Genomic DNA, 63,182 nt, shown 5'->3' with positions numbered 1-63,182 from the left:
CAAAAAAAATGTTTTTTTCTTAAATTTAGTGTTTAAGAAAAATTTTCTAGATTTTTTTGCTTACCCCATTGGCAGATTTTTTTGCTTGTTTTATGCACAAAATCACTTAAATTAGATATTTTTGGTCTAAAAACTAGACTTATTTTCATGGGTCGTTTTGCTCCTCAAGAAAAAGCATCTTCATTTAAGAATGTTTAGATATTTTTACTGAAAACAAGACAAAAATAATAAGAACATTTTTAGGGATGCACCGATACCACTTTTTTGGAATATGAGTACGAGTACGAGTACTTGCATTTCAGTACTTGCCGATACCGAGTACTTAATAAAAAACATGATTTAAATTTACAGGTGACAGCTTTAGTCATATAATTTAACAAAAAAAAGGACTAGTTTTCCAGTTTGTTGTAAACTCTGCATCTTTGGACAACACAAGAGACATTAACCCCTTACACGCAGCTCAAACATAGACATTTCTCAGACCGTGGTATCGATTCCAGGTATCGGGGGACTTTTAACGAGTACGAGTACTTTAGAAAATGTGGTATCGAGGCCGATACCAGTATCGGTATCGGTGCATCCCTAACATTTTTTCTTGAAAATCATTTTTTGCAGTGTAACCGTACTGAAAAATCCAGCAAAGACCAGCATAAGCTGGTAGCTGGTCTAAGCTGGTCCTCCCAGCCTGGCAAAGCTGGTCAAGCTGGTGGGGCAGCTTAGAAATTGACCAAAACACAGCTAGACCAGCTTGCTACACCAGATAAAAACCAAGCTGGGAGACAAGCCAAAACCAGCTTATGCTGGTCTTAGCTGGATTTTTCAGTAGGGAATGAAAGGAAGTGTAAAAATCATGTAAAACTTCATCCAAATCTGAAAATAATTTCTTAATTGTAACTCCAGACTAAAGTCTTATAAACTAATGATGAGATTTGGAGCGACAACATTATTGATTTCACTTTGACATGGCCTTTCTCAGTAAATATTAAAGATCTCAAAGTTATATGTTCACAGAAATATAACACTCATGCAAAACATTTCATTCAAGAAACGTCACTTTTATTTCCCCGTTTGTGCAAGGATTTCAGCATTTTTACCTGAATGTAACAAAATTGATAATGTGGTTACATTTTGAGAAGTAGCACTGAAAAACAACCATAACAAAACAGTTAACTTTTTAATATTTAAAGAAATACCGATAGTGAAGAAAGTCCTGTCTACAAATGTTAAGTTGTTACGATAAGATCTTTTTTTTATAGGCATAAGATAAGACACGTTCACTACCAACACCCATCAGAACTCTACTAATCTAGATATTGCTAGTTGTGAATGACTGCTGGGGCATGACAACTATATTATGGATGGTTCTAAAAAAAAATCCACATAGTGGACTTTGAAACACGAACCTATAGAGACTTTGGTTTAAGATGTCTGTCAAAGTGGGTGCATTTCCAACTGGAAGTTTTAATTTTAAATCTGAGCCACTTTCCTAAAAACACTGTTAAAGGAACAGTTTGTAAGAAATTTATATCAATTAATCATAAAATGGCCCTGATATGTCACTAGACATTAAGAAATCATTTTCATTTCAAATACTTATATCACTGACAACAGTGGTCTGACCAGGATATTGTCATTTAAAAAGTGGAGTTGCAGCCCTCAAATGATGTTTATGTTGTCATTTTGTGTATTGGCCACCAGCTGTGTGATTGCAATACCAGTTTTGGCCACAATCCTACATACTGCTCCTTTAAGGCCAAAGTATGGTCCATTTTAGCGCGTACGCAAGGGTCCGCGTACAGTGACACCATTTTTCGTCATTAGAAGAGTACATGCGTTCTGTTTGCGCACCGCCAAATTTTTGGGAAGGTCGCACATGCGCTTACCTGAGAATGTAGTATGTAGCCCAGGCGGTACATTGCATTTTGTTGCAATGCGCATGTGTCATCAAAACTATAATACATGCTTTAGAGTACCAGCACAGAACTTTGAGAAGTTAATACTGCTTGACTATGATATAATTTATGGTTCCTGATTGGTTATATCCAAAAAATCTAAAAACACTGTACTACTATAATGTACTGTAACTACACTGCAAAAAATTATTTTCAAGAAAAAAAATTCTTATTATTTTTGTCTTGTTTTCAGTAAAAATATCAAAAAATTCTTTAATTAAGATGCTTTTTCTTGATGAGCAAAACGATCCAAGAAAATAAGTCTAGTTTTTAGACCAAAATTATCAAATTTAAGTGATTTGTGCATAAAACAAGCAAAAAAATCTGCCAATGGGGTATGCAAATTTTTCTTGAATTTAGTGTTTAAGAAAAATTTTCAAGATTTTTTTGCTTTCACCATTGGCTTATTTTTTGGGTTGTTTTATGCACAAAATTACTTAAATGTGATATTTTTGGTCTAAAAACTAGACTTTCTTGCTCATTAAGAAAAAGCATCTAATTTAAGAATTTTTAGATATTTTTACTGAAAACAAGACAAAAATACTGAGAAAATTTTGTCTTGAACACTGCAAAAAATAGAATGTCTTACTTAGTTTTTTGTCTTGTTTTCTAATATAAATATCTGAAAATTCTTAAATTGAAATATATTTACTTGGTAAGCAAGTGGCTTAAGATATTAAGTCTTGAAATACATGATGAAAATAAAGTTTTTTTTACTTCAAACAAGTCAAAATATCTGCCAGTGAAGTAAGAAAAATACACTTAATTCCGGTTTCAACTTAATTCAATAAACTTAATGTAAGTTTATTTTTCTTACTGCACTGGCAGATATTTTGACTTGTTTTAAGTAGAAAACCTCATAATTTATTTCAAGAAACAAGACTTAATATCTCAAGTCACTTGCTTACCAAGTAAATGTATCTCAATTTAAGAATTTTTAGATATTTATATTACAAAACAAGACAAAAATACTAAGTAAGACATTCATTTTTTGCAGTGTAGCTTTACAGTCTACTTTCAATTTTCTAAAGTAGTTATTGATAAGCCCAGAGTATAGTCGCCAACTTTCAAAAGTACTTGAAAATTATAGTTTATTGACTTTGACGCATGGGCATTGCGACAAAATGCAATGCATCTCCTGGGCTACATAATAGAGGTCTTCATGGGTCCACTTAGATCGGAAAAACCTGAGGTCCGAGCAGGTTTGGGTCTAAAAGTTAATGTGTGCCTTGGGCACGGGTCGGGTATAACATTGGCGGCATTGGTTAATTTAAAATGAATGTTTTTGCCGAATGGACCAGAGAAGACCGGAACTGTCTTGTGTGTGTATTGACTCATTTTTCAACCCCTTTTCTGTTTGCCAAGAGCACTTGCGACATCGTGTGGCTGGCAGTAGGTTAATTTTTGTTGAACAAGGCCTGTCAATCAATTTTGAATGCACATTGTAGCAGTTACCTAGGTGGCGTCGTTAGATAACAAATGAAAATAAATGGAGCGGCTGGCCAAATTGGTTGCAAGGCCAATGGGGTTTCTTTCTGTCTGACTGGGGCATGCAGGGCTGCAAACTGCACACACGTCATTTGCATTTACATTTGGGTCCAATCGGGTAAAAAAAAATCAGCACTAGATCGGGTCAGACTTGGGTCTGATTTGCATGGGTCGTTCTTGTATGATTCGAGACATTTCAGGTCGGGTACATTTCTTTGGACCCATGAAGACCTCATACTATATTCTCCTGTGTGCGACAATACGCGTATATTGCACGCGGGGTATCAAAAAACTGGCAGTAAAAAAATGGAACATACTCCGGACTTGAGTCAACATGAAAAAAAGTCAGTCTACTTAATACATGTTCCTGGTCTGGAAGTTTGTCACATTGCAGAAGTACAACTGGATGGAAATGGCATTTATGTTAATGTTATTTATTTAATTAGTTTAAGTACTAATATTTACACATTTTCTCTGTTAATAATCTATTATTAAAAATTCCACAATACTAACAATAAAACTTGAGTAGCTACTGATAATTTAAGGATGAAATATAAAAACACTGAAACTCGTTGAGCTTGAAAGTATTACAGGAAAAAAGGAATATTGCTTTAATACTGATCGAAACTCTAAGGTAGCTGCACTGTTTTATTTGTGCTTACCGAACGCATTTTCAAGACACTAACACATCTCAAATAACTTTTTAAACAGAAGGTCTGTAATGGCCTACCACAGGACCAAGTGCACGAGATGGTAAGGTCTGGAGGTTTATATGTAGCTGAACACGAACCATGGCATCCTTATTGACCCTGAAGGTTTTCTTCCATCAATACTTCCCTAAAATGAGTCGTGCCTGAGATCCAGCCTCAGAGTGGCTTATTTAACCAATAAACATTTAGTTGACGAGTACACAGCCTTGCGGGCCCTCTGCGGTCTCCATCTCACAGTCCAACAAGGGAACCTCTGGAGCGGGCTGGGGTGATGGAGACTCCGCTTTACCTGGTGGGAGGCCTGGATGGGTGGGACTCCACGCATAAAGAGGCTCCGGAGGGAGGGACGGTGTATAGCGTGTGTGGCCGTCTGAAGATTTGGGTGGAAGTGCCGGAGGCCAGTCCGAGTAGGGGGCTGATTTGGTGCTGGGCTCCAGAAAGGGGGTTAGGGTCTGGGTCCTTGTGAAAGAAGGGGGATCTTGAGGAGGGGGGTAAGGATCCTCTGCCAGCTGCATCTGGTGGAAATAGGCCTGGACCTGAGACTGCTTCTGGAGATAGAGCCGTTTCTGCTGTAGTCTGCTCGTGGGGTCACAAATAAACATGAATGTCAGAAGTTAAAACCATCAGCCGTTCTGGGGACGTTCCATAAGATTGCAAAGGCAGTCGTTTCTGACCTGTGCTCTTGTAGTTGTTGCTCCAAAGTGCGTGGTGCAGCCTCTTTACAAAATGCCTGACCACTTCCAAGACCACTAGACAACTGACTGGCCCTCTAAAAAACAAGGCATAACAAATAAGAAAGTTCTTGACCTTCTTTGCACTTCTCTTTGGGGACATGTACACCAAGGCGTTTACGCCTGCGTATGTTCCTGTGGAAGCGCTGTGCTTTTCAAAAACAGCAGCAGCTGGTGGGATTTGTCCACCGCTCTGTTTTTCAGCATTTCAAACGCTCGGCTTGTCAATGTCACTTTTCGTTCAGCCATCAAATCACAGTGGAGGAGGGGTGGGACAAATACCACAACATCCAACCTGTGCGTCGTTTAACGACTGATAAACATAACTAAATATCATAGCAAACCAAAACGCTTAGCTGAAGAAACGCTGGCAAGAACGTTTTGGTGTACACGCCCCCTTACTTGATCTCTTACAAAGTTGCATATGTTGGTTTGTACATGTTGGTATGCAGGTATCTCCACTAGGTTGATTAACAAGCTTTACTAACAAGACTTCCTTGGTCAACTAGCTTCAACACTACAACCATTTTTGGTCAACAATTGAAGCAGAACTTCTTCCAGAAGTTGCACTTGAACTTTTAAAAATGCTGGGTTGTTTAAACCTATGGTTGAGTCAAATATGGACATCTAGGCTAATTTAAACCAGCAATAGAGTTTTGTCCATATTTGACCTAGCCATAGATTGTAACATCCCAGAATTTGTCCCAAAGTGTGGCTAAGTTGGTCCACCAATAAACCAACACTAACCTACTCCTTAGTTCACTGCAAACTACACTTTAAAAAAGCTGGTTTATTTTTTATGCTGGGTAAATATTGGACAGAACACACCTTAAAATTGACCCTTTGCTGGGTTGTTTTAACCCAACTGGTGGGTTACTATAGCCGTTTTTCCATTGCATAGTACCCTACGGTTTAGGTCGGGTCAACTCACCTCACTTTGGCTTGGTTAGCTTTTCCATTGAGTTAAGTATCACTTCAGAGTGGGAGGGATTATAGGCGTGTCATTATTTTTGCGCTGCCTACTGCTGTGACATCATACAAGTGAGAGCGCAGTGTTTTTCCATACATTAATTAATTAATTTCTCAGTCCACCACAAAATTAAAATTGACCACTACAAATAAATGCTTGCACATTGCGTTTATTACTACCTGTGTCTCACATGACGGCTTCTGTACAAACACCCGTGGCGTCAGTCGACGCACTCCGCCGAGCCTCATTTAAGTTGCATTTAAGCATATATGTGGACGTGCGCAACGCGAATGTGCCGCCACAAACTGAAAGTCTGGAAAAAACCTGGTATGTAACCTGTGGATGTTTTTAAGTTACAGCAAAGCACAGATGACAACAGGTTTGCTCGAGACAGCGCAAGCTAGCACGAAGGTAAAGCTAATCTTTTACATTATAGCGTTGACGCTAGTAGTGACGATTCTCTCAGACCAATCAGTAATCTACAGTGTTTTCGCGTCACGTTTTGGTATCAGCTCGGCTCGCTTGGAACCCCAACCAAGGTAGTAATAAAAAAGTATCGGGTACTACATACTGCACCCAGTGGAAAAGCTTACAAAAGTAAGTTGACCTGACCCAAACCGTTGGGTCATATGCAATGGAAAAGCGCTAACAACATAACAACAACCCAACATTGGGTCATTTTTTACCAAGTATGTGTTCTGTCCAATATTTACCCAGCATGGGTAAAAAATAACCCAGCAATTTTTTGAGTGTAAGGTTGAAGATTGCACGCAATGTTTTTTTGGCACCAATGTTAGGTCTACTGGCATTTTAAGATAAGGTCTTATTCAGTTATCATACCTGTAGTCTCTGAGCGAGGTACTGGGTCTCCAAACTCTGCCTTCTGGACAGCATATAAGGGTGCATCTTACCAGCGAACACTGTTGAATCTTTTCCACTTGGACATTGGCGTCCGTCACCCTGAAATGATTGAAAAGATCAACATAATCAACCATAGAGACACAAGTTTTAAACACTGACACTTAAGATTCAAACAGCAGTATGACTGGTTACCTGGTGACTGTATGGATGATGGGGGTCTAGTAGCTCCTGCGTGTTAATGACGACATTTGTATTTCCTCCAGCATCGCCTAACACGATCTGGGCTTTGTTTAACTCCAGGATGCCCTTGGTTCTGGCAAGGTTCTGGAGGTGCTGCCTAAATGCCCCTAAACCTACAGGTGCGATAATACAAAGCGTCAGATACACCAGAGGAATCATTTCTGTGTTTGCTGCAGAGGTGGTCTGACTCATAGTTTGGACTACGGCTATAATTAGCCCCGAAGTGAATCACTGAGATTATTTTCAGGTTTAAAAGTAGACGTTATTCACAAAAGGTCAGATTTCAGTCGCGATGAGTGTTTTGTGTGGTACCGATGGATCTACTAAAAATACCGATGCAAATAGATGCCTACAGTTACCAGGATAGAGGCGGTCACACCAGATATTTCGATCCATTCATAGGTATACAAACGTGGGTAAATGGATGTGCTTGTTTTATTGCTTCTACAGATTTGTGCAGTGAAAAGACGTTTGACTAATAAAGAAAATAAACTCACTGATCAATGAAACACAAGTTTCAAAAACTAAATTTAATTTTGCTGTATATTAGTCTGACCTTGTGTAAGGGATGTATCAGATGCCCGGCGCCCCTCTCTAAAACTGACTAGTGAAGGATTATGAGCATCCTGCCCTTCTGGATTGGTCATCTGTAGGGTTGGGTCAGGTGGCTTCATGTTGAGGAAGACAGGAGCGGTGGAGCTGGCAGGTGTAGAGTTTAATGGATCTTTTACAGCCGAATTCTCCTCAGGCAAGCTGAAGTCACTTTGAGTTGAACCCATGCTGTATTCTGAGTCCATACTGCCCAGGGATGGGTTAAGACCTGTGAGTACATGAATGAAATCTTCATTGTTTGAAAGATTTGCTAATAATGCAATGCTAACAGTAGTTAACTTACAGGCTATGAGTCCAAGCGGGAGGAATTATGATAATGTCAGTCTTTACTACATAACCAATCCCAGGAAGTAAACTTCCCAGGAAGTAAACAATCCGTGAGTTTGTTGTAGTCCAAGAAAATAGATTTACGTTGGAAGCTATAACTCACGTCATCAGACATGCAAAATCGTGAATCAGACCATAGGTGGCTTATAACTGTACCGCAACCTTTGGAACCAAGTCAAGTCACAAGACGAGATGCAAGTCATCAACTTTAACTCTTTTACACCATTGACGAGTTTTTCTGGCAATCCGTGTTTCCGCTATTATCCACCAGGGGGCGCTCTTACCCAACTTATAAAACCCGGAGGTATTTTCTTAGGGCAAACAGTTTGCTCCGAATCTAGGCTGCATTCCCCGAAACCTTCTTAGCTCTACGTCGTTCTTAAGTTGTACCTTAAAGGAATATTCCATTTTCTTAAAAGAAAAATCCAGATAATTTACTCACCACCATGTCATCCAAAATGTTGATGTCTTTCTTTGTTCAGTCCAGAAGAAATTATGTTTTTTGAGGAAAACATTCCAGGATTTTTCTCATTTTAATGGACTTTAATAGAGCCCAACAATTAACACTTAACTCAACATGTAACAGTTTTTTTCAGTTTTTTCCGAAAATGGACTAATCCTTTAAGCTTTACCTTTTCGTTAATACGTGTTTCCCGAAACGTTCTTAGTTACGTATCCCTTTTCTGTAAGTCATACTTTCGGAAGGTTGGTCTGGAGCACTCTTAGCTATACCTTATTCCACTTGACTCCGCTAGGGGCAACCACTTTGATAAAAGCTTACATTGCAGTCTATATAACTAAATATTTAAAAAAAAAAAAAAAACGTTGCAATACACTCCACATTCAATATTTTTATATTTAAAGAATAAAACATTCACATAATTAGACATCATTACACTGATGGTTGTTAGAATTTTAATTATGTTTCTGAAAGGAACATCAGCTTCGAACTATTAAATGCTACAGGCTTAAGAAACTATTAAAAAAATATATTTTGGGTGGAGGAGTTGGTGAAAATATTGTAGTTATACAGCGAATCTCACTATTTCATTTGTGCATTTCATATCCGTTAAATCTTTAAAAAGCTGCATATATAAATCAGGTAAAATCGCTTTTACGGGAGCACTACATCACAAAATCAGAATTGTTGTTTTTTCTAATTATGATTATTAATGTTAATTCAACTTTGCATCAAAGTTTTTTTAATGTTTTATAACTTTGAGGCAACTGCATGCATAAACATTCAAAAGAAACTGCTCCACTTGATTACTGCTTGTATCTCCTAAGGTCAACAAATTTTCCACATTAAAACTAATCAAAGCTAAAATCTAAAGCAATCATAATATATATTTATTTTTTAATATATATTCTTATATTTTATATTCGAGGTAGACAGACAGGCTCCAGAATCCGCATCGTAACCGCGCTGCTTGGGCATCCAGTGTCCAAGCACAATAAACGAGTGAACTAATGAACAACAACAGTTTGTTTTATATATTTTAAGTGTAATGCAGCGCCAAGTACTTGCAAGACCCACTTTATTCCCCTGTGCAACGCACTTATTGGGAACCCCTAATATAATTTATCCTTTCAAGTGAAGGCATAGCGGATGCAATGGAGCAGTTTATAAATGATACGTTTGGAAATGAAGTTGCGGGTTTTGCACGGATTGATATAAAATAAAATATACAAGGTTGAATTTAGTTGTTTGCAATTTGAAATATTTTTAAGATATAAGATATTATTAATAAATTTAACTATTTCTGAAATGTTTCTTTAATAAATAACACCGCTATCTCATAATGCAGCGAAAACCTATTACATAATGTGAATAATTGATTGTCGAGCAATCGATATCAACCTATTCAGCACCATCGCCATGGACAGCACCTGGTAACGTCGTACGTAAGAAAGTATACCTTAAGAAACCCGCTAAGGTACAGTTTGGGAAACACGCCAAGAAAAGGTATACCTGTAGTTAAGGTTTAACTTAAGAGTCTTCGTAGCGCGCTAAGAGACAACGTTATCGGGAAACGCAGCCCTGATCACTATCAAAAGTTCTTTTAAAAAACTCAATTACCTCAGCTTTTTGGTCAAAATATTGTCTTTTTGAAGAAACCTATATTTGAGAGGTGATAAAAAAATAAAGGTAGCTTTTTTGTTTGAAAGCACAGGGTCTGTTATTTCATTTGATATATTATATGTTTATATATTTAAAGAAGAAAATGTTCTGAAAGGCTTAAACCTTTGTGAAAAAAAAAATGCTGGCGGTCGCTGGCAACTTAAAAAAAAAAGCTGGTGGGGAAAGAGTTAAGCTTTAAAGGAACAGTATGTAAGAAATTTATATCAATAAAATGCCCCTAATATGGCACTAGACATCATTTTCATTTCAAATACTTATATCACTCACAACAGTGGTCTGGCCAGGATATTGTCTTTTAAAAAATGGAGTTGCAGCTCTCAACTGATGTTTATGTTGTCATGTTGTGTATTGGCCACCAGTTGTGTGATTGCAGTACCAGTTTTTAGCCACAAGTTTTGTGATTGCAGTACCAGTTTTGGCCACAATCCTACATACTGTTCCTTTAAGTCTTAAAGAAGTCATTGGTGATCTTTGCTCAAATTAGTGTATCCGTATTTATAATCTCATTAAATGATATGACGACATATAAAGTGACATGGCACTGACTGTATATGATTTCCGCAAAAACACAAAATATTCAATATTCAGATTCTTAAATAAATGTAAAAGTGTTGTTGAATGTTGTACGTTAAATGTTTAGATGATAATGTGCAACTGATCGCTACATTTAGGGGATATGCGCTGCAGACTGGATTTACAAGACTTTAATTCATTCGTTTATCCCGAAAGAAATGGAAGTGACACAAAAAGTGAAAAAATTTATTATACTTAATAGTTACATACACAATGCTCATTTGGTGAAAGAAATAATCAAATTAAAATTATTTTAAATGGTCATATTGCTGCTTGCCTAATGTGCAATTTTTAGCTTTCTAGTTTGTAAGAATTTATCTAATAATTCTGTTGCACCAAACTTTAAACCTTGTCTTAAAAAAAGGAGGTTTACATTTAACCCATCATTTTGATCATGGATTTAAGTTATATTTAAGATTAACTTTAGTCTTGTTACACCATTACTTTAAACTCAGTCTCGATTATTGTATAGTTTAATAGACGTTTAAATAAAATGAAATGCTCATGCATTTAAATTTGTGACTTACTAATCAAAACATTAGAGGTCTTTCCGGACACAGGCTCAAGTCCAAGTCAAGTCTTGAGTCATTGCTGTTAAAGTCTAAGTTCAGTCTCAAGTCTTCTTTAATCAAGTCACAAGTCATCAAATTTGGGACTCGAGTCCGAGTTCGTGGTTACATAGTATAAAGTCTGAGGTCCAGATCTGCAGTACTAACCTGTGATGGGCAGCACAGGCGGTTGGTTGGTGACCTCAGACAGAGTATGCCTTCGTTGACTAAAGCGAGCAGCATTAAAGGCGGTGAGAGGCACAGCGTGCTCCTCCTCTGCCTCGATACCCTCGTCAATGGACGTCTCCATAACGTTACCAGGCAGAGAGCTGCTGACTTTGCGGGCGATGACCGGCGGGAGCGGGTCCAGTAGGTACCCGTTCACCTGAGATATAAATGCACACATTATTTTGGGTTGAAACAGCTCAGCAACTTCTAAAACTGACAAGTGAACTGGATATTAAAGCTGGGTTTTTGAGTAGTTTAACCTTAAAAACCCTGCTGCTTGCTAGCTATAAGCTTTATGAGAGCTTTACCTCTAGGCTGGTATTTACATCATCCCTGCTTTTCTTTTTGTCTGTACGACTGCAGGTCCATGAATCCGTCATCATTTTTTCTGAATTATGTAATGCTGCTCTGTCAAATCAAATGCCCACAGGCTGCCATCAGCTTACATGAATTACAATAAGCCAGCTGAAATGCTTTTGTAACACTGTGACCTCAGCTTGTTTGAAAAGGTCGCTATCTCACCATCTGTTGTTAGGCTGAAATGATTGACTTTTATTCATCTGGCAAATTCTTTTCAAAGTGACTTCAAAATATACATTTGATTAGTTTGTGTTTTTACTAGTAGCTCAACCCTTGATCCTTCCTGATGTTGAAGCACATGAATATATAGAAGCAAACAGGTGTGTGCTTGGAGACCCAAAAGATGTGTTAAAGTTGCATGTCAATAAAAAACAGTATCTATGGAGATTGCCTCGCCACAGTCAAGGTGCAAATATCGTAGTCGCACTTCACACGGATAGAAAGATGGCACCCAGTGCTGATCACTCGGCACTGACACGTCAATGGTATTTACAACGGCAGGGGCTGTGCTGTTATGTAACCACATGCAGCAAATCTGACGTGCTGCTGTTACAGTCACAACAGAGTGCAAAAAAATAAAAAAAATAAGTCCATGCAGGGCAAGTCCAGCCAATACGAACATTAAAGGGACTGTAAGAAGGATTTTAAGTATTTTATTCATCAAAAGGAGGCTTCCATGTCGTTACGCCGTATTGATAAAGTAAATGCCTACCAATGCGTTTTCACAACGCGTTTTCATTCAGAACACGTGAATCAGCTGAAACGAACAAAGAGGTCAGTGAGTACATAACGGCTACCGTAGTTGCAACACGCATTTGGAAAAGCGAGGCGCTAGAGAGCACTATTCGTTTGAATGCAAAATACAATTTCACCACTAGATGGGGTAAATCCTACTTACTGTCCCTTAAATAACAAAATCATTAGGGGTACCGTAACATTTTTTCAGGGTGCAACATGCAAAGCGCATTTACCCGTCATGTGTGTGGCTTGTCATGTCAAAATAAGTGTTTGGCGCAGATGCTTTGAATTCGTGTATGTTAAAAGAGACGCTCATGTTAATCAATTAATCTCATGTTGTGTAATCAGAGTTTAGTGTTAAGTTAAGGGCTCGTTATAGTTGTGCGTAGGTCCTACGGCGTAGGTTCCGCGTCGGTTTTCATTTATATACTTTTGCGCCGACATCCACATCGACGTGCAAACACGCGTGTAGACCGCTGGTAGGCTGACTTTTGTTGCAGTTTGAGTTAAATCACTCCTCAACTTCACCGTCGCAAACGGAAATACCTATGACGTAGGTTTTTTCCCTGACAGGAGGGGTTCTGGTGGACCAATCACAGAGCTTGCGGGCCGCGTAGAACTGTCTCGCTGTTAAACATTTTGCAAGGTGCACGTCAGGTTACGCAGAGCATACACATGGCGTAGCTACATTTGAAAAAACTTATCTCTGAAGAATTTTTATGTTAATCTGCAATATCCCATATTTAATCTGAAAAATACCCATATTTAAAAGTTTATAAGCAGAGAAAAAAAATATAGATAGGATGAAACGGTTTTCCCGCCGTTTTTTTTGTTTATTGATTGTTTAAAAGCAGAGGGTCTGTTCCTTTATTTGATATATTTGTATGTTTATATATTTTTAGAAGAAAATTATCCTGGAAGCCATTTTGTGAAAATCACAAAAAATGTTGGCGGGCAACTTTTCAAAAAATGGCTGGTGGGGAATGAGTTAAAGTTGCAAATGAAATTGAAATGTTTTGGAATGTTGCGGGGATTTTTTACAAATGGCTTTTTTTTAAAAAGCGTCATTTAAAAAATATTTATGTGCCCTCATAATATTTAATAAAAATGCAAATCTCCTCCCCTCCTAGAAACGATCTCTTTACATCCCGTCATATTGTGTGGCGGGTGGGCGGAGTCCGGGAAAAGATCGCAGCGATTAGCAAATAGCAACATGACCCAACTTCAAGCGAGTTGAAATCAGTTCTCAATGGACAAATTCAAGTCCAGCCCTACTATTTTTCATTTCAGAAGACGTTTCACTTGAATATACGTCACCATGGGGAAAATTAGACAATCGCTTCTTCTGTTTCAAGGCAACTTTAATATTTGATAAATTATTTTCTCTACAATATTTGAAAATGGAGACAGACCAAAAGAAACGATTTTTATAAATCTGGAATGAATCCAAAAGGCATTGCATTATGCAACACGAGTTTAAAACAGAGGATTAAAACTAATATTAGAAAATTTTTGTGTAAGTCAGAAACGGTAAGCTGTCCACCCCACTAATACCTCACAAATAAATCTTTTATTTACCTAAATAAATCTTTGTCCACATATCCACAACCACACAGTAGGCTATATAACGTCATACATCCCAGCCCATCATATACTCTACATTCCCTTGGTGCTGTCTGAGTCACATATGAACGAGTAGCATTAAATGCGTACGATATACCTACACTGACGCAAAACCCCAATGGCGTGCGCTGAAATCATAAAGGGATTTTTTCATATCTACGCAGGTGATATTTTAGGCTACAGCAGCTCTGCAGAGATATTGGTGGTGAGTAATGAAGAAGAGATCAGGCTGAGGAACTTCACACGCTACAAACAAAAGCTCCCACTGTCGTCATACAGCAGCGCCAATGAGTAACGCTGCTATTTAAAACATGCAGCTTGAGCTTATAAAATATAGCCTCCAGCCCTAAAGAGAGAGAGGCATCGGTGTCTGTGCAATCACAATATACTTTAAGTAAAATATATTTGACCTTGGGAATGCCCACATCTTCCTCCATGAGGGTCTGGTCTAAAGCAGGGGTTTGTGGGAAAGTAAACGTATCTGTGGCGGACTGCAGCAGGACAGGAGAACGCAGGTGATGTGAAGTCTGTGAATGGGTGCCTACTTGAGATTGAACTGCGTTTGTCTGTAAGAAAAAGATAAAAGATGATTTGATGTAGAAAACACTAAATCGCACGCAAGTCACAGTATTGCCACAGTGCATTTAGTGTTGCATTCATAATAAACGAAACCCATGATGTCACATCGACATATTTACAATGATTTTATTGAAGGAGGAAGAACGGTCGGATTCCAGTTTTGTTCCTTGTGATTCCAGTATTTACATTTTTATACCATTGCCATTTCAATATGTCTGGGTAGACTTCACAGATGGGGTTACCTTGACAACAGTCTGCTCAGCGACGGTGCTAGGGCGGCGCTGGCTGGCGTGCAAACGCTGTTCCACAGGGAAACTGCTGCGATGCGCTTTCAAGCGCTCCACAAGCAGGTAGTAGATAGCAGCAAAGTGGTTATAGCTTTTGTTCTGGAGAGACTGTGACAGGAGAAGTGAGAACGGGAACACTATGTCAAATTTTACAAGAATTATGTTTTTTTTTTGTGGAAAATGACATTTACAATTCAATGGGAAGAAATGCTTAATGGAATCAAATAAAATATTCAATCCACCACAGAAGGGGTTTGAAATAGTTAAAGGATTAATACACTTTTATAAAAAAATTCAGATAATTTACTCACCCCCATGTCATTCAAGATGTTTATGTCTTTCTTTGTGCATTCGAGGAAAAGTTCAGTTTTTGAGGAAAACATTACAGGATTTTTCTCCATATACTTTAGTGGACCTCAACAGTTTACAGTTTCAACGCAGCTTCAAACAATACCAACCGAGGCATAAGGGTCTTACCCACGGTTCATGATTTAAAAAAATGTAACCACAAAAGGCACTGTGGTTACATTGTGTCTCACTGTAGTCCATTAAAATACAATTTGGCGAATAAAGCAATGAAAAACAACGTAACTTTTTTATGTGAAGGGAATGTTTATACTGCGCCATTTGGAATTTGCCCCCCGTCTCTGTGTGCCCGTGTTTAAGTGCACTGAAAAGTTGCGTTTCAAAGAGCAAGCGAACATAAAATCTTTCTGTTCTTGACAGGGCACATACAAACAAAATGATATCCACAGTATTCTTTTTCTAATAAAAACATTTCTTTATGTCTTAAAGTGTATGTACAGTTTACAGTCAGAAACCAGTCTGTGCTTATTTGGTCTTAAAGAGACAGTAACCTCAATTAACCTACTTAAGTCTGTGTCATTAATGTTAATCAAACAACCCAAGACAAAGAGAAAATCACAAAAACACTTAATTTATACAATAAAGACAGTGTTATTTTTCATTTAATTTAATATCTCTTAACCTAAAGCTAATTTTAGACCGTACTTAATGTACAATTTTCTTCTTTTTTATAAATGTTTGTAATTTCTTTATTTGTTATAAGATTTTTCCCACCCCTTTTTTTGCTGAACCAATGATCCGATCCGTGCCTCAAAACATATGTAACGCGTGACCTTCGACATGATTACATAATATGTAAGGTCGCGCTGACAGGCCACACGTCTAGTGCAAGACGAGAAGTTGTGGTTTAAAAGTACATATTTTTTAGTTTTTGTAGAAAATGACAATCGTTTCGCTAGATTAGACCACTATGCCTCGGTTGGGATCGTTTAGAGCCCCTTGAAGCTGCATTGAAATTGTAAACCGTTGAGGTTCACTAAAGTCCACTATATGGAGAAAAATCCTGGAATGTTTTCCTCAAAAAAATTTGATTTCTGCTCGACTGAACAAAGAAAGACATCAACATCTTGGATGACATGGGGGTGAGTAAATTATCTGGATTTTTTATGAAAGTGGAGTAATCCTTTAACCTAGGTAAATGGAATAACAATCCGCCTTTTGAAACAATAAACTGACCTCAATGGTCTTCTGCTGGTCAATGCCGAGGCTGTGCATGAGTCTGAGCACTTGCTCGCTGTGTTCACCCAAGCCTGTTTTACTATCGCTGGGCAGGCCTTGTCTGTACAGCACAGGTCTCTGAGACGGGACCTCCTGCACCATCCAGCGGTGCTCTTTGATCTGACTCAGGGACAAGCGCTTGGCTGGATCCAAAACTAACATCTTTCTGATCAGATGCTCACAGTCTGAAATTGGGTTAGAAAGAGGGCTTTTGGATGTGTGATGAACCTTCAACATGGACAGGTCTGATATCAAAGAGGTTGCATAAATAAATTAACAAAAATATTTGGTGTGCCACCAGTTAAAAGTCACAAAAGAATGATTTTCTGAAGCCAGTTTACAGGCTCTTTTTCTTAAAGCGATACTCCAGCCAAATTTCAAAATACCCAATGATGTACCCTACTGAAAAAGCAAAGCTGTCGATCTGGTTTAAGCTGGTCTCCCAGCTTGGTTTTAGCTGGTATTGCTGGTGTGTAGGAAGCTAGTCTAGCTGTGTTTTGGTCACTTTTTAATCTGGTCTAGCTGTGTTTTGGTCACTTTTCAACTGGATTTAGCTGGTCAGGCTGAAAGACCAGCTGACCCACCAGCTTGACCAGCTTTGCCAGGCTGGGAAGACTTATGCAGCTTATGATGGTCTTAGCTGGATTATTCAGTATACTCACCCTCAAGCAATACAAGATACCTATGTCCATCATCTTTCAGACACATTAGAAATTATTTCAGTAAATGTCCTTGCTTTTTCAATCTAATGGCAGAAAACAGGGATCAAGGAACAACTTCTGACTTTGAACCCCCCAAAAAGTGCATTCATCCTTCTTAGAAGTAATCCACAGGGCTCCAGGGAGTCTTTTTCGGGTGATCAATGCGATATATTAAGAAAAATATCTGTTGTTTTAACTTTATAACTTTTTTAACTGTAATAACTAACTATATCAGACACCATATCAGACTTCACAGTGTACCCATGGCAACGAATGCTCACTACGCTAAAACTCTCTTGTGAATAGCATGAGTCCAAGATGGCGGCATTACTGGAAGCTAGTTATTGGGTCAATGACATGACATTAATTATTTTGTTTCCGTATGGTTCAATTAAATGTAAAAGGGTTAAAATTTCAAAATACATTTGCAGATTAATTGCATACATTTTTTTTTTTTTGAGGACCAAGTCTAAAATTTCTGGTTTTATTTCATTTTGAAAGAATATTTGGGAGATAATTGCAAAAATGTCAATTGGTCTAACCAGTATTTTTTAAATGAAAATATAAATATCTTCAAAAAAAATGTGGAATAAAATATAATCATCTAGTTTAGTGTAAATTGATTTTTTACATACATTTTTACATCATTTGTCAAAGATTATTTAGAAAACAGAGCTGTTTTCAGGTTACAGTATGTCAGGACAAATATTACAAAAACACATTAAAATTTATAAATAATGAATACAATTTTTTTTAAATGATTTTTTTGATGATTACATTTACATGCCAACAAGGTGGATAAAATGATTAATATTTCTCATTCTTTGGCCCAATTGGCAGTTACACCATTTGACATTTTCAAGTCCATTCAGTCTTAACTTTCATAAAAATTGTGCAAATGTAATTTTTTTTTGCATAAAAGTAACATAAATACATTATGTTCATTGAAATAAACCTGATGAACCTTTTTTAAAAAGATTTTTGAATTTCTCATCTTTACAAACCGCATTTGTCACACTGACCCCATTACAGTTTATAAGAAATCTGGATTTTTGGATATCACATCGATCACCCCAGAAAACCTTTTTTTAACCCATTGGAGCCATGTCGATTACTTCTATGAAGGATGAATGCACTTTTTTGGGGTTTAAAGTCAGAAGTTGTTCCCCAATCTCTGTTTTCTACCATTATAAAGCTTGTCTTACATTTTAAAGCCAAATGTGCTCATCTAAAACATGATGGACACACGTATCTCCGATTGCTTAAGGGTGAGTAAATTATGGGGTAATTTTGATATTTGGCTGAAGTATCACTTTAATACAATTAAACTCCACCAGTATATATAACTGTCATTTTAAATATTAATGCTCACCTTCGCTCATGAAGTAGGGGATGCGGAAACGGCCCTCCAAGACCCTCTGTCTGAGGACAGGAAGACTGGGGCCGTCGAATGGAAGAGCGCCACACACCAACACATACAAAACCACCCCCATGCTCTGTATCACAGAGGAAAATCAATAACAATATATAAAACTCTAGCATTCAGGACAAACCCCTCACAAACCAGGAAATAATAATATTGATTTGTTGACGCAATCTAACAAATCAACAAATGGACCAATTTGGTAAGCAGTCTACGTTTCCTAATGATTCAATGCCATTACCAAAAATGGTACCCTCTTTTGTAAAAGTCACATCATCCATGTCAACTAAAAGCAGTCTATATATATTTTTAGAAGCTCTTACCCAGATGTCGAGTTGCGGACCCTCGTATTGCTGTCCCTCAAACACTTCTGGTGCCGCATACGGGGGGCTGCCACACCACGTGGTCAAAGGCTCACCGGGACGGAAGAAATTACCAAAGCCAAAATCTGCACCAGATTTGAATCATGTCAATGTCAGCTGAAACAATTCATTCTGCCACAGAAGTGCAAAAGCTGTTCACGTCCCTTACCCTAAGTATGAGCGATGCAACAGTGGCACTACTATCCAATTCAGCGCTATGCTTGCAATATGAAAAGTAATTACGACTAATCTGACAGATTTGGTCACTGGTGCAAACAAGCAATTGTACATATAAACCATCCAGATGGTTAAATAGATCCTGGCTGTGTCTCAGCTGTGATGGTGCTGGGTGTTTTGAAACAGGTGGTTTTTCACTGGCTGACTGTATGCAGGGTCTGTACTCACAGACCACCAGTGGCAATCACGTAGGTGGAATTGTGTAACATGAACCATATCATTTGTAGATTAATGGATCTACGTCACCGCTGACGCAGATTAATCATTGTTTGTGAGCTGGAATGTGAACTGAACTTGAGGCTGATATGATGTGATTGGGTCGCGCTGATTAAGCCGCATTTAGTTATCAATCACATTAATATAACCGTATAGATGATCTAAGCAGAAAAGATCAAGAATAAAATCAACCAGAATCAACGCAGAGCAAACTTGAATATCTCAGGCCCTGTCCACAAATACACCGTAGCTTTTTCAATGCGGTTTGACTGTCCGTCCACATGCAAACGCAGTATCAGGTGACTGAACCCGAACATTTATGAAAACTCCTGCTAGGATGAAGATTTTCAGAAATCCCGGTGTAGGCGGTGAAACCAGAGTGACAACGTTGTTCGTGCCGAGGCGAGAGTGCAATGGCTTCTGATTGGCCAAAATATACGATTTTGTATAAAATGTGTAAAGTATAAGTATAAAATGTATAAGTATGTATAAAATATAAAATTAAATTTTTGCAGTTGAAATTATATTTTATTTTAATCTTTCAAATATTTTATGTTTACAGGCTTGTTCCCAATATGATGTAAATATATATATATAAATGTAAGGCAATATATTATTATTATTATTAAAATGACTTTACGGTTAGGGATATATCGTCATCATTCATTATGGTGTTTCCGTGTTCCTGTGGATGCTGAGATTTTTTTTTAACGGATGGAAAAACTTTTTATAAAAATACCCGTGTACTTGCCCATACGGCAAAACATACATTTTCTGGTCAAAAATATGTTTAAATATATGCTCAATAAATTTTGTAGAAAATAAAGCTTAATTAAATATATATTTGAAAATATATTTATTAGTTTTAACCTTTATAAATTAACATATATTTCAAAATGTATTTCAGGGGCAACAAATACATTTCTAATTTTACAACCCATACAACAAAACATATATTATATTTCAAAATATATATTTATTTAAATATTTCAAAATATACAAAAATGGCCAAAAATATATTGATGAAAATGGTGAAAATATATATATATTGGTATATCAATATATTGATATATTGGTGAAAATAACATTTTTATAAACAAATTTCAAAAAATATTTCAGCACATATATTTTTTGGCCATTTTTTGTATATTTTGAAATATATTTAACATTTTATTTGAAATATATTTTTTTGCTGTATGGGTGTGGAAATTCATGTATATTACTTTTGGGGGAAGTTTCTCGGACAGGGATTAGACTAGTCCTAGACTAAAAAAAGCTGTCTATACTGAAAACAACTTGCACTGACATATCTTAAAATACATCAATGCCTCTTGGTTTGGCTTAAAATGCACACAGGTAATGTTTTTATTAAGGCATGTTTTTTTTTAAACGAGTTATATTTTCTAATTAAACTAAGGCCTGCTGGCTTATGATAAACCACCCCTTGGCGTTTCAGTAGGATCTAATCCAGTGGTCTCCAACATGGTGCCCTGCGAGCACCAGGTTGCCCGCAGAAAGTCTGTGAGTCACCTGCCAAAGCCTCAATTATAATATTTATAATAATAGCCTCAATTGTAATATTTATAACTTTTTTTATAAAAACTTGGATTCTGTTGTGAATGTTAACATTTTAAACAATGATCAGTAAACATGTATGATGATAAAATCAAAGTTTTGAGTAGACTTTATAAAAAATCCTCCAGATATTATTTTCCATTGTGTTGCCCTTGCTCACAAAAAGGTTGGAGATCCCTGATCTCAAACTTTCTTCAGGTTTGCCAAGATAACAAAGTCTTAAATTAAGTCAAATTTAATCCACTTCTATTCAAAATAAACTTTTTGTAGGTTTGGTTACATGTCAAAATAACTTGCGAGATGTATGATAATCCATCATGTAAGCAAAGTCAACATTCATTACAAGGTATTTGGTTTCATTTATTTTATTTATTTTGGTGCTATGATTAGACGTCTATTAAATGTTCACAGACAGCCCAAATTATGCCTTTTTTGGCCTTGACGTCTTAGCTGTTTGGATGGATATTAGATGTTTTTTAAGATATATAAAAATAATAGCACTTTTTTGCATACATAGACTACATGATCATAAAATACAAAACGTGGTAATTTTGTTTTTACTAAACTACACCAAAATGAGCTTATCCTTATAAGCCTTATCTACATAATTTTAGTATTATTTTACTCCTATTGGCCATTATTGACAAATTTGTTTAAAAAAATGTATCATAAAGTGTACTTTAATAAAAGCATCAAAGTTTTTTTTTAATGAGATATACTTTGTAAAAGCAGTGCTGTGATAGCAAGCACTTCACATCTGTTATCTGTGTGCATGAGTGGCAGAATGTCGACGCCCTACAATGCAGCTTCAGTGTCTCTTCTGCAGCTTTGCTATGACATAAATACAGACAAACTGTCTGGCACAAGGCTTCACTCTCCGCTCAGTGACTGGTACTTATGAAACACAGCATGTAAGTCTCTCTGTCACCCGCCATTCCAGCTAGTGTCTTTGTACCACTGTCATTATTTTACATGAACACAATCCATTAACATTCCTGCAAAGGCAACAAACAAAAACGGATTGTTTTCTGCACAGATACAGATAACATCTGTGAATTTAGGTCAGATCAGTCGCTGGTATTTCAGTACGATATTTTGGTGCTCCGTTACGCATCCGCCTTAATGAATTCCGTTACGTATGCACGAGAGCTCGACTGATGTGTGAATTAAATTAGAGCAAATGAATTTACCTGCTCATCCAGACTTAATAGATATAATGGTAAACAAATTTAGCTTGCAGTCTTTGAAAGGAGGGCTCCAGGTCTGAGTTAATTATTTTTAATGAAACCATTTTAACTCAAAATTCGATATTGGAAATCTGTTGAAATCTACATTCAATATGAGGCACAGTACCACTATAAATGAAATACAAAAATGATATAAACTTAAAGGTATTGCAGAGGATTTTCTTTTTCCGGGTGGATCATCAAGACTATTGGTCCTCCGACCTGTCAATCAGGAGTGTTGCGCAATTGCATTTTTTTAAAAAGTGGAATTTTCTAAAATTCAAGAAAATCCTCCGCTAAACCTTTAAAATAATGGTTTTACTATAAGTATGTAGTGTACCAAGAGAATTACATGATTTGCTACATGAATGTGATGACAATCTATTATTCACAGAGATGCCATAGAAGAACCATTTTTGTTTCTCAAACCATTCAGTCAAGGGTTCTTAAATCTTTCCTCGCCATTAACAAGTTAACTCGTCAATTACGAGAAAACACTTCCTTGCCAATGATGAGTTTTTTTCCGGCAATCCGTAATTCCGCTATTATCCACCAGGTGGTGACCATTTATATATTTAAAGAAGAAAATTTTCTGGAAGGCAATAAACTTTTGTGAAAATCATAAAACAATGCTATGAGTTAAAAGAGTTAAAGAGTTAAAGGTTACTTTTAGAAGGATCTCTTGACAGAAATGCAAAATAATCTACATAACTGAATTATCAGGGGTGTATAAAGACATTACATAATGAACTGTATCGTTTTAATAACCTTAAAATGAGACGTTTTTTATCTACATACACCGTGGGTCCCCTTATATGGAAGTTGCCGTCATGTTTCTACAGTAGCCCTTAATGGACAAACGTTTTGTCACTACGCTGTCTCATGCTGCGTTCAGACCAGCCATAGTAGAGGCGTCAAGCGCAAGTGATTGCAATGTTAAGTCAATGTAAAGATGCGTTGACGTGCGTCTGGAGGTCTCACAGCGCGAATTAGGCATTTAGCGCCGCGCGGTAGACGCGATTCCGCCTAATTCACGGTCTAGTTCACGCGAATGGCGCAAATTGAGCGTTGCCGCGGCAAAGCCGTGAGTTGAAAATTTTTTACTTTGGCGGAAAAATGTGCCGCATTAACCAATCAGGAACTTGCTCTAGTAGTTACGTGATTACAGGAAGCGAGCAGAGTCACAAGAAGCCCCTTCTATGACACAAATTTCCACGTGAATGTCCCGATGAATAGAATTTTATGTGCGGCTTTCACGCGCGAATGAAGTGTTCAAGCGGCAAACTAGACGCAGTAGTTGGCGCCTTAAACTCGGCTGATGTGAACTCACGGTCAGACGATGACATGTTTGTCCTGTGGCATTTAGTAGGGGTGTAATGACGATCCATTGTGCAATCTTCTTTGCTATGCTCCTCAATGAATTACGGGGAAATGCCGCTACATCCGAAACCCAGAGGGCTCTCTTGTGCAGAAACTCAATATGTGCAGCTCCATGAAAAGTATAAGCTTATTTATATTGCTGTTCTTCAAACATTTTTAGGGATTTTCATGATAATTAAGAATATTTATAATGATTATATTTGACGAGTGTTGCTTTTTCAAATGCATGATATAAATATTAACCCAATGCTCTCGGCACATAATAAATGTGTGTCAAATAACTTTTAAACACATTGAATATACTTAATCCGGCCTTTGTTGGCAGAATCCGCTAAATGTTTTTACGAAGTCCTCTGCGTGCATTGACCATAAATAATATGTACAACTAGGGATCACATTCAAACTAGTGTCCCTGGAAGTACTTGGACCGGAATACAACAAAAATATGGCAGCCACAAGCATCACTGCTCCCCCTAATGTGTGGTTCAATTCTGACTCGTTGTTTGCATCTTTAATGATTTTGCAAGTGTTTATTATGTCTTGGCAAAAAAAGCTTGCATGCACTTAGAGGGATTTGCTGTGAAAGTCAATCAAATTTATTCAAAACCAATGAAATTACTAGGAAGTGACATTTGTGAAAATACAACATTTCAATTAATGACTAATAACTTAATAATAAATTATAGACTAATAATCAGACGCACTTAGAGTGTTTTAAATCTGAACTTCTCAAGTATTGAATAAATATGGGACCTTTTGTGAAACACGAAGGTTTCTCTAATGTTAAAAACTCTTTATGGAACCAAAAATGGTTCTTCTATGGGATCGTGTAGCAGCCTTATTTTTTTAAGATAGTTTGAATGCTTATGCTACATGTAATAAAATGTAAGTCCTAAATGCATCATACAAGTCACTTTGCAAATGACAATAGTGTCTCGAATAGTGTCTGCCAAATGATAAACTAGTCAATTCCCCACTAAACGGCTCTATAAAGGAAGTCCAGCCCCAAATACCATTAGCCAGAAGTCAACATAAACCACACATTCAGGAACATTGGTTACACTTAAAGTCAGTCCCTCCAGAAAAATGTGATTATGCGATCGCATGATTCAATGCATAATCAGCCAAAGTTTGCATATTTATGCGGCAGCCACATTTTTTTTTAAATACACCGCACTTTCGTTGCATAAATTGCTAATTTCTGCGCGCAAAATATGCGGGGCATGATTTCATAATCCCCGCATTTTCGTAGCAAAAAGTCACGTATATCTTAGCAGAAAGTTGAAAAATTTTGCATTTACGTTACACAAGCACAACCATGTCCCCTGTTGCCATGGGAACGTTATGAAGTGACGTAATTAAGCGACGTTAACATCAATGAAAAGCTGAAAAAGAAAGTTTCCGCAATTTTCTAAGTTTCCACAATTTCATCGCATAAAAATCCAGAAATGTTCCGCATATTCCATCGCATTTTTTAAGAAAACGTGTCGCAAGATCAAAGATTTTTGCCTATAACAATCACAAAAAACTCTGCATTTTTCTGGAAGGACTGTGAAGTCTCCTTTACATATAAAGCAAGGATAGTAAAAGGCATTTAAACAAAATTATACAAATCATTTAAAAGCATGCAGGTGACACCTTAACTTCACTTTAATAAAATAAAGGTGCAACAAAAGATTTTTCACAGTGATGCTATAAAAGAACCATTTTGTTTCCTCAAAGAACCATTCAGTCAAAGGTTCTTAATAAAGTCATTACGTTCTTACCTTTGTATAGTCTAATGCCGGGCTCACACTACAGGATTTTTTAAATTCGGCCCTATTATGAAGTCTGGTTGCAGCACACGCATAAGGAGAATCTTGTCTGATATTCTTTTCTTAAATCTTAAACATGCTCACACTACAAGATTTTATAATCATGGCATATACAGGATATTATTAATATAATCTTACCAGATGGAACACTTCAAAATGGCTCTTCTATGGCATCACGTAGCACCTTTTTTAACTCTTTCCCCGCCATTGACGAGTAAATTCGTCAATTAAAAGAAAACGCTTGCCTGCCAATGAAGAGCCATTTTTGCAATTATCTCAGCTTTTTGCTCAAAATCTGGTGTTTTTTGATGAAACCTTCTGTGAGTTCTTTTATTTGACATATTGTATATTTATATATTTAAGAAGAACATTTTCTGGAAGACATTAAACTTTTGTGAAAATCATAAAATGCTAGTGCTGACAACTTTTTTTTTAAACGCTGGTGGGGAAAGAGTTAAGAGTAATCCCATTCTGTCCTTCATGGCACAAAATGCCCGCCCAGAGCTAAAATTAAAGATGGACCTTTTCTTACCTGCTATCTTGATATTCATGTGCGCATCCAGTAACAAGTTTTCGGCCTTCAGGTCCCTGTGAACAATGTTGCGCTCGTGGCAGAACTCCACCGCTGAGAGGATCTGCCAGAACTTCCTCCTCGCGTCAATCTCGCTGAGCCGCCCGCGGCTGGCCAGGTAGTCTGTGTTGCCAGACAGGGATCAGGTGTTATTGGGTCGTCATCTGCACATCCAGGCGACATGTCATAGAATTTTTAGTAGTTTGCGAGTACGAGGAGGGAGCAGGAAGGAAAATCATCTTTCACAGTAATTTTCATTCAAGTCCTGAGTCAGTGCTTTTTCAACTTCCGAGGATATCTGAGGTTTCTTTTATTGACGTTAGTAAAAAAATTCACGCCAAACAAGTGTAAACACTTAAGTAACTGTACTGAATGATACTTGAACATTATTTTGAGGAATTTTCAGGAAAGTAACTAAATACTTGAACTTTTACTAAATACATTTTTTAAGAAAAATATACTTTTCATTCCTCATCTAGATGTTAAAGGGACGCCCAAACTATACTCATTTAAATTTCTGGCACTCTTTAAACTAGTGAAGAAGTAACTAAAGCCTTACTTTTTCATGATATGATCATTCCATGGTGTTTGCTTTCTATTCATTACTATGGCATACTGCAGTGAATATGCAACCACCAGCGTTTCATTAAAATCTAAAACCCAACAAAAACAACCTAAGCAAGCAGAATATATTCATCCCCCTCGATACGTGCCACGAAAAGGCCAACCTGTCATCCTCAGCCGGCCATGCATTCAAAAAGGAAGCTGACTGTCAGTGATGCCGGGTTCAGATGTGAGTGAAGTACTGATAAAACAGCAGTCCCCTGATTTAATCAGCTGACACAAAACAGAGAGATGGCAGCTGCATGCGTATGCATGTATGCGTCACGCAGCCCATGTGTAAGAGACATGTTGGAGATCTCAAGGGATGTGCTGACTGTTCATACAGACGCTCGGTGAGGTTGTGCGGTGCATGCATAAATAGGATGGTATGATACTGAATTGACAGATGGTTGACGTCCCCATACATCACGAAGCATCATTTGTATACTGCAGGTATTGAGGAAATTATGTAATTTATAGTTATCTTTTTAAAATGGAAGCTTAAAGGATTACTCCACTTTCATAAAAAATCTGATAATTTACTCACCACCAAGGTGTACTTTTTGAAAGGGTACGGCGTTGACAAAAAGGGATAATTTTTTAACAATTTTTTCTTAGTTTATGCAGAAGTAGTATCTTAATGTTTTATTGCTGCATGACGTTTATTTGATATGTGAGCTACTACTACGAAATTATAGGAATAAAGTGACCCAAAAGACTCACACGTCAACACTGCTTTTTTGCCAGCAGTTGTCAGATCATATTCTCCCTCTTGCTTTTGTCTTTTGCCCCATAATGAGGCTATAAATCTCATTTACTGTCTTTCAAGTATGACTCCAGCGTAACTGCATGGGTCTGTTACGTGTGAGATGATGGTTTCCTTGGTCACGTAGGTTTCATGTGAAATACTAAGACCTTTTTCCATTACAGGTGACACACAGCTAATCATTATATATTTAAAATACATCTGCTGCTCATCTCATACATTTTTAAGCATCTGAATTGGTGTACAGATGAAGCATACTTTGATATACTGTAATATGATATTGGAATGTTAAAGGGGATATTTCACAAGACTTTTTTAAAGGTAAAAGTAAAGGTTTCGCTATAACACGTTAAAATTGCCACTTTGTAAGTGTGAGCAAAAATGTACCATTTTTTTGGTGTGTCCTTTTAAATGCAAATGTTAATTCTCGCAAAATTAGACTTATGAGGTGTCATGAAACATTTTGATAAAAAAGTAAGAGTATCAAAACAAGAAGCATACAGTTACAAACATCTCTTCATGTACTATTTTGCACATGATTTCAAATGACATCATTTTTTCCACATTTAAGGGGAAAATTTTTATTACCACAACGTGTCCATGACTGGATTTGGGTTCTTTGACATGAAAATATTTATAATTAAAAAATCTAAACAATAAAAAGCTTCAGTGCATGTTATACTATAAACATTTACAGTAAAGAAACATGTGGTGTTTGGTGATCATTGATAAATGTAGAGACAATAATAAGGAAAATAAATGCGTCCAAGAAAAATTTTCTCATCCTCCGCAACAATTTTCAATTATTATTTTAGCCCTCAAGGAACCATCAAGATGGCTACCAGGTAAGCAGTTCTTATTTTTTCTCTCCAGATAAAAGTTGAAATTTTGTTGGTCATAGTTCCTAGACAACTTTTTAGTTCTCATTACCGAAACATGAGTTTGTAAATGCATATATTTAATGTAATATCATGTTGCGGTTATGATCATTTTTGAAAATGATAATCTAAAAAAATTTAAATAATTCTATAGGAAATATTTTTTAAATCCTCTAAAAATAATGATTTTTAAGTTCAGACCTTAATCTTATATGTGCAAAAAAATGGCTTTAAGGGCTTTTTAAAAATTCTGATGCTGGACACTTTCTAAATCTGGATTTCATGAGAATCACCCTGATGAGTTGTCATGGTAGGATAGTGCAGATTTAGGGGCGGTATTATCCCCTTCTGACATCACAAGGCCTATTTTTTTTCACATGCCTCTTGCAGAGAATGGTTAATCTTTTTCACATTTTCTAGGTTGATAGAAAAAGTCAGATTTTCATGATATGTCTCCTTTAAAGCATTCAACCTATATAGCTCAACTGGCACAACCAGCACCAGCAATGCCAAGGTAATGGGTTTGATTTCCCAAAGCATGGGTGAAAACATCAGCCAAATGGGTAAATGTCAGATTTTATGCATGTAGCAGCCTGATGTGTATACGAATGAGAAAAACTGATTTTGCAATGATCCATCTGGAAATATAGGAAAACAGACACACTCACCAAATATCTCACCGTTCCTGGCATATTCTGTGACAAGATAAAGCATGTTTTTGGTCTCCATGACCTATTGAAGAGAGGAGATGTAAGTGTCACAATAAAACCTAAGATTCATGCGAGGATAACAATGCAATTAAAATCACAAAATATCAGCAAAAAACCTACACGCTTTTACGCGTGTAGGCACTTCCACCAGATGTTTACACGCTTTTTCACAATAAAGGGCCATCATGACTGTGACAGATGATTCACACATAATCAGTAATACTAATGTCACGCATATTATTTCATATACATAATTTTTCAGTAACCGTCTCTCAACAGCTCTCCTAGCTCTTAGTAGGTTTCATAAACACTAACAAAAGTGTACCATAGTACTACTATGTTTTTTTACCATTGCTTTACCATGTTTCTGGAAATTAGCTCTCGGGAATGCTCTGGAAAATGTTCAACCTGCCGCAAAGTGAACATGATGATGTACAGGCATTTTATCATTAAACCAAAACACACCCATTCAGAATTAAACAAGACCCTGTCACATTGCAAAGGGGTTCTGATCACCCGGTCAAGAAGTTTGGACACACTAATCCAGCTAAGAGTTTGCAACGGATGACGGATTTAAAGGAAGTTTATTTAACTAAGTTCGGGAGGAGCAGGGGCCATGCAATCCAACGAATCAGCCCAAAAGGGTCTCTATATATAGCCGTCCCTCACCTCCGTCCCACACTTGTACATCTATCCCAGTTAAAGGGGGGGGTGGTACTCTGTGTTTAGGCTAAGAGACGTCCCCCTTTATCACATTAACTTTTTGATTACATATTAATGCAAACTCGTGATGTAATCAAAAATATAAAATACGATTGAATGTATCCAATTATTTTGGCCACTCCATAATATCCCAATTTTTATATTATAGTTTTATTAAACTTTACGTTTATACTAAAATGTTATTAATATTACTATACTATTAACTATTAAACATTCATAACAAAGAATAATTATAGGCCCGTAATGTATACCAAATGATATTTCTATTTGTTACCACCACATTACTTTCACAGTGAAATGTTATTTTTGCCAGCTTGTGTGGTCCGGTGTCATTGTTTAGATGTCTATGAGTTAGTGATATTCCTGAAAGCCAGCTCTGTCACAGTATGACTACTAGTAGACGTCATGATTTGACCGCCGCTGCCGTGTTGTGTAACAGCGCAGGCAGCTGTTGATACTTCCAGCATTCAGGCCCAAAGTGACATAAAATCTTACATAACATAAAAGGCTAACCCTATAAAGCATTCAGCTTCAACATTCACCGAATTGGGGTCGGGTTTAAAAGACCTTCATCTCACAGGATACATAAGATTTGAAAAAATAAATAAATAAATCAGGAAGCACATGGCAATAATGATCACCCAGCAGTACCTGGTAAAGCTTGATGATGTGTGGATGGTCCAACAACTTCATGATTTCTACCTCTCTGTAGATCTTCTCCAGGTTCACAGCATCCAGCTGGGTTTTGTCGATGATCTTAATGGCCACCTGCAATACGGAAAATAAATGCAAGCAAATTCTTCTCAATCACCAGTAAAATAAATATTTAATTCAGTTATGCACTGAGATGCACTAACCGGAAAAAAAAACTAATCCAAATTTTACTCTTCTTGAGCCTTCAAAAGACCTTAAATGTTGCTTTTTCTATTTAATTAATCAGTTCACTAGTTAATACTACACCGTCAGAAAAAAGCACAAAAGCTGTCACCAGGACAGTACCCTTTAAAAAGGTCATAATATGTAGCATTTAGGTACAAAGGTGTACTTTATAAATAGTAACCCTAGTAACAGCTTTTGTATCTTTTTCCTGAGAGTGTATAGTGTATATTAACAAAGTGAATAATTACTATAACATACCACAGTATATTACAATTTACTAGGAAATACAAAAGTACACAACAGTATTTTACAGTAGGTGGTCTGTCTTGGCAAAACAGCATAAAGTGACACCTCACAAAATGATTTCTTGTAAATGCGCAATTGCAAAAGTTACACTTTCACTTCTGAATGTGAAATCAAGCTGCAAAACTTTTTTGCTTTTATCTGTCCTGATATTTAGCCCATGCGCAAAACCTAACAGTTTGCCGAGTAAGTTGACTGTCAATAATTGAACTATTACAGGTGGCAAGGACACAAGGACACATCTGACTATTTGAACAAAATACACCACATTACGCAATGCAAAATTTGGAAATGCGTAATCCATCTCAACAACGATCCATGCATGTGTTTAGCTATGATGCAGTTGCTACTGTATGCACTAGAGATCAAAGGTGACAGTATCTTATGCACATGCACCTTGCGCGTAAAAGATACAAATATATACAAATAATCTTAAAAAAAATCAAACTCAAATATAAGTTGGTTTCTTTGCACACTTTAAGTGTTTGTTTACTCACCTCTGATTTGGTGATGCGATGTCTCGCCAGCTTCACAACTGCAAAATTGCCTTTGCCCAGCGTGCGCTCGATATCATAAAATCCGACGCGAACCGGAGCGCGCTGCGACGCCGTTTGCTCTTGGACGGCCATGACCATAGTTTTCTATTGTGGGAATGATTTGGACAACTTCACCTGTTCGTTACGTGCAATTCAAGTGGCGGTATGTGTGATTTTGTGTCTAATGCCAAATGTGACTTGCAAAAGGGGCACATGGGTGCCAATGGCTCGTGCACATTTCTTCTTTCCCAGATAAGGTCTCTCTCTACATGAGTATGAAAGGCGAGCGCATTCCGCTCTGATGCTCGGCACGAGGAATGATGTGCTGGCGCTCGACATGCATTGACGTCAGTGCAGAAGCGATTTTTATAAAGGGGGCGGGTCCCACAAAGCGGCTTGAATGTGTCACCAAGACAACCTTATCCAGCGCGTATACGTCAATCAGCTGTTGGACTGACAAAGACAGGGAGGTTTGCGCAGGTTTGACCTCTAAATATGCACTGTGGTATATTATTTTGCACACAGGAGGGAGATATTTATATGTGTGTGTGAAAGCATTTGCGTTAGCAACGCACAGGTTGGGGTTCGATTCCCAGGGGGACGTCATACTGATAAAATGTGCAGCTTGAATGCATTGCAAGTTGCTTTGATGAAAGCAATGAGATCAGTGAATGCACAAATATTTTGCCTGCTAAAATAATTGCAAAAGCTCTGCCTGTTCTTGAAAGGCACGTCCCAGTGACATCATCACAAGGCTTCATATTTTTAGATTTATTTGTATATTTATTATGATGAACCAACAGAGCTCAGAAAATATCAGTTAATAAAGAGCAGCCTTTTATTTCTCAGAATTAACCCTGCGCATAGTGTTTGCATATAAAACCTTTTTGTTCTCAAAAACCATAACATTTTGTGTTTCATTAAAACAAAAACAATTTAACATTTATATAAACGTCAGGGGTGCGCTCAAACATGCTGTTAAACAGCGACCCCTACTGTGCACTTACGCGCGTAACTTACTGTACAATGCTACTTACTGCAAGTTATCATTCATTAAATGTAGTTCTCATTCATTTGGTTTATTAAGGCTTCATTAACATCACTGCATACACATTCCAATATGTTGCATATTATAAGAAATCTTAGTTTTTTGGTTATTCAATATTTCATAGGAAAATAGTCTGCAAGAGATTGTCGCATTGTAATCACTGAGCCTGATACAGCACATCCAGTAAAAGCAGCATAACAAGAGTCATGCAAACCATCCAAATCCATATAACACTTGTATCACTTAAGTGTTTCTTAATTCATTCGTACAAAATTTGCTTACAGATACATTTGAAGCTGGCAAGGACAACTTTTCATTGTTAACGTATCATGGCAGCCTAAATGTGAATCGCAAAGAAGCTACACCTGATAAAACAGATGTGACTGGTATCGTTTGGAAGAATTTGTGACTTTGTAAAAAAAAAAACTTGGGGAAGACACGAACAGTCCGTGTTGGCTTAGTCTCAACGAGACAATGCAGAATCAAACCAATGTTCCTCTTGCATACAATTAATAGTCATATAATTCATCCATCCATCCGTGGTCTCTGACGTATCTCCTACTTCCATGGCTTTGCATTGTGTCATACATTTCAGTGGTCACAAAGCCGCTCTCTGTGCTGGCCAGTGTCACGAAACCACTTTCCGTGTCCCTGCCTCCATGCAGGTTGTCATAATCTCCTGGTGGAGTGTCTGGAGAAGAACCGAGAAAGGAAGTGTTCTTGATATCAGGCCGTGTCTGTGCGAGGTCCGACTCACGCTGCCTTCGGATGACGTTATAGACGTCGGGGCTGGGGCTGTTGCATCTCTCTCCGGCTGCCCAGTATCCTGGTTCCTTTGAACTAACCTCAGTCTCTTCTTTCTTCCTGCTTGCATAAAAAAATTAAAAGTTAAGTGGTATCACATTTATCAAAAAAAAGTGGACTTTGATGAGTGATTATACCTCTTTGTGAAAAGCTTGAAGCAGGAAACTCCTGTTGCCACAATCAGTAGCAGTAGAAGAGGGATTGTGGGAAGTACAATGTAAACAATGTTAACTGCATTGTCTGAAAGACATGAAAAAGATAAATGAGACATTCAACTTTACATTGTTTTCTGGACATTATGTATACAAAGGTAATTCTCAATAATGAAAAAAACAGTCAATTATTTCTCATAGACATCAATGAGATTAAATGGAAAGCAAACTTAAAGTTTTGCCGAAGTCTGCGTTGTCTCAGATACTGTATTTCTCATGAGATAGAGACCCAGAAATCTCAAATGTCTTTATTAGAGTTTCAGAAGAGATTATTAGATTTTTCAGAAGAGTCACAAAGTGAGCTCAGATTTGCCAAGTCTGTAATCAAAAGTCTATATTATTAACTATTTCAATATTAACTTAAAGGTGCAGTGTGTAATTTTTAGAAGTATCTCTTGAAAGAAATGCAAAATAATATACAAAACTATATTATCAGTGGTGTATGAAGACCTTTTATAATGAACCGTTATGTTTTTATTATCTTAGAATGAGACGTTTTTATCTACATACACAGAGGGTCCCCTTACATGGAAGTCGCCATTTTGTGCCACCATGTTTCTACGGAAGCCCTTAAAGGACAATGTAGGAAAATGTTTGTCTGGTGGTGGCTATCATAGCTTCTTTATGCGTTTTAAAGGTGAGGGTTGGGCAGTGGGCCGAGTCGCTGGTTGCAATTCGCAACTTCACCACTAGATGACGCCAAAATTTACACACTGCACCTTTAAAGTCGCAATGAAATTGAAATGAAAAACGAATTTCTTTTGGAATATTGTTTTTGTTTTTACAAATGACTGTGAGCTTGATAATTTTTTATTCATATGCCCTCATAATCTTAAATCAAAAATGCAAATCTTCTCCTGCCCTCTTTGAAACGATCTCATATGGTATGGCAGGTGGGCAGGGTCCGGGAAAAGATCCCAGCGATTAGCAAATCGCAACATGATTCAAATTCAAACAATCCAATCATTTCTAAATGTATGAATTGAAGTCCAGCCCTGCCTTATTTCATTTCAGAAGCCATTTCACTCGGATATACGTCACCACGGGGAAAATAAGACAACCGCTACTTCCGTTTCATGGCTTTAAAGGGAAAGTTCACCCAAAAAAGAAAATAACCCCACGATTAACTCCCCTATAAGGAGATATATATTATTTATTGATGTATATTAGCTTTTTTAGATGAACACAATCTGAGTTATATTAGAAAATGTCTTTTATAAAAGCTTTATAATGGTAGTAAATGGTGCTTCTGATTTGAAGCCCCCAAAAGTCCATTCGTCCTTCACAAAAGTAATCCACACGGCTCCCGTACCCTCTGAAAAATGGGGTCGTCTTATATTCGCGATATAAACTAATTCACGGGTGAAAGGGAAAAAAGCAGGGGGAAAAAGTACAGAGCGCCAACATGATAGGTTAGATGTGTTTGATTTAAAGCAGATGGTTATTTTCTATCTATCTTCACAGTACCACAGTTACATACATACATACATGGGCCTACATAATTATTGCATTTTTGTGGTAAGGTTATTCATTTCTGTACTCATTCATTGACAGAGTGCACTTTATTTTGTGACAAATGAATCCAAATATTTAATGAATTGTGTTAATATGTTTTTCCAATGAATTATCACTAGAATTTTCAAAAAAAATTGTTTTCTGTTGAAAATCAGATTTTTCCACAAAAATTTTCTCAAAAATAAGTGTATAAAATTGGGGGTCATCTTATATTCAGGGTTGGATATTCAATGGATTCCAAAACGGTAAGAATCAAATGTTTAAATCTAGGGTAGCTGGAAAATGAGCATATTTTTTAAAAAGTGGAGTGTCCCTTTAAGGCAGCTTAAACATGCATTTTAGTCTGGACTAAGTCCTGTCCGGGAAACTGCCTCATTAAGAACCACTGACATGAGCCTCGCTGTGAGACAGCCAATCAGAGCAGAGCTCAACATTATTATTCATGACACTTCCAAATAAGGTATAACAGCTTTTCACATTTCATTCGGGGGACAAATCCTAGGGTTTTAAATGGACATGTAAAACCGTTTCTGGATAATGTTTGCACTTAATAAAGCAACATACCTTCTATGTAGATATCAGAAAACAATTTAACACTTTGTATTAATCAATTATTTGGCACCTTTAAGTTAATATAAAAACCCTTGGCAAATCTGAGCTCAGTTTGTGACAATAATCTAATAATTCTTCATTTTATATCATAAAATATGACCAGATATTCTGTGTGGTCTCCACTTTTTCAATTTCACTGCATTAGTTATTTATTATCAATGTGAATACAATCTTTAGCCTTGTCGAACAGTTTAATGTACATTCACATATTTGGCAGACTCTTTATCCAAAGCAATTTTGCAAGAAGTTTAAAACATTCACCTGCAGGTTCAGTAACAACCCCCCTCATGCCATCATCCTTTACTGTGACAGAGGGATATCTGGCTGTTCTGGGTGTTGGAAGAGCATCTGTAATGAATGGGAATTAAGTTAAGCATTATATAATGAAATTATAGTAGTACAGCAGCACTATAAAAGTATAGTAGACTACCTTCAAATGTTCGATTTTCTGCAGGAATTGGTGCCTTGGGTTTATCTGAAACATTGCATTATGGCCATGTTATCATTACTTGCTGTTACACAACAGGATGATGTTTTTAATCTTATTTATTGTCTGCCCGGCTAATATAAATTAATAGGACTGTTTAAAAATGATGCTTTTAACCTTTGGTGTACTTGCAGATAAAGTTGTTCTTTGTTTCACAATTGTCATCGTTCCACTGAAACATGTATGGACCACCCTGGCCAGGAGGAGCTGATGGCTGATGGTACATCACCACACACACCTCAAACCCACAAGAAGGTTCATCCCAATGCCAGTTCCTATCACACAAACACATACTCAGGAAAGCTTTACGGTATTAAATTTTATACCTTATCTTAATTAAATTCCATGTGCACATGGGAATGAGTAAAGTGATGAAACACTGATGGGAAAATGAATCCTTTATTCTCACCTGAAACTTGCCTGGCTTCCATCTAGCCAATAGTACTCGGAAGGACAATCTCCTATTTCTTCCTCGTAACTTTGATCTCTACGTAGGCCAATCCAAAAGTCTCCATCGGATGCTTTTAGTTCTTCAATGAAAGTCTCTATAAGCTTCTGCTCTGCCTTAGACTCAATGCTGAGGAGGTCTCCACCGTCACTCCTGCAGGCACGACTGGCGTCTTCGAAGTTGAGTTTGCGTCGGCTATCTTGAAAGTATGCGATTTTATAACACGGCTTCTCTGTGCCACGCTTGCATATCTGTTGGCCTTCAGAAAAACATCACAGGTGTTTGATTCAAGATAGTGAAAGACAACGGATTTTACATGAAGTTACTAATGGATTGAATAAATTTACTCTATTTAGAACACTTAAAGTCTTTGCACAAGGGAACACACATGTTGTATTTAAAGAGCAAGTAAATGTAAAAACTGATTCTGGAGATGTACATTATGGTGCTGATGCAAGGATTTACATAAAGTGCCTGAGGGCAAGCCTATAGTGCAGTGGTTAAGTCTTAAAGATGAACAGACACAACGACAGCAAATCCTTGATTTCTTAAAAAGCACTTTAAGACCAATAAAATTTTTTGAATATGTTTTAAGACAAGCCGTGTGCAAATTGATCATTCAACATTATTGCGTAGTATTTTCTAGCCTTTTGTTTCTATTGTCACAAACATGTAACCAATTAAATCAACACAGTTGATTTATACACTCACATAAAGGATAATTAGGAACACTATACTAATACTATGTTTGACCTCCTTTGGCCTTCTGCTTTAATTCTACGTGGGATTGATTCAACAAGGTGCTAAAAGCATTCTTTAGAAATGTTGGCCCGTATTGATAGGATAGCATCTTGCAATTGATGGAGATTTGTGGGATGCACATCCAGGACACGAAGCTCCCATTCCAACACATGCCAAAGATGCTCTATTGGGTTGAGATCTGGTGACTGTGGGGGCCATTTTAGTACAGTGAACTCATTGTCATGTTCAAGAAACCAATTTGAAATTATTCGAGCTTTGTGACACGGTGCATTATCCTGCTGGAAGTAGCCATCAGAGGATGTGTATATGGTGGCCATAAAGGGATGAACATGGTCAGAAACAATGCTCAGGTAGGCCGTGGCATTTAAATGATGCCCAATCGGCACTAAGGGGCCCAAGAAAACATCCCCCACACCATTACACCACCACCGCCAGCCTACACAGTGGTAACAAGGCATGATGGATCCATGTTCTCATTCTGTTTACGCCAAATTCTGACTCTACCATCTGAATGTCTCAACAGAAATCGAGACTCATCAGACCAGGCAACATTTTTTCAGTCTTCATCTATTGCCCGAGGTGGTGCGAAAGAGTGGAGACAGGAACTAATTAGCAAATGAGGAAAGTGTGTAGTCACATTCAAGCTGTTTTAAAGCAAGAAATTACTGTGAGTGGTAAAACTTGTAAAATGCTATTATGATGCTCAAAGACGTGTTTTAATGATCAAATTCTTGACTACAGGGAGACTTTTATTTCTATGTATTATATGATCTATGAACTGTTATGCGTTTTCTTGAGCCAGATACTTAAAGGGACAGTTCACCCAAAAATTTAAATTCTGTCATCATTTACTCACCCTCATGGTTTTCTAAACACACACACACACACACACACGCGCACACACGCGCACACACGCGCACACACACACACACACACACACACACACACACACACACACACACACACACACACACACACACACACACACACACACACACACACACACACACACACACACACACACACACACACACACACACACACACACACACACACACACACACATATATATATATAAATTTCTTTATTGGCCATTCCACTGAATCTGTGCCATTTCTGAGGACATTATATGTAATGCTGACATCGCGGGCACCCGCGACAAAATTCTTAGGCATAAAATCTGGACTTTTACAATGTGTGTCATGCAATATACAAATTTTGTCACATGGATGTAGTATGTTTTCACTAAATACGACAATAAATAGGTCAAGTCCGACCACCGGAAGCGTTTGATATTTTGAGCTTTCAACCCTGAGGTGTTTTTAGTTCAGAGCAACTGTTTGAAAATTTGTGTCACTTTCAACCGGTCGGTGTGCTTCCACTATACTCTGGACACTAATGAAAGGTAGGTGGACCACAATATATATCTTTTATCTTGATACTAAAACATGGTAATCTAAATCTATGGAGAAGAGGGTATTTAAATAAATCGTGGTCAGAACGTCCATTGCAGGCATTGTTCTAAAAACCATGGTTACCATGGGTCCGATGCCCATTCCAACTAAAACAGTAAATGTTCATGATTTGATTTACCTTCTGTTAAAATTTCATGCAAATATCTGATAAAATGAGGAAGTTACAAGCAAAAACATTTGAATAAGCAGCATTTTCGGTCACACACCTTCCATTGACATCCATATATAACTTTTTCCCGATTTTTAATATTAAAAATAACGTTCTCAATCCTCATTGGATATTAACAATCCAAGTATCTTTATAAATGGGAATGTCAGCTGTGTCTATAAATTTTGAGTTTTGGGGATTTTGAAAATTTTGTCATTATACCTATTATATGTATAAAAATTCACAGAAAATTAACTCTAAAATACATTTAATATATATATTAAGTGTCATGCATGTTAATCTAACACCAGATTTAAAACATTTAATTTGAAATATTAATAAAAAAACTACATAAACAATGATCACAGCCTCTGCTCTCTATCTCTACACTTTACTTGTATATATAAAGCATACAATTCTTTAGATTTCTTTATTTTTTGCATTTTTGTTTGGGTTGGTTTTTTTTACCATTGAAAAAGTCATATTTCAGATAAAATTCACATTTAAGTCATGTCCCCAGGATTTCGCTCATTCATGTTACTTCAACACATCCCCCCCTGCATTTTCAAGAGGAAGTTACATCATCGTTTCTGTATATTTTATGATTTTGATGTTATGACTGTGAATGTCAATCTGAATGTTAAATCAAATTGGTAAATCACTAGAATTTGCTCAGTGTCTTCATGCTATCAGCACACATTTAATGCAGCTATATTTCATGTATTTATATGCTTAAAAACTCAGTCCTGTTACTTTCAGTCCTTCAACCAAAATGCCTCCATGCTTCATTAAGAAGCCACAATAAAAAAGAAATTAGTTATCCGAGATACTCATTTTAAAAGTAAAATATCTGTGGTATTAGATTTAGTGTTAAAATAAAATTAATTTCAATTTTGGAATCACAAAAGACGATGTAAATAAGGCATACATTGACTTCTATAGAAGGAAAAACTAATGCTTAACAACATGAAGGTGAGTAAATGATGTTCATTTTTGGTGAACCAAAAACGTTGAAATATGGTTGAAATAATGTCAGTTCTTCTTTCAACGTTGATTCAACAGTTAATGCTAAACGGTAATGGCTCATGGCAACAAATCTTTAACACAAATGATAGTTAGACATATTATTTGTTTCCCTAAATATGGAAAAGGTTTGTCCCAATTCAGTGTCAGACATATGGTAAACACATCCCAAAAGTAAAGCAAAGTGTCTAAATGTTGCTGCTTTTGAACACAACTGTTTGATTTCCTGGGTTCGTATGCATTTAATAGCTTATCTGAAAGGCAGGGGTATCATTTATTCGAGAAAAAAGCATGACATGTCTGTGAATGAACATACCTCTGGGCTCGTAAATGTCTGCACCAGAAAGAGTTTACGCGCAATGAAGAAAGAAGAAAAAGTATTGTTAGGCCTATATTTAAAAAATAAAAAAAATGATATTAAAACAATTTAAACATGAAACAAACGAGACGAAAATTGCATAAGAAAAAGTTATTGGACACGCACGATAAAACTTTTCTTTAAATAACAATACAGACTCCTTTCCATATTTCAAATACTAATATAAAACATCCAAGGCTTTCATTAGTAATTAACATTAGCGTTTCTCACGTATTTATTGCGTTTTAAGCATCAATTCTAGTGTAATATTTTGTCGCAGTAAAATGCTGCGCGTTCTCAATCGTTTAACTCACCACCGAGAAGCCTTGACGCGCAAACGGAGACGCTGAAGATGACCAAAGCGCATCCAGAAATCTTCATCAAATCCATCGTTACGCATTACCCAAACTTCCACGCTTCTGAACACAACAATTTTTGAGAGACAAACTCAACAGAAAGATCACCCGATGGCAGAAAGGCAAGTCCACAAACCGCGTACTTATCCCGTTATCCACTGCGATCTTTGTGAGCATCCAGTGAGGTTAGAAAGAGACACGGGCGGGTGATCATAACACGTCATCAGCTGCCAGCATCTAACACGACATCAGCTTTTATTTGCACATATGAACAAATCCCATCCAATTACACAATGTTACACTATACAGTTGTAAAAATGTTTACAGTTTAAGTTTAATAACGTTTTTATTTATTTAATCCACTTGGATTGTAGGCCAGTCTCATTAGTAATTATAACATTTTGTTGGACTGCTTACAAATGATCTTTAATATTACTGGAGGTTTTGAACTTCTTTCTGGTCTTCATCCGCAGATGATGAAAGGGTCTTTGGAGCATGTCTATATACAACAAACATGAAATATTACATTTTTTTAGAATTGGTATAAACTTGTTTGATACAAAATGTTTGATGGTGTATAGTTTCCATCAAAACTAGCAAATGCAACCCAACAATATTTATACAATGATTCATGTAACATGCTATTTAACCCCCCCCCATGTTCAAACCAAATCTATGCATATAAAATCATTTTATTGTGCATGTATGCAGTAAAAATTCAGTCACATATTTTGATCTACTGTGAAGATAATAATGTTGGAAATACTTGACATAAATGTAATAAGTGCAGATTTAACTTGCGAGAAACCAATGCACCACACAGGCTAATGAAAGTCTGATACATGACATTAATGAAAGGATTTTGCAATGATGCATTTGTCTGTAAAGAGATTGTTTTGGATAATAGGACAGCTAATCAATATACGTTTGAACTGTAAGTACAGCACGGTAAAGATCAGACATTTCAGATCAATATCTGCATCAGTTGATTATCCACCGAGCCATCATTATTGGCTTCAGTTTTTGTATGTTATTTATTCAAGGAAATATGAAATCATTATGCAAAAACATTTTCTTCACAGTTGTTGGACTGTAATAAGTAAATAATATTGTGTTTGAGCCCTTCTTGTATGTGTTTTCCCTTTTATACGCAGAAGTGATTTACTCTACTGTTGCAACATCAGCAAACTAGCTCCGCTTATGATCTGTGGCAGTAAATTACTATTAGGAAACTAATTACTACTTTACTAACTGGAATAATGCATTAAATTATAGAATTTACCATTTTATACATGCTTCACATATTTTACTAACAAAACCAATTAATTAAATATTTTTATATATATATATTTAACATATTTCTAAGGTACATACCTTTCTGCTGGGTTATTTTTTCTTGGCTTGTGTTGGAGAGAAATCATCTCCTTCTGTTAAAACATTTAATATAAAGCAAACCTTTATTTATTCTCCTATCTTAAAAACCACAACCAACAAAATACACTAAGAACTTTTACAAAATGTGACTTTCTGTGAGTGTACCCAAAAGAAAACATTTTAAAATAGACACAGATAAACCCATCTACTTCAACATCTACTTCATTCTCCAAAAGAAATAGACTCAAGATTGTGACCAATATATAGCAATTGCTAAAAACAATTGACTCCGGTGAAACCTGTATTAATAAACTAGGTTTGTAAGGCTCTCAATAGGAGCAGGATAAAGCACCACCACCCGTAATCATTAAACTGCTCCCCAGAGAGACATTAAAGTGTGGAGGAAGCCCACCCTTTCATTTACTCTCCATCTCCACAGAGGAGGATGCCCTAAGAAACGCTGAGGCTCTGGGGAAAAAAAGTGCTGAGGAAGGGAGAGAGAGCGTGCGAGCGAGGGCACTTTAATGAATAGGAGAGAGATAAAACACTGGCTGTCTGAGAAAACCGGTCCTGAAGCATCCAAATATGCAAAGGCTGTGTTAGCAAAAGTCCTCAGATGAGAATTAGTGTAATACAAACTGAAACCTGAAAGCAACTTTCTGCAATGGTGTCAAATCTGGTATATACTTTATTATTCATACCTTGATTCTCTCGTTCCTTTGCCGTCTCAGTAGGTCAATAATCTGGTCTCGTTTCTTGGCCTAAATAAAAACAAATATGCACAATCAGGGTATTGCATAACAGTTATTGAAGTGGATAGCTGGACAGCTCTGTTGGCACTGACAGCAATGCCCATTTGTAAAAGATTTCATACACTTAAGGCTAATTCACACTAATCCAAAAAAGCAAACAAACCTGTTAATTCAAAATTAGATTGTCTGTGTTTGTTGCCATTTGTCAGATCAGCATTTAAAGGGATTGTTCACCAAAAAATCTGTCATCGCCTACAAATTGTGAACTAGCATAAATTTCTTTGTTTTGCTGAATACAAAGAATTAAGAATGTAACCAAGCAGATCTGGGGCACCATTGACTTCCATATAGGAAAAAAAGAATACTATGGAAGTGAATGGTGCCCCAGTTTAAAATATAATAATTTGTGTTCAGAAAAGGGAAAAAATTTATACAGGTTTGGAGCAACATGAGGGTAAGTACTAAGTACAGTAAATGATGACAGAATTTTCATTTTTCGGTGAACTGTTCCTTTAAGTTGCATTTATTTGTAATTTAAGTGCTTTGCATTTAAGTGCTTTTTTAAGGTTTCATTGCTTTACAAGAAATTACGTCACAACATGTATGTAGTCCGTCATGTGTGTGATTCGTAATTTCAAAATATGTGTTCGGCGAGTCGAGTGAGCATCACGTGTCTTATCAACATAAGTGCCTGCTGCCGATGCGTCAAAAGGGTTAAGGATAAAAGAGACGCTCGCGTTTGCCAGATACTCGCATAATCTCATGCGTAATCAGAATTTACTGTTAAGTTAGTGTCTTGCGTGTATTTCATGAACGTGAGCGTCTCTTTTATAATAAATGTGTTTTGACGCGTGTGCAGTAGGCACTTATTTTGACAAAACACATGATGCACGTGGTTCACATGACGCAACAAACACATATTTTTTGAAAACACGAGCAACACACATGACACTCCAAACACATATTTTGAATTTGTGTGCCTCGGATGAGCAGTCACGAGCCGCCAGTGGAAATAAAGTTTAATATAAAGTATACATAATAGAAGGAAAAAATTTTTGAGTGCAACAGTACTGCTGAATAACGGGATGCCTGCGCTTACTAAACCAACCTCATAATTTTGATTTAGCACCCATAGTTTCTGGCTGCAGCGCTGGCTTCATTTAATGGCATTTCATTACATGCTTGTACACAGTGACCATATTTCAAGCCAATGTCATTGTAAGGCAGGTTAATCATTTATAATAGTGTAATGTAATGGCTCTGTTGATTATATGTAAACATCTGTCACATTGCCATCTGCTAAAACTAATAAAATTCTTATTGAATATGGCAGGTATATATGATTACATTTTACACTGTGAACTATTCAATTTAACACACTAAATAATGTTTTTGTATTCAATCTTTAAATGCTCCTTTGTAGAAAAATAGCTTTACGCTATCAACTGTCTGATTAAGAAGATTTGAGAAGGAGGTTAATTAACTGAGAGTAATCTCATAAAATGGATCTGTCCTCCGGAGAGCCGTACATCTTGGGCTTTCCAGGTTGATTACTCAGAGTGGGAATGCCGAAACATTACAGAAAGGGCACTGCCCACTGCTCTATACCACTTTTCATTATATCTTAAGACGACACATAATTGGACAGAACACAAACTCCAGCTTGTGTATGATGTAGTAGGACAGAGCACATGAAAGATGCATTACTGTACTGAAGAAGTATACATGATGTCACTTTTAATGAGTTGCTGATCAAACTAAAAAACATTTTCTGTGTCCCAATTACAATGACCTAATGATCCTTATTTTTTACCAATTATATAGATGCATTTAAAAGATTATTTAATTTAACCACAGAGAATCAAATATGAAAGAATTAAAAGTGCTCTGCCATCAAACTGGGTGACAAAAGCTGCTTCTTCTTAAACGCTTTTTTGCTTTAGCAGTGCCTTGCAAAAAGATAAATCAATAGTCCCTTATTCTCATACTGAGATGAATTGATCTGCGAGTCCAGTGATTTCCTTCTAATCTGATTAGTAGTTGTGGTTAGTGCAGTGTTGGGAGAGAAAGCGGCTCATCAGAAAGATTCATCACTGCACAAATGCAGGGCTTTGGAAAGGCTAAAGGCCCCTAAGTAAGCCGGCCAGAAAGATAGCATTACATCTGGCTCCTCTGTGAGAAAATTTACACGAGTCAGACAGCAAAGGAAGGCTTTAAATTAAATCTACAGACTCATCGGAGGGCTCTGCTTGAAACCATTGAGGGGCGCACTAAAGTGGACAATCAATCGGCATAATTTTATTGTCTGGTTATGCCAAGCATAAACATTTCAGATGTGTTTACACTGAATCCAGATCTTGTCATTGTGCCAAAGATGTTGGATTGAATGTTACTGTATGAACAGGGGAAAATGCAATGTTCAATATGGTCGATCTGGTGACGTAAGTCCTGCCTTTTGGTTAAAAGAACCAATCATTAATCAATAAATATTGAAGATTGTTTGGGGAGGGGCTCTACAGAGTCTGAAGGGTTTGCCAATCTGTGTGCTTGTTGCTTTAGCTGAAATGACTTTGATAAAATTGCTTTAGGGCAATTTGAGCTTCTTTAATGGACCTTTAATTGATAAACAGTATTGTGAGGAGAGAACATTAAAGTACATAGTGAAGAGATGGGAACATGACCGGCAAAGGACCCCAAACCAGGACTTAAACTTGGGTCCCCGAAAGCCGTCTGCACTACATCTCGGAGCACTTCCCACTAATTTTTCCCCGCCATTGACAAGTTATCTCAAAACAGAACTGACATCTTAGGTCTTGAGTCTGCGCAGTAGTGATTTTGGGAACAGTCCTGCGCAGTAGTGAGCTGGAAGTAAAGCCGTGAAATCAATGCCCCGCCCTCGCAGAATGCACATATCACAGCTGTCAATCATGATGTGACACCACTGTTTTTATAGCATTAAATAAGTAACTAAAAACAAACTTATTTAAAAAACAAACAACTGAATTTACATCAAACTACAGTAAATGACATAAACCAGCTTCGGAAAAAAGATAATTGAAGTGTTTACTTGGTCTCAAGTCCCATTGAATAACATGGGGGAGGCGGGGTTTATGACCTATACTGGGACCAGTCACTGGGGACGATCGAGATGTTTTGGCTTCAATTTTCAGGGCTTGTGCGGCATGCTTGGTTTTGATCATCATTCTGAATGTGATCTCTAACAAAAGTCCTTAACAAAAATGCAATTAACTCAGTTTCGAAGAAACCTACACATTTGATAAAGAGGTGATAAAAAAGAGAACAAATAAACAAAGGATGAAACTTTTTTTTGAAAGCAGAGGGTCTGTTCTTTCATTTGATATACTGTATTGTATGTTTATCACTGTAAAACCTAACAGTTATCTTAACTCAAACCATTTAAGTAAACCGGTTGCATTAGACAATTTAAGTTTTAAAACACATAAATGTAAGTACTGTGAACTTGAGTCATGTGCAATTATACACTTATATTAAGTAGATTGAACTTAAATATAAGTGCATAACTGCATATGACTCAATTTGTTTAAGTTCACAGTACTCAAATGTACTGTATGTGTTTTAAAATTAATGCAACCTGTTTACTTAAATGGTTTGAGTTGAGTTAACTTTTAGGTTTTACAGTGTATTTAAACTAGCTGGCAACTTTTTTTTTTTTAAACGCTGGCAGGGAAAAAAGCTAAGAAACAAAAGTTATGTTACAGTATGTTGGGTTAGGGATGTTTCACACATCATTTTCTCATCCTCATGTTGTTACAAACCTGTATGAATACAAAAGAAGATATTTTGCATCATATAAATTATGGTTATGACACACAGCTGATTGTAACCATTGACTTCCATAGTAGGAAAATTAAGTACAATGAAATTCAATGGGTACCTTCAACTGTGTGCTTACCATCATTTATCAAAATATCTTCTTTTGTATTCATCAAAATAAAAGATGTCATACAGGTTTAGAACAACATGCATGGTGGAAAACTTGCTACAAATGTAAACTTGCTGGTAATGGTGGGATACTGGTAAAAAGACCACCCTTTCAAATGCACTAAATGAGCATTTTTATTGGTCTGCCACATTTGTAAGTCTTATTATTGTAGCTCAATAATAAGCTATATAAGCATCTGCCTAATAGACAGAGGTCTGATTAATTACATCTCCTTAAGTTGCATAATAATTCATGTTGCACAGATGAAGTTATGCACTGGACTTTGGGGTAGGGTTTTAAACAGTCGAGCCATTCAGTGACAGGACAGTATATGGCAGACTTTCATTTCATATCTGTGATGGTCCTTGGAGACTTCTTTTGCTAACGCAGCATGCTGAGCATTATACTCAAACTGGCAAAACCCGCTTGCCAGATCCACTCAGAAACCACTCCCCCATATCAAATCATCTTTCATAAGCAATCTATAACACCCCACCACAGCTCAACTCATTATCTTTATGCTGCACTGTACTGCTTTAAAGGGGATATTTCAAAAGCCTTTTAAAGATGTAAAATAAATCTTTGGTGTCCCCAGAGTACATATTTGTAAGTTTTAGCTCAAAATACCATATAGATAGTTTATTATAACATGGTAAAATTGCAACTTTGAAGCTGGGGCTTCTCCAATCAACACTACAGGATTTTCTGTTAAACATTCTGTTCATAACATTCATTATTTGTCCAGTGTGAATGCTTTCATACCGATGCATTTATTGTACAACCACATGAACAACTCAGCACACTCAAATGTATTAGTTGTTTACTTTGAGGTGTGCAATAGGACAGATTTACATGGTATGGTTGCTTTTTTCAACTTTCAATTTTAGAGTTTTGCTGTAACAATAAAAAGGAAAACCTATAGGGCTACAACACAAACACAGGCTTAGCATTTTTTCAACGCTTCCTGACGGGTTTTTAAATAATATCCATCTGGAAGATCTTGTATAATGTCATCTAGCACTCTTGTATAATGTAACAATTTTTATTTTCCTCAGATAATCATGAATTGTATAGCTTTAAAAGTGCCATCATTGAACTTGTGATGCATTTGAAACAAATGGGACCTCACCATCTCCATGTATTTCTGCTTTTCCTCTTGCTTTTGCTTCAAGTAAGCATTTTGTTGAAAATCATCTGTCTCTGTCAAGCAAACATACAGGCTGATGTAAATTGTAATAATATCTGCTTTAGTAGCCTACAATAAAACCCAACACACTATAGTCTACTTACCTGGCCAAGAAGCCAGTTTAAAGGGTGCATTTGTTGCTAAAAGAAATGTAATAAAAGATCATTTAGATTTTGGTTATTTAAAAATAAAAAAAGATTCGCCACCACAAATTTTTTAAATTCTAGAATACACAAGCAAGTGCCAATCAATTTCAATCCATAAAGTCATAATTTCTTCTAACTGCACAAAAGAACACTTGAAGAACACTTTCATGAAGATAAATCCTTTAACAGAAGTATATAATTTTTACAATAACACTTTACAGTAAGGTTGTCACAATGAAACAGAAGTAGCGATTGTCTCATCTTCTCGTCGTGTATATCTGAGTGAAATGGCTTTTGAAATGATAAAAGATAGGGCCTGACTTCAATTCATCCATGGAGAACTGATTGGATCATTGGAAGTTGATCATGTTGTTGTTGTTGTTCTTCTGGAGTTTTATTGTCGGTTTGCAAACAGCTTTTAGGTGCATTACCGCCACCTACTGATTAGGAGTGTGGGTTAGGATCTCTCTATTCTTTTAAATAATCCTTAAAATACTGCAACAATAATCTAATAGCTTGTTTACAATGTCAGTCCATATTCGATGTTGGTGCATATCCAATTTAGCAGACTTACTGTCCTTATTGTGTATCACTGCTCAGTTGCGATCTGTGTGACATGAGCGTCCTGCCCTGTTCACCCTGGCACGACATTCTGACTTGAGGTCAGATGTTGTAGAAACTATATTCCCCAATACATGGACTTTCCCAAATACCCCTATAATTTCGTCAGAAATTGACTATTCCAAAGTTCGCGCTGGGGTTGCGTTTATGTGACGTGACAGCATGACGTAACCAAAAAGCTACACAAATGTGATCAGACTGAAATGGATTTCCAGAAATGCAATTTGAAACAGATTTCAAACCACCTCTGGATGTAGCCTGAAACGGATTCGAAAAAAAAATTTCATGAGGTTTTTGGCCGTTCACACATCTCTTACAGGTAATTGGATTCCAATCGGATATTCAACAAAATCGGATTTTGGAAAAACTGTGTAAACAAGGTCTAAGACCCAGGGGCAGCCGCTGACGTATTTTTTCAAGAGCGCTTGATGCAAAGTTCGTCACAACATGTATGTAGCCCGTCATGTGTGTGGTTCCTTTTTTCAAAATATATGTCTTGCGCTTCGAGAGATCCTGTGTGCATCACGTGTCTTGTCAAAATAAGTGCCTGCTGCAGACACGCCTAAAGGGTTTATGATAAAAGAGACACTCGCGTTAGCCAGATACTCGCAAAATCTCATGCGTAATCAGAGTTTACTGTTAAGGGAGTGTCTTGCGAGTATTTTGTGAACGTGAGCGTCTCTTTTATCATAAACGGTTTTGACGCGTGTGCAGCAGGCACTTGTGACAAAACATGTGATGCACATGGTTTACATAACGCAGCAAAAACATATTTTGAAAACGCAAGCAACATACAAGACACTCCGAACACTTATTTTGAATTAGCGTGCCTTTGATGAGCAATCACGAGCCGCCACTGCTAATGCTGCACTGAATGCCTGTCGAAGAGAAACCTCCTACTGGCGAACTTGGGGGAGTTCGACCTACCCCGACTTCGCAAAATTAAATCGGAGGATAAGGGCGGCGCCCATGGAGTCTTGCGTCGTAAGAGGTAAAGCTTCAACGAATAGGCTATAAACTGTACTGTACTCTGCTTGTTGGGTTTTTAGACACTGAAGTTTGAACACAACTTGTTTTTTTTATATTATGGCGTGAAATTGTTGTTATTATCTGTTAGCATGAAGCTTAGCGCGGCGGTCGTCAATGTTTTCTGTTTACGTTTCATTTCATTTGCCTGGAACGCTTTGAAGTAGGAGCTAGTACACTTCAGGAAGGATAAGTACCACGTCCCAATGGTTTGGATGGGATCTGAAACGCAGCATTAGACCTTTATTCCCTCCATTTCCCCCCAAAATGCTTATCAAGTCCAGTTTTTCTTTCTCTTCAGGCTAGACACCAAAGATATTTCTCTCATTAACATATTTAGGACACTTTATTATAACGTGTTGCAAATTTTCCTACTAATGACTACAATGTTCATATTTTCCGTTTGATGTCTTGTGCTGTTATCTTTCCCCGGCACCGCCCACCTGCCATAGCCCCATGACCGGAAGTAAAGAGAGATCGTTTTGAGGAAGGTGTAAGATTATGAGGGCACATGAATTGGAAAAAATAATGAAGCTCACAGATAAATAATTTGTAAAAAATATTAAATCGTTTTTAATTTCAATTTCATTTAATGAATTAGCCAAGAACTAAGATTAATAAATGCTAAATTTCAGCATTTACTGATACATTTTTAAAATCACAAATTGCGACTGTTAATGCATTAGTAAAATACAACCATACTGTAAAGTGTAACCCCCTTTTTTATAATTGCTGCTCATGTCAGACTTACAGCCAGGAGCTTTGGCGACTTTCAATCGTTGCCTTACATCAGCAGAAACGAGACGAGGCTCTATTGGTGGCTGTAAGGAGAGAGAGTTCCAGAAAACCTTTGCATATGCCACATCTTCTTCTGACGCTCCATCAAAAATTGTATAATATTTTTCGATTTCTGAAAGAGAGTCTAAAGCGTTTTCATCTACTTCTTTAGCCATATAAGTTAGCTGTCTTACCTAAAGCTAAACAACCACTGTGGGACGTGTTACGGTTGGGACGTGTTACGGTTGTCACGGCGACCAAACGCTCCCTGATAAACGGAAGTGCGTTGCTTACTACAGAAAGATGTTTAAGAAATAATTTCAGTCCAGTTAAAAAACCTGATCATCAAAAAGTTTGCTTTATTTTTTACAAGTCGTGTTTAATTAAGGCATAGTAGAAACATTCTATTTTTCATAACTCGGAAGTTATACTTAGCATACTGGAAACATATGCTAACCTAATCAATAATCAAATACAAACGGACAAAAAATAGGCTATGCATTTAACTATTACTTTATTTGGAATCTTTGGATGTCGTTACAAAGTTTACAGAGAAAAACAGCAAAAAGTAATTGTAGTTGTTATAAAACTGGTCTTCACCTGGTAGTGAGGTTAGTGATTACTAAAAACATTGTTGTAATCAACTAACTACACTGCCTGGTGACCACACAGCAAAATTACGTTTTATCTCCAGAAGAAACCACATGAATTCTTGATTGAAGATCTCATAACTAGTTGCAGATATAGGTTAGTAGCAGTTTTAGCTGTCAGTCTTACATGATCAGAACAGCAGGTACAGTAAATTATTTTAAGAGGCCTATTGTGTTTGCTTGCAGGTCGTTGTGTTGGCAGTATGGTTAGTGATTGTAGCTTACATAAAACAATCAGCTAACAACACTGCCTACAAACCAACCCCAACAGTTTATTATATTATAATATAATGCTTATGTTTTAATATTCTCAGTTCAATGAGCCATGCAACATAAACGCAAAAAAGAATATTATTTAAAAATGTATCATTTACATACCAACAGTGAAGACAGCAGTCTTAAAATAATTCCTAAATAAAATGTGACCATCATCTTAACATGAGTCGCAGAATCTGAGAAATGCGTCAACACACTGAAGTTTGTGTTCATTTCTAGTTGTTATGACCCGGCTGACGTCACATTTCCAGGTGGGGTTTAACGCAAATACACTTTCATAAAGTTTTGATAATTTCTTAGTAAAACAAAGTAATTTACAGGCTGAGAAATAAACAAGCAAATATATTGTGTGACTCTCACCTGAAGACAGCAGTTCTGTGTGATCTCATGTTTCTGCCTCGGATTCCAGCACACCCCATCAGTATTTATAGGCGCATGTTTAAATTCAGCGCCGTTTGAGGCGGGATGCTCACGAGCGCGAATTGCGGCGCTCACAGCACCAGAACCTGGCGCTATTTCTTAGGAGACACAGTGATGAGCGCGGTAAAATGATGATAAGCTATGCAACAGTAATTTAATAAGGGATAGGCCAGATTCACCCAAAAATGAAAATTCTGTCATTATTTTTTCACTTTCATGTTGTGCCAATCCTGTATAAATGACTTTGTTCTGATAAACACGAAAGAAGATATTTTGATGAATGTTTGTAACCAAACTGATCATGAGCCCCGGGTTCATAGTAATAAAAAAGAATACTATGGAAGTGAATGGGGCTCATGACATTTATTCAGGTTTGTAACCACATGAGAGTGAGAAAATGATGACAGAATTATCCCTTTAATGAACTTAGTGTGTTTTAAAGCACTTGACTGCAGTATAGCCAATAATAACTTACAACTTACTTATTGATTTTAAAAAACAATAACAAAACAGCATAAAAAGTGCACACATGTTTATTAATTAATTAATATTTATTTATTTATTTATTTGAAAAAGGGACAATTTATACATATCGACATTCGTAATAAATGTAAGTGAACCCGATTTGGTTTTGTAAGTGAATCCAATTTGGTTTATTAATAACTCTCAATAATCAAAACAAATGATTCTTCAGTCAAATAAGTCCATTATTCTACCTTTAGGCGGTTTATGGTCGCCAAGCAACACTGACGCATACAGAACGTGCAGTTAAAAGGCTTGTTCGATCTCATGCGGCGCCACCAGAACTGACAGGCGGATGACGTCAAAGTGCCGCGAGAGCGAGACGAAATTACACTTCGTATGATTTCTCGAATTGTGCTCGCGGTTCTTTGACGTCATGTGGCTGTCGGTGCAGCGCCTCATGAAGTCAAACAAGCCTAAAGAAATAAAAACGAGCCTCATCCAATCAGAATTTGGAGTTGGAATTATTAAAGATAATTACATATAGGGGTTGGTTCTTGGACAGGGATTAGCTTAAAACAGGCCTTAGTTTAATTAGTAAGAATAACTAATTTTAACAAACACGCGTTACTAAAACATTACTTGTGTGCATTCTAAGGAAAAACAAATTGATGTATTTTAAGATATGTGAGTGCAAGTTGTTTTCAGTTAGGACAGCTCTTACATTTATTTTAGACTAGTCAAATCCCTGTCCGTTAAACCACCCCTTAGGGTTTAATAGAATAGACAATAACTGTTATCATTCCTTAGGTTAAAAGTAACAAAAGTCATGTGCACCTAGCCTAGGAGACAGCAAAATACTTCTAACCGGCCCTATGTCAACACAGGGTTATGTTGTTAACTGTTGGTAGGCAATAAGGCTACATACACAGTGTTTATAGTGAACAATGGTTCGCTGGGCTAAGTTTCCAGAGAAACCATTTCATTCATTTACAGACAGGTCTAGGCTTGCACTCACAGCATAGGCAAAAAACCCAGTTTTAATTTCATCACGTTCTTGAATATATATTTTTTAATAAGTAGCGTACTGCATTTTAGGTAAACAACCTTTATTTCTGTTAATATGTTGCCTAAATAATGTAAAAAACAAACAAACAAACAGTAAAAAGTTTATACTGTAACTTTAGCTTTGTTTTTATTTGTAAATGTAAATTCACACTACAGATATTTATTATTATCAGCACAAATAAAAGTTATAACCTTTATGTTTGTGGTACCTCACCATATCACATGGAATAATGAAGAAAAAGTTGCCATGTGATTATAGACTTAATTGTGTGCAATTGTCACACACTGGTCTTAAAATTGGAAACACCTGTTTAAGCTAATTACCAATTAGCATGTGCTGAGGCATTAAAAAGACCCTGACTGGTTTTGGGTGTGAATCCAAATTTTAGTGTGGGGCTTGAGTTGGCACAGCTAAAACAGATAACAGCACAGTGATATTTAAGGGTCAGAAGTCTGTTTATAGCTGTTGTAGTTTTATAGCACTTTTAATTTTTTTAACGATTATTCTTGTCCCACTGAGTCTTTATTTTATTGTTTGAAAATGAAAGAGGAGATTGCAGCGACTGTGTTTTTCATTGCGAGGTTGGCAAAGAAACATGGCAAGCTCGATCATGTTAGTAGGGAGAAATTTGCTGTGGAACTAACTGCAGTACTCTTTGAAAATTATAAAAGCCATTGGTACCCAGATAACCCGTCCAAAGGACAAGCTTTTCGGTGAGCAGCCTTAATTTTATTTGTGGGAAAATTGTGGTCTTCCTAAAGTGACTCAGCTTTTTTATCTCAGGTGTTTAAGAATGAACCGATCTCAACTGAAGGATCTGGTGATCGAGCGTGCCTGCTCCCAGAGTGGTGTTAGATATGATGATCTTGGCTTACCGAAGGAAATGACCATTTGGGTTGATCCTGGAGAAGTGTCATGCCGGTAAACATTTTGCTGTGGTTTGAATAGGCTTTAATGTAATAAACTGTTATATAGGTACTGTAGTAATGCTACTTTCTTATGTCTACTAGTAATGCTAATTTGATTGCACGGCATTAGAAATTGATTGCTTTTTTTCTTTAAGGTATGGTGAGAAGTCAACCCCATTTTGTGTGACCCTTTTGGAGGGTCAGAAAAGGGATGGGGAATTCTCTCGTAGGATAAATAATGCAGTTGAACGGGCTTCATCGGACTATCACTCTGGAACCTCCTCCGATGAGGAAGGAAGCAACACGAGTATGAGTAGCAGCATCAGTATCAGCACAAGCATCAGCACCAATAGCAGCAGTCTTTCAGTTCCAGAACCCAAATGCATCCCCACTGTTTCCAACCCCAACAGCGTCTATCAGGTAAGGCCCAGAATTATGTTCTGGCTAGGCTTTTCTTTACAATACTCTGAGTTTTCTTAAATCTGCTGCCTTTCAGTTCAGTGAGTTTGGAGCACCCCAACCCTCACAAAACTGGGCACCGTACCCTAAAAGAAAGCCTTTTGCCAATGAGGGCTACCAGCAGCATTCTTCAGGTGGCCAGTACCCACCTCATAAAAGTTTTAAGGGCTACAGACCCTCCTATGGCTTCTCTGGTCCAAGGGTGGACCGATATCACTGGATCAGCAAAAACCGCTCTTAGACACTTATTTTAAAACCATGTGCTGGGCAGCTGTGCAGGCATTTGTAGGTGTCACTTATTATAAATTAATTTATGAAGAAATAAATGTGATGCCATAAAGGCACTTTTATAAAGTTTTGTTTTAATGATTTATTTGTGGTGTGAAAGACATTCTAAATAAAAGAATCAATTTTAATAAAAACAGCTTGTTGGGGATTCTTTCAATTGGATGTGTATGCCACAAGATGGCAGCAAGTGATGGTTAATTCTTTTTCAGGTTTTTATTATTGCAGCGGTGTTTGTTTACAGTCTTTGACCACTTCAGTGCGTGACTGGGAGTTGATGATTTCGAAATGAGAATGAGAGCCGATTGGTCTTGTGGGGACTTTATTAACAGTACATTATAGGCCATAAGTGTTTTACCAGGAAGTCCCATTGTTTTTGATACTCTGGGCTATTTTGACCCACCCGCATGTGGGAAATCTGTGCAGATTTCATTAAATGGATTTTTTTAGGCAGTGACATGATTGGGTTTCTCAGTTTAAAAATGCATTTATCTACAACTTGAATTTAAAAGTTATGCAAATTAAGTGCTTAGTCCTCCCTTGAATTAACACAAAGTATGTTAAAACCAACCCAACAGGCCGGACTCCTCCATTTTGACCCAATGTTGGGTTAAAAAAAATTGGCGTAGCTTAACATTTGAGTTTAGGGGGCCAGACTGGTCTATCATAGAATTTATACTGGAACAAGTGCTTTTGATTTATTTTTTTTATATAAAAATAAAACCTGATAAATACTTTTTTTTGTAACTAACACAAAGTAAAAAATGTCTACCTTTATATTATATATTTTTCAATAAAAATACTATAATCCGTCAAATTTCTCTTGCTGTAACCATTTTTTATGCAGACAGAGTGCAGCATTATCATAAATGCAGATATTATTAACAGATACACAATTGTGTTACAAAGTAACATTTTAAAATGTATAATAAGTTAAATTATGTGTTTAGTTGTTGTGGAATGTAATTTATTTTGTAAAAATACTTTTAGCCAATGGGGGCCACCTCCCGTCAAGCCCCGCCTATGTAGAATAGACCTTAGTCCAATGTAATTGTGTTTAGCCCCTGATGTCAATCACAAAATAATTTTATTTCAGAAATAAATCTATAGAGAGCACCATGTGAAGGACCGACATCGAGGGCCACTCTTTTTGTGAGTCATATTGTGACTGCAGCTGTTACAGTAATGTAGTTAATCAGTCTTCTGCTGTGCCCTGTGGAATGCCATAACAGGTTATATAAACGCACCTCAGTCCTCTCGAGGGGTTATCGGTTTGATGCCTAAAATAGGTGAAGCTAAAAATATTCAAAAAAGCACTTATCTTTTTCCTGATTAGATGTTTGACCATGGAAAAAAACAAGCCTTGCTCTAGTTTAAATCTTTTTAAAAGTGTGCATTCTGTTATAAAATTAAACGGTAAAATCCAAAGTGTGAGTAGCTGTTTTCTTTGTCTGCTTGTGATCACTGTCATTACATAATAAATCAAGATTTTTCAGTCTCTACAACTCAGACCAGTAATTGAAGAAAAGCATTCCATGCGTTTTTCCTCAGAAAGTTCTATGGCCGAGATAAAGGTCTAGAAACAGGGTGGCTACTTGTAAAAAAGTTTTTGTAATATGTAATTTTTTTTTATATTCCTATACTTCTATTTCTTATTTTAACCTTACTATTATTCTTGTAATATGTGTTAAATATGCTTGTGCATTGAATTAGCAGCACAAGAGGTTGTGGGTTCAATCACAGGGAACATATATAATGATAAAATGTATACCTGGTAATGTAAAAAGTAATAAAGAATTGTCCAAATGTTTGGTAGCATACAATCATTGTCATATGTTAATCACAATATTTTCACATTGTCACATATGTTTTTTCCTTTGAACCCACCCAGAGGAGAAACCTCCTATATGCACAATTAGTGGTGCTGGAGCTGTTCCAAAGTCTTTGCGTGTTTTGCTGTCACGGTATGCGAAAGCATTTCTCTTGGGAAAGCAGTGGAACTGAAAGGTTTATGGGAAGAGTGGGAGGAGTTACCGTCACTAGTGCACATTTTTCCGTAAGTGTCTGCAATCTGAGGAGCGTGAAAGATGAATGAATTTTGAACCTTTTTTCACAATGCATTCCAGGGACTTGAGGTCTGAAGTATTCCCTTATCCAAACAAGATGCTTTTAATGCTGGAAGGAGGAGATTTGCCTTTCTCGCTCACAGGTTCTTGTTTTCTCAACAAAAAAAAAATGAAGATGGGGGTTGAAGATGTGGTAGGCGTTACACATTATGTTACACAACCAGTCCCTTGGTCATTTCCGGCTCAAGTGATTTCATAATTCACCTCCCATTCCTGTTACTACATACTATATACCTAAGGATATTTCCACAAAGATACTTTCCAAATCTTTGCCATTCCACAAAAGTATTTTAATTTCACGTTCCTGCATGTGTGTTTATTGGCACTCAGTCCCTCTTATTCAACAGTGTGAATTAATTCAGAGCTAAAGTTTTGGTTCATTCAAAAACATTCAAATACATTTACTGTTCAGATTGACATCGCAGTTAGGTTTCAAATAAAGAGTAAACACTTCTGTTTTATGTTACAGTGCAAACAGATTTTAGATTTTGGGAAAGTATATGAACACTCCTAAAAATAAAGGTGCTTAAAGAGGACATATCATAAAAATCTGACTTTTTCAATGTTTAAGTGCTATAATTGTGTCCCCTGTGCTTCTATCTTAGTTTTGGTAAACCATTCTCTGCAAGCATGTAAAAAATAGGTCATTGAAATTTGGCTCCCCTTGTGATGTCATAAGGGGATAATGCCGGCCCTTAATCTGCACTATCCAACCACAGCACTGCCATTTATCAGCTCATTTGCATTTTAAAGACACACCCAAAACTAGGGGTGTCACGATTCTCCAAATCCTCGATTCGATTACATTTACGATTCTAAGGTCACGGTTCGATTCGATTCTCGTTTTTTTTTTTTTTGAAAGACAAAAAATGATATGCCATATTATTTATTATTATTATTATTATAGTTTCACATTAACATGCACATTGTGTGCTTTTCCTCGCATGGGGGTTTGTGGGCTTTACTTTACGAGAGAGAGCTTGTAGAGAGAGGATTCCTTCTTGGATGCACATGGACTTAACACTCTCACACATCTGAAATAAAACCAGTGCGTCATAAGCAGCTGCGCTTCTCTCTGTCTCACGTGCACGCGCTCTCGCATCAGTCCAAAGTCTAAACATAAACTAGTAGTAATCCTTATGTATTTCTTCAGTTTTATGCGTTACATGCGAGCTGAGGCAAACTATCCCTTTTGTTTAAAATATAACCTGCTGCATCTTGGCGGCTCTCTGGGAGACTAAGACTGCAGTTTACCCGTGAGTTTATAAAAAATGTCACTTAAATGTGTGCTATGAATAAATAGTGCTCATAAATGGTGCACGTTTAAAAGTGGTGGCTTGGAGCTGGAAACGGTATTCCTTATGTCATGACTTAACAAGCGGATAACGCAAGCATGGAGACTGGAATGGAATCGGCTGTTAAAATAATATCCTCTGTTGAAATGAGTGGAGGTTTGGACCCGGAAACAATATTTCTTACGTCATCACTTAACAACCGGATAGGGAATCAAGCTACGTCCGAAATCGCCTACTACCATACTACACTGTAAAAAAATTCCGTAGAAATTGCAGCTGGGTTGCCGGTAATTTACCGTAGATTTAAATTTATGTTATTTACTGGCAAGAGTTTGTTCAAAATTAAATAAATTTGAAATATTGACAAGTCTTTATCTTTACAGAATAAAACTATACAATAACAGCCTCATGCAAAGCATTCTGGGAACCAGAAATCATCATCAACCTTTTTCTGTTTTTTGCTTCAGATTTTGTTTCCCAGAATGCTTTGCTTGATGCAGTTTTTTTAGTTTTACTCTGTAAAGACAAAGACTTATAAATGTTTAATGTTCATTTAACTTTGAACAAAATGTTGCCAGTAAATAACATGAATTTAAATCTATATCACTATCATTTCTACGGAATTTTTTTACAGTGTATATAGTATGCAAAAAGCACTATTTTGCCTACTATATAGTATGGAAGTAGGCGGTTTCGGACGCAGCGTCAGTCTTCTGTAAATGACATTTTAGGGAGCTCAGATGTTAAAGTCGCTAAATGCCACCTTTCCTCTTTCAAAAAATGAGATAATGATATTAACCGAATGCTCTTGGCGTGTTCATCACATGTTCATCAAATACCTTCGCTTAAATATGCTTAATCCTGTCCTAAGGCCATTTAGAAATACAAACGCCATGCCATTTTTTTGTCATCTTAGTGCACGGAAGATGAATTGCATGAACGATGCTGCACACTTGTATCCCAATTGTTGTGAGTACTTGGATCTGAATACAAATGGATCACAGCGCCCCCAATGAGCCGTTCAGTTTCTTGATTTTTTCATTCTGATTTGCATCGTTTGCAATATTACTAGTTGTTATCTTCAGTGATTTTGCAACTGTTTGAGACTGTCCTCCAAAAAATAACGACCTCATAGGTTGTTTGTGCAAGCACCTTATTACGACGTAAAGTGAGGTATTAAGGGATTAGTGTCCTCTAGCGGAAGTAGCTTAACCTGTTGTTAAGTTTTAAGATTTTTGCATTATACATCAGATAAAACATTTAATTTTATGAATTTGTAAACGTAGAAACGGTTTCATAAACATTTATGGTTTTAAAGATATTTCTGAGCATCAAACCACACCCTCATTCTTACCCTAAACCCCATCCACTTCTCAACCATATAAACACAACACGTAAGTAAAAGTACAGTCATGTATTTATTGCATAAAACAGTATAAAAGTATTACAAATAATTTGCGTTGCAAACTTTGCGATGAACTGAAGCGATGACTTTATATGAAGAACTCTGTGATCAAAACGCAGATCTCATTCAAACATAAACCAGCATGACGTAGACGTACACTGTAAAAAAAATCCGTAGAAATTACAATGGTATTGCAGCTGGGTTGCCGGTAATTTACCGTAGATTTACATTTATGTTATTTACTGGCAAGTGTTTTTTCAAAGTTAAATAAATTTTAAATATTAACAAGTCTTTATCTTTACAGAATAAAACTATACAATATCAGCCTCATGCAAAGCATTCTGGGATCCAGAAATCATCATCAACCCTTTTTCTGTTTTTGCTTCAGATTTTGTTTCCCAGAATGTTTTGCTTGATGGTGTTTTTTTAGTTTTACTCTGTAAAGACAAACACTTGTAAATGTTCATTTAACTTTGAACAAACTCTTGCCAGTAAATAACATAAATGTAAATCTACGGTAAATTACCGGCAACCCAGCTGCAATTTCTACGGAATTTTTTTACAGTGTAGTATCAGTGTACACCGGATCTGATATTTACAGCAGATTGTCATCACCTTTGCATCTTTTCTTCAAATAAATCGATTGTTTGACCTCGGTACATTTGGAATATTTTAAGTACATTTTTAAAAAGTTGTGACTGTTTTGTATGCTGTGTTTATATCATATAATAAATAAATGGGTATTTGCCCTAAATGCCTGAATAGTGTAATGTGTACTAAAATACAATGATTCCTGTCGGTTTAAAGTGAAAATGTTATCCCAGTACATGTCATCATAGCAAAACAACCCCCACAATATCATTTTATACCCTAATATATTAAGTTTCACCCGTTAGAGGCGCTAATTTACTAAATGCATCTATTGGTCGTATTTGGTGAAATGATAACCAAAGCAATCATAGGAGTTGGAGGATATGTTGAACTGTTTACGTGCGTCTTGTCCAAAAAAGTGTATTTTGTTTTTAGAAGTGGAGGTTTTTGGGGTTTTGGAGTGAAAGTCAGTCAGTCAAATTTGTATGAAATGACTAAAGTGGCATTTGTGTAAATAAGGCATTTCATTTACTGACTAATAACCTTTTCATTGCCATTAAACAGAAATTGTTAAATCTAAACAAATGAGCCTAATAAAAATACTCATTTAATAACAAAACATGTGAGATACAGTTGAAGTTTTGATGTGTTTTTTTAATATACTGCAACTATACAGCTAACTGAATAGAATTTACATATGCTACAGGTATCTACAACAGCTGTAAACTAAACAAAATACCAATTCACCCCACCCACCGGTTCAATGACCAAATAAGAATGTATGACTCACTTCTCCGTTCGTCCAAAGAGATAACTCACAATAAATCTACATGTTCTCAAATCTGTAACCACAATGCCAAAACCATGTGAATTTATCCAGGCATCTTATTAAACATGTTTTTACACATCTTCTTTTAGATGCACACAAAAGCCATACGATACATTTATCCTAAACCAACACAAATAGTTGGTGCTGCACGGGTTAAAGGGAAACAGTGCTCTGTAGTAATGTTAACATCTGGCGTGTGAAGCCCACCCTTACACAGGCAGAACTGACTGGGACGCATAGCTCAGTACTGAAAAGGGTTAAGTTATGGTACGGATGGAGGTTCACGGGGGGATGGGGTATATGGGCGAATTCCACAGCTCCATTACACAAAGGAAATCACTCCCATGTTAAAATTCGCTTGAAACTACATGATACGATGATACACAACATGATATACAGTATATTAGCAAGCATTTAGCTTGGTTTAATAAACATTAATGTATGCTAATGTCAAATTATTATGCTGTATGGCATTCAAATTGTACATAAAAGAATGTTTAATAGCAGCTTTACAAAAACATTACAGTGTAGAGTGTTTAAATTATGTATAAAAGGAAATATTAGAGTATTTGTTTAAACTAAATAGTGTTTCATAAGCTTTTTAAAAACCTTTTGAACATCAAATGAAACAACAGCAAGAAACAAACCTACTGTAAACACAACGAGCAACCAATGGGCACATGTGCTATAGCGTGACGCCAATTGGCAGAGATCCAAAAAAAAAACTGTACCCAACCCTTTATTATTAGAAGTCTTAAAAAGAATGATGGGCTCATGTCCTTTCATCTATTGAAAGTGTTCAGTCTTTCTAAAAGCACAGTAAAAAGCATTATTTATTGGATTTTACAGGCACTAAGAAAACAAAAGTTGAAAATAAAAAAACTATTCACAAGTTCAATTCATTTTGACTCTACTCTTTCCGGTTCTCCTTAGATGAAAAATAAAATAGAAACAAATAAAAAGGAATTTGAAGATGTTAAAATGCATGTACAGTTAGTTATACAGTTATCGCTTTTAGTGATTTTAGTCTTTAGCATCTTCTACACAAATGTAAGCAGCATATTTTTCCTAAACAATCTTAAAGACACTGACATAATGTTTGGTTTAACAGACGCTATAGGGTGTTCTGTCCGACCAATGAGTAATAAATGACCTTTTACATCATAACAAACAGACATGATGTTATTAACAAAGAAACTAATGACCAAAAAGAGAAAACATTTTATGCTTAGATGACTATAAATTAAACCATCTAAAGTTACCAGCTGAAGAATAACACCAACAAATATGCAGTATTTCACTACATAAAATTAAAAACTAAAAAAAAAAAAAATGGAGAAAATATAGTTATTTTTACTAAACACGTTGCCTAGTGGAATAAAGTGGCCATGAAATGTCTATGTTTTTAAGCTTCACTTATGGTTACTGTTTATTTAACGTATATTATAGACTTACTGTACGTATAATTTTAAGAAAATATTTTTTCAAAACAATTTTGATCTTTATAATCTGTTACACTTTTTTTCACAGTGTCCTTGATACAATGTAATTATGCATTTAAGTAATGAGTAATAATGTTTAACCACATACAGTAGCCTATTTACTAAACACTGTAAAAAAATCCTTGTTAATTCAAGTTGTTTAAACTTAAACATTTAAGTACAAACAAATCATTTCAACTTTTTTTGACCAATGAGGAGTAAATATATAAACATGTTAATAATTATGTTAAGGCCTTAAGTCATTACAACTTTATAATTTATAGCAAATTCTAGTCAAAAAAGTTGAAATGACTTATTCATTGAAATAGTTTTTTTGTGATTTATTTTCATTTTTTAATTATCGCACAACTTGTT

General features: G+C 36.6%; 4 protein-coding genes across 6 annotated transcripts; 1 reads left to right on the top strand and 3 right to left on the bottom strand.

Moving 5' to 3' along the window:
* Positions 1 to 2,626: 2,626 nt before the first annotated feature.
* On the bottom strand, positions 2,627 to 31,774 carry sik2a (salt-inducible kinase 2a). The gene is made up of 15 exons (XM_065284143.1): positions 31,419 to 31,774; positions 30,391 to 30,507; positions 28,975 to 29,038; positions 26,021 to 26,182; positions 19,002 to 19,126; positions 18,628 to 18,751; positions 16,513 to 16,739; positions 14,926 to 15,078; positions 14,515 to 14,670; positions 11,324 to 11,540; positions 7,509 to 7,772; positions 6,905 to 7,065; positions 6,692 to 6,811; positions 4,825 to 4,919; positions 2,627 to 4,726 (listed from the first exon to the last, which is right to left on the bottom strand). Exons 1-15 carry the CDS (start codon positions 31,554 to 31,556, stop codon positions 4,336 to 4,338), a joined length of 2,514 nt encoding a protein of 837 aa, XP_065140215.1. The 5' UTR covers positions 31,557 to 31,774; the 3' UTR covers positions 2,627 to 4,335.
* Positions 31,775 to 32,298: 524 nt separating this feature from the next.
* layna (layilin a) lies at positions 32,299 to 40,964 on the bottom strand. 3 transcript variants are annotated; one of them, XM_065284137.1, is made up of 8 exons: positions 40,664 to 40,964; positions 40,308 to 40,325; positions 36,545 to 36,842; positions 36,253 to 36,410; positions 36,079 to 36,123; positions 35,910 to 35,996; positions 33,447 to 33,549; positions 32,299 to 33,372 (listed from the first exon to the last, which is right to left on the bottom strand). In XM_065284137.1, exons 1-8 carry the CDS (start codon positions 40,737 to 40,739, stop codon positions 33,015 to 33,017), a joined length of 1,143 nt encoding a protein of 380 aa, XP_065140209.1. In that variant the 5' UTR covers positions 40,740 to 40,964; the 3' UTR covers positions 32,299 to 33,014. The 3 variants fall into 3 exon arrangements, with proteins under 3 accessions (XP_065140209.1, XP_065140210.1, XP_065140211.1); XM_065284138.1 differs by having other exon boundaries at positions 32,299 to 33,369; XM_065284139.1 differs by lacking the exon at positions 40,308 to 40,325.
* Positions 40,965 to 41,038: 74 nt separating this feature from the next.
* Positions 41,039 to 50,789, bottom strand: hoatz (HOATZ cilia and flagella associated protein). The gene is made up of 6 exons (XM_065284142.2): positions 50,526 to 50,789; positions 48,086 to 48,121; positions 47,925 to 47,995; positions 42,781 to 42,840; positions 42,080 to 42,132; positions 41,039 to 41,204 (listed from the first exon to the last, which is right to left on the bottom strand). The coding sequence occupies exons 1-6, from the start codon at positions 50,725 to 50,727 to the stop codon at positions 41,138 to 41,140; spliced, it is 489 nt and encodes a 162-aa protein (XP_065140214.1). The 5' UTR covers positions 50,728 to 50,789; the 3' UTR covers positions 41,039 to 41,137.
* A 3,032-nt stretch (positions 50,790 to 53,821) lies between these two features.
* Positions 53,822 to 55,099, top strand: btg4 (B-cell translocation gene 4). The gene is made up of 4 exons (XM_065284140.2): positions 53,822 to 54,141; positions 54,212 to 54,349; positions 54,492 to 54,756; positions 54,833 to 55,099. Exons 1-4 carry the CDS (start codon positions 53,969 to 53,971, stop codon positions 55,034 to 55,036), a joined length of 780 nt encoding a protein of 259 aa, XP_065140212.1. The 5' UTR covers positions 53,822 to 53,968; the 3' UTR covers positions 55,037 to 55,099.
* Positions 55,100 to 63,182: the final 8,083 nt, after the last annotated feature.

This window comes from Paramisgurnus dabryanus, chromosome 5 (genome assembly GCF_030506205.2).
Source record: "Paramisgurnus dabryanus chromosome 5, PD_genome_1.1, whole genome shotgun sequence".
Taxonomy (NCBI): domain Eukaryota; kingdom Metazoa; phylum Chordata; class Actinopteri; order Cypriniformes; family Cobitidae; genus Paramisgurnus; species Paramisgurnus dabryanus.
The sequence above is the reverse complement of the archived record's forward strand: the minus strand, read 5'-3'. Positions and strand labels throughout refer to the sequence as shown.

Bases quoted from the DNA above. Each gene is read 5' to 3' on its own strand.
- btg4 (XM_065284140.2), top strand. From the start codon at position 53,969: ATGAAAGAGGAGATTGCAGCGACTGTGTTTTTCATTGCGAGGTTGGCA. The intron at 54,350-54,491 runs GTAAACATTTTG...TTTTTCTTTAAG, and splicing joins CCTGGAGAAGTGTCATGCCG to GTATGGTGAGAAGTCAACCC. The intron at 54,757-54,832 runs GTAAGGCCCAGA...GCTGCCTTTCAG, and splicing joins ACCCCAACAGCGTCTATCAG to TTCAGTGAGTTTGGAGCACC.
- hoatz (XM_065284142.2), bottom strand. From the start codon at position 50,727: ATGGCTAAAGAAGTAGATGAAAACGCTTTAGACTCTCTTTCAGAAATC. The intron at 42,841-47,924 runs GTGAGGTCCCAT...GTTTTTATTTAG, and splicing joins AGCAGAAATACATGGAGATG to GCCAAGAAACGAGACCAGAT. The intron at 42,133-42,780 runs GTATGAATAATA...ATGTTTTAACAG, and splicing joins AAAGGAACGAGAGAATCAAG to AAGGAGATGATTTCTCTCCA.
- layna (XM_065284137.1), bottom strand. From the start codon at position 40,739: ATGGATTTGATGAAGATTTCTGGATGCGCTTTGGTCATCTTCAGCGTC. The intron at 35,997-36,078 runs GTAGTCTACTAT...CATTCATTACAG, and splicing joins AGAAAATCGAACATTTGAAG to ATGCTCTTCCAACACCCAGA. The intron at 33,550-35,909 runs GTGAATGTTTTA...CATGTCTTTCAG, and splicing joins GGTTGTTACTGAACCTGCAG to ACAATGCAGTTAACATTGTT.
- sik2a (XM_065284143.1), bottom strand. From the start codon at position 31,556: ATGGTCATGGCCGTCCAAGAGCAAACGGCGTCGCAGCGCGCTCCGGTT. The intron at 30,508-31,418 runs GTGAGTAAACAA...TCCGTATTGCAG, and splicing joins ATCGCATCACCAAATCAGAG to GTGGCCATTAAGATCATCGA. The intron at 16,740-18,627 runs GTGAGCATTAAT...ACCCAATTTCAG, and splicing joins CCCCTACTTCATGAGCGAAG to ACTGTGAGCATCTGATCAGA.